Source organism: Oryctolagus cuniculus, chromosome 7, assembly GCF_964237555.1.
Source record: "Oryctolagus cuniculus chromosome 7, mOryCun1.1, whole genome shotgun sequence".
In the NCBI taxonomy this organism is placed as follows: domain Eukaryota; kingdom Metazoa; phylum Chordata; class Mammalia; order Lagomorpha; family Leporidae; genus Oryctolagus; species Oryctolagus cuniculus.
The window spans coordinates 155,893,138-155,949,430 of record NC_091438.1 but is presented as its reverse complement, the minus strand read 5'-3'; the positions used below and the strand labels follow the sequence as shown (position 1 = coordinate 155,949,430).

Genomic DNA, 56,293 nt, shown 5'->3' with positions numbered 1-56,293 from the left:
CTTCATTCCTGCCATGTGTGTGCATTTGGTCCGGGAGGAGCCAGCTCGGCTGAGCTGCAGGGCGGCAGGCGATGCTCCCCTCGGGTTGGGCCGCAGTGAGAGGTAAAGGGGGGTGCGAGTTGGACAATCCCAGGGGAGCTGGCCGTTGTAGGGGCCGGCCTAGGGCAGAGGGTGGCCTTATCTACGTGGCCCACCTTCAGGATGTGGGTTTGTGGGGCTGATCCTGGGATGGGTCCCAGGCTTCTCCCAGCAGCCGGGAGAGGAGCTGTCCCCTCCCTCTCACTTTCCTCCCAAGTCCCTGGGAAGTTGGGGGTGAGGAGGCAGCAGGCCACGTGCACAGCTCAGCCGTGCCCCCTGCAGGGCCTGTCGCCTGGCCTCCCGGTGCCCCAGTCCCTTGTCCTGTGCCTTGGTTCTGCTCCCTCCGTTTCCATGGGGGTAGGAGGTGCAGAATTTAACTTCAGGGCAAAGTTTGAAATTTCACATCCCAGGCCTGGGCAGAGGGCCTCCCCGCAAACCCCCCACCGCTGCCTTTTTTTTTTTTCCCAATCCCCTCCGAAAATCCTGAAAGGAGCCTTTGTGGGGGGGAAGAGGTGAGGTGAGCTGCAGCCCAGGAGCTCACTTTTTCCATGACTCAGCTCTCCCGGCGCCATGCGGCAGGAAGGTGCCAGCACCCGGCAGGGCCGGCGGGAGCCTGGTGGCCCGGATGCTTCCAGCCCTTTATGAATGCATGGGGCTCTTAAGAGCCAGCCTGCTCTAGGGTTAGGGGTAGGCAGCCCAGAGAGCTGGTCACGTGACCCCCAGAGAAACTGGCTGGTGCCTTGTGAGCCACTGGGCTGTAGCTGCTGTCCCCCCCCCCCCCCCGGGGATAACTCCTCTTATCATTTGAAAAGTAGAGAGACAACCCCAGAGAGATCTTCCCTCTGCTGGTTTATGCAAATCTAATGCCTGCAACAGCCAGGAACTGGGCCAGCTGAGGCCTGGAGCCAGGAGCTCCACGGGGGTCTCCCACGTGGGGGACTGGCACCCTTGCAAGCACTTAACCTTCACTGCTTCCCCTCCAGCGTGTGCCTTAGCAGGAAGCTGGTTTGGAAGCGGAGCTGGGACGTGAACCAGGCACTCAGGGGATGCAGATGTCCCAAATGGTGTCTTAACCACTGCTCCAGATGACTCATTGTTCATGCCCCCCACCCCGCGCACACATGTGCACGCGCGCGTTCCGTGTGCACTGTCACTGCCGCTGAGGCCGGGGCCCAGGTGCCAAGAATGAAAGGAAACCAGCCCCGAGCCTTGTCTTCCAGTCGGGGGCGCTTAGAGAACGTGAGAAAGCCCCTCACCCGAGGACTGGCAGCCACCAGGTGGATTGGAACGCACGCCCAGGGCTCAAGCTCTGCCAGCGTCACTGATGTTTTTCCAACAGACCAGCGGGACAGGATAACCCAAAATGCAGAGCCCTGGGCCACCACCCTGGGCTTCCAGGATCAGCACCCTCAGCTGGGGGCCCCAGAATCTGCATGCAGGTCGCGGGCTGCCTGGTGGGGAGGGGGCTCAGGCTCCAGCACAGCCTCTCTGTGGCCCTGCATGAAGACTCCCCACCTCTCCCCCCACATTCAAGCTCTTCCCTCCTTTCATTTTACTCTTTAAAGATTTGTTTATTTGGCCGGCGCCGCGGCTCACTAGGCTAATCCTCCGCCTTGCGGCACCGGCACACCAGGTTCTAGTCCCGGTCGGGGCGCTGGAGTCTGTCCCGGTTGCCCTCTTCCAGGCCAGCTCTCTGCTGTGGCCCGGGAGTACAGTGGAGGATGGCCCAAGTGTTTGGGCCCTGCACCCCATGGGAGACCAGGAGAAGCACCTGGCTCCTGCCTTCGGATCAGCGCGGTGCGCCGGCCGCGGCGGCCGTTGGAGGGTGAACCAACAGCAAAGGAAGACCTTTCTCTCTGTCTCTCTCTCTCACTGTCCACTCTGCCTGTCAAAAAAAAAAAAAAAAAAAAATTAAAGATTTGTTTATTTGAGAGGCCGATGGACAGAGAGATTTTTCCATCAGCTACTTCATTCCCCCAAGTAGCCACAACAGCCAGGGCTGGGCCAGGCCAAAACAGGGAGCCAGAAACTCCATCCGGGTCTCCCACGTGGGTGGCAGGGTCCCACACTCTTGGGCTGCCCTCCACTGCCTTCCCAGGTGCGTCAACAGGAAGCTGTCCCAGAAGCTGAGCACCCAGGCTCCGACCAGCACTCCGGTATGGGATGGTGGCGTCCCAAGCAGCGACTTAGCCCGCTGTGCCCCAAGGCCAACTTCCCCTTCTTCCTCTTGTACTCACGGCCATTGTCATGGCACCCAGCCCTCACTCATTGTTGTTTTCATTCCAACAGGGGAGAGAGACAAGCTGGAGGAGCAGGGTGCGTGTCCAGTCAGTGGGCCAGTCAGCTGCCTTCATCCCCAGCAGGGCCAGGGGCACCCATGAGCGAAGGCAGGTGGCTCGGAAAGGACCTACGCTGTGAGGATCTGGCTTTGGAGTCGGGAGCCCTGGCCCACATTCCAGTCCTGCCGCTTCCTGCTGGGCTCTCTTTCCCTCTCTGGTCTTCACTTCCTGCTTCGTACAGTGGAACTGGGGATGAAGACAGGGTCTAATCCCCTGCAGAGCCCCCCCCCCCCCCGCCAGCTTGGCTGTTCCTGGTGGTTTGGTCCCTGCCTGCCAGGAGCCGGCTCAGTCATGAGGGTTTGTGTTTCGTGGGGTGAAGATGGGTTCCCGGGCATCCCAGGGCAGAGCTGGCTCCCCATAGCGGAGGCTGGGGTCCACCCACTTCCCAGGTGCCTCCTGCTCCAGACCCTTCTCTTGGGCCGAGTGTAGCCTGTTCGTCCTGCAGGGTTCACTGTAGCTCCGCCTCCCGGGAAGCCTCCCAGCTGTGTCGCCTGTCCCCAAACCCCTGTCCTCCGCGTCTGGCCCAGGGGCCCGTATCTGCCCCCTCACAGCACGAGCCCACCGCCCAATATCTGCTGCTTTCTTGCCCACAGCTCACACTGGGCTGGGTGCCTCTGCCATCGCTCCGTGCCCCGCGTCACCACCTGGAATTTGTCACTTTATCTTTAGCGCGTGTTTGGAAAGTGACTAATCTGCTGTTCCCCTAAGAGGAAAGCGAATTAGGGACACTGGCTCAGGGTGGAGGTAGGGAAATACCACTCACAGCCTTGTGTATGCCACGCACGTGGGGGAGTGACCGGTGCAGGTGCCCTGTTCCAGATGCCAGGGAGACAGCAGGGGGCAGGGTGGGCACCTTCTGCTGCTTGGTAGAAATGTGATACAAATGCTCTCTGGGCCAGGAGAGAGAGCAGCGCCCGGAGAACAGGGGCAGGTGGCGACTCCGTGACGAGGCCGGGAGAGGAGACAGGGAGACGTGGGTTGTGTTTAGGGAAGGCTCACAACACGGGCAGAGACTTGATGGGGGGACCCCGAGGCCATCTGGCAAAGAGTGGGTTGTAGAGGCACAGGAAGTGCCGAGGCTTTGTTCCCCAAATGGTCACAACAGCCGGAGCTGGGCCAATCCGAAGCCAGGAGCTTCTTCTGGGTCTCCCATGCGGGTGCAGGGGCCCAAGCACTTGGGTCATCTCCTACTGCTTTCCCAGGCCACAGCAGAGAGCTGGATTGGAAGAGGAGCAGCTGGGACTGGAACCGGTGCCCATAGGGGATGCCAGCACTGCAGGCTGAAGTTTAGTCCACTACGCCACAGCAGGATTTTAATTCCAGTGATGTGACGCCTTCGACACATCTGCACGTGTATGCACACCTCCGTGCATCACACACACACGCATGTGCCCGTGGACGTGCACAAGGCCCGGTTTGACCCTCGGCTGCCTGGCACTGAGCAGAGCAAGCCGACTGTGTGGAACAGAGGGCTGGGTTTGGGGTGAAGTCTCCCATGGGCCGCCTTGGACGCCTGGGGGAACGTGCGCTGAGTCGGGGGCCCAAGGAAACAGAGTAGGGGAGCCTGGCTCTGAAATTTCTGTGGGGGGAGACGCTTGGGCACCAGGGCAGCCAGCCTGCACAGGCCCGAGCCGGTTTGTAAAACGATGTACGTCCCCTGCCCCTCCTCCTACAGAACACCTGCCACATATACAACGCTTAGCGACTGTTCCACGTTAGCCAGGTGTGGACGTGCACCGGTGCCCCCAGGCCCCCATGCCGTTCTGCGCTTTCAGGTTGCACGCGGTAGTCAGCCCTCTACAATAACACAGACTTTGTGTCAGATGATTTGGTCCATCTGTGGGCCAACAAGAGTGACCTGAGCACGTGTGAGACAGAGTTAGGGTCTGGGTAAGAGTTTCTGGGCCCCCCAAAGGCACATGCGTAGAGGACTTCATCCCCAGTCTTACGCCGACGGATCAGGGATGGAACTTGATCTAGGCGGGGGGTCTGAATGCGGGGCCTCTGGGTGCCGACTGGGTTCTCAGGTGGAGCCCTCATGATTGTATCACAGTGGCTTTGTAGGGAGAGACCCCGTGGGCCTGGGTGACGAGGGAGCTTCCTGTCTCACCATGGGATCTCTCTGTGCCTTCCACGGACCCCCGGCTGATGGGGCCACCCATCTCAGACTGGGACCCTCCAAGACCATGAGCTGAAATAAGCCTTCTTCCTTTGAAGTCGCTTGTCTGGGGTGTTTAGTTTGTAAGGAAAGCTGATGGGTTCAGGTGGACGAGGTGAGGCGGTGATGTTTCCTGGGTTAGGGTCGCTGAATGCGCGGTGAACCCTACATGTCTTTGATTTAGGGGTTTGCAAGTCAAGGAGCAGTTGTTTTTGTTTGGTTTGGTTTTGAGAGTTATTTATTTGAATGTCAGAGTTACGGAGTGATGAGGGGGAGACAGAGAGAGAGAGAGATTTCCCATCCTCTGGTTCACTCTCCAGATGGCCGCAGTGGCCTGTGCTGGGCCAGGCCAAAGCCAGGAGCCTGGAGCTTTGTCTGCTTCTCCCACATGGGTGACAGGGACTCAAGTAATTGTGCCATCCTCCGTTGCTTTTCCCAGGCCATTAGCGGGAGCTGGATTGGAAGTGGAGCAGCCAGGACAGGAACCAGCAGCCATAGGGGATTCTGGCGTCACAGGTGGTGGCTTTACCTGCTTTGCCACAACACTGACTCTCAAGGAGCGTTTGTATGTTCATTTAATTTTTAACAAAAACCACACTCTGAGGTAGGATGCACAGCTCTGTCTACGGAAATGGGGCTTAAACCACTTGGCCAAGGCAACGAAGCCAGAGTGGGGTGGACATGGAATTAGAATTCCGCTCCGGGCCGGCACTGCGGCTCACTAGGCTAATCCTCCGCCTTGCGGCGCCAGCACACCAGGTTCTAGTCCCGGTCGGGGCGCCGGATTCTGTCCTGGTTGCCCCTCTTCCAGGCCAGTTCTCTGCTGTGGCCAGGGAGTGCAGTGGAGGATGGCCTAAGTGCTTGGGCCCTGCACCCCATGGGAGACCAGGAGAAGCACCTGGCTCCTGGCTTCGGATCAGCGCGGTGTGCCGGCCACAGCGCGCCAGCCGTGGCGGCCATTGGAGCGTGAACCAATGGCAAAGGAAGACCTTTCTCTCTGTCTCTCTCTCTCACTGTCCACTCTGCCTCTCAAAAAAAAAAAAAAAAAAAAAAAGAATCCAGCTACGTCCGATTGTGAGCCCAGCCTCTCTGCTTCCATCTCTGCTCCCTGCTCTGAAGTCTTGTCTGTCTCTCTCTTCCTGTGCACACACCCATACACTCCTGCACCCAGAAGACCAGAAAGAGTGGCTGTCTCTGGGGGTCCCAGCCGTGGAATCATTATCTCCTTTGGATGACTCTCTATGTACCCCTAATATTTTCATGTCGAGTGTCAAGAGAAACCTGCTCACTGCTGTCCCAGTGCAGCCTGTTGTGTGCCAGGCAGCGCGATGCAGGCATCCTGGTGGGAGGCCACAGAGGCCCCGGCTGGAAGCCTCTAGAAACTGCGGAACAGTAAGACAGAGAGGAGAGTCAGGACTTCTGTTTCCGCGACTGCCTAATCCATCCTGTAATACCCGGCTTTGTAGGGAAGTTCTGTGCATAAATCCCATAAAATCCCATAATGTGGAGCTGACACCGAGCCTACTCAGAGCAAAATCTGCTAATGGTTCCCGCTTGCCAGGAGCCTGCAGACAGTGATCAGATGTGTCCCAGCCCCCGCGCCGGCCGCCTCGCTAAAGGACTCTTTTCAAGAGTTTGTAAAAACACTTTGTTTAGGTCATGTTGGGTCCTGATCCTGTCTTTGCTAAACACTACCCGTCTATGGGGCCAGAAGGAGCAGGGCCTGACCTTACATTTTGGGACTCAGAAAAGCCACCAGGTTTGTGAAAGCAGGCCTCCTCCCCCCTCCCCTGACCCCCTGCCTCCCCCCAGCTGCTCTGCCCCAGGACAGGACCCTGTGTGAGGTGGCTTTGTGTGATGATGGTGCCATAATGGGACAGAGGCTGAGTACTGGCCACCCGACCCAGCCATGGTGCCCTGATGTGGGTGCTGCTTCAACCAACCCAGATGACTTTGGGCAAGAGAGCCAGGCACTCTGTGCCTCAGTTTCCCCATATTTGAAAGGAGGGGTGGCTTTGGTTACCATGCAGGGCTGTTGTAAGCCCATGGGCACCTTGATAGGTGTCCAGGAATTGTCCTTCATCCTTCCCTGCTCCTACCACCGTGCCGCCTGGATGATTGCCTACTGCCTGGTGTTTTATACCTCCATGTTCAGGCCGGCGCCACGGCTCAAAAGGCGAATCCTCCACCTAGCAGCGCCGGCACACCAGGTTCTAGTCCCTGTCGGGGCGCTGGATTCTGTCCCAGTTGCCCCTCTTCCAGGCCAGCTCTCTGCTGTGGCCAGGGAGTGCAGTGGAGCATGGCCCAAGTACTTGGGCCCTGCACCCCATGGGAGACCAGGAGAAGTACCTGGCTCCTGCGTTTGGATTAGCGTGGTGCACCGGCCACAGCGCGCTGGCCGTGGTGGCCATTGGAGGGTGAACCAACGGCAAAAGGAAGACCTTTCTCTCTGTCTCTCTCTCTCACTGTCCACTCTGCCTGTCAAAAAAAAAAAAAAAAAAAAAAGGTTGCAAAAACAGAACCAAGAATTCCTAGATACCCTTTGCTCAAGGGTTAATTAACACTTCACATTGCTTTATCCAGGTGTCCATCCATCCACCCATCTACCCACCCACCCACCCATCTATTCATCCATCCACCCACTCACCCACCATCACTTGTTGAAAGTGCATTGCAGACATGATTTCTTGATGGTCTCAAAACTCATTCTACTTCTTAAAGCAAGAACTTATTATATAACCACAATATCTTTTAAATCAAAACCAGGAAATTGACATTGACGCAATACTATTATATAATCTACCAACCTGATTCAGATTTTACCAGGTATGTCATGAACATCTTTTATAACACAAGAAAGCCACCTTTTTTTCTGGCCCTGGATCCAATCCAAGGGCACATGGGGCACTTAGCTGTCATGCTTCACTTGCCTCCTTCCCTCTGATCAGGTGGGGAGAGGGAGAGAGGGAGAGAGGGAGAGAGGGAGAGAGGGAGAGAGGGAGAGAGGGAGAGAGGGAGAGAGGGAGAGGGGGGGGGAGAGTGATTTCTAGCCTTTGGTTCATTCCCCAAATGCCAGGCTGAAGCCAGCAGCCGAGAACTCAATCTGGGTGTCTCACATGGGTGGCAGGGACCCGAGTGCTTACGTCGGCACCACTGCCTCCCACGGTGTACATTAACAGGAATCTGGAATCAAAAGTCAAACCAGGACTTGACCTTGGTCACTCTTGGCTTCCTGCCACCATGTGGGAGACCTGGGTTGAGTTCTGGGTGTTTGGCAAGTGGATCAGCAGATGGGAGATCTTTTCTATTTTTCTCTCTCTCTGTGTCTTTCTGCCTTTCAAATAGAAATGAAATGAATAATTTAAAAATATCATTAAGTTGAAACAAAGCTGTTCGTGTCTAATCCAATCTGACGAGAAATTCTGGACACACGACGAGACACCAGGGCTGTGTGCGCACAGGGGAAAGACCGGGTGGGGACACAGCGAGGAGCGAGCCCTCAGAGGGAGCCTGCCGTGGTGGGGATGACAGTTTGGGGGCCCCTAGAGACCCGTGTCCCCAAAGAAGGGTGATGCTTGATCTAACTATGGTGTCTGGGAGGTGGGCGGCTTTAGGTCCCTGGGCTGCCCCGAAGGCGGTTCTTGCGAGAGCTGAGTTTGGCTCTGTTCCCCCTCTGCTTCCTGGCTTTGCCGTGTGGTCATCTCCCCGCCCTGCTCTGGCTTTGCCAGGTGCCTGAGCTAATGAGGCCGTAAGCGGTAATACACCTTCCTCCTTCCTCAGTAGCTCCCGTCGAATGTTCCAAGGCTGTAATGAAACTCTGGGCATTTAGGGGTTAAGGTGCCAGCGTCCCTGGTGCCAGTGCTGACTCCAACGCAGCAGCGATGGCTCAAGGTGCCTCCTATGTGGGAGACCTGGATTGCATTCCTAACTCCTGGCTCCAGCCCAGCTCCAGCCATTGTGGGCGCTTGGGGAGTGAACCAGCCGATGGAGATCTGTCTCTCAAAAAAGAAAAAGGTAATGAAAACTTAAAACAAAACCAAGCTGCTGGCGCTTTGATCTTGAACTTCCAGAACTTTAAACAGCGAAGTCTCTGCTGTTGAAGCCGCCCTGTCGGCGGCGCTCCGTTAGGGCACTGTTAGACGCACACACGGGGGAGCTCTGATCTTGAGATAAAGGGGCTCACTGAGCTGTGAAGGCGCTGCTGGAGAACCGCTGTGGTCCCCTGGGAAAGCAGGTGTGCGCTGTAGGCAGTGAACGCACCCTGGCTGTGGGTGAGGGGCGGGGCCCTGTGCAGCCTGGAGCTGTGGGGTGGGAGGGCCGTCCAGAAGTCAGGAAGTTTATGTGTAAACAGCGGGCAAGGAGGGGCGTCAGGCTGGCTGGGCTGAGGCTTAAGGATTCGACATACGTTCAGGAGAACAACACAGTCTTTTGCTGGTTTTGCTAACGGCTGTTAACTGATTAACTCCTTTATTCCCCTCCGCTCACCGCCTCTCCCCTCCGTCCTTCAGCCCCTGTAATCACATTTAGGACATTGAGGCTGACGCTGTGGTGTAGTGGGTTAAGCCGCCAACTGTGACGCCGGCGTCCCGGCTGCTTCACTTCCGATCCAGCTCCCTGCTCGTGGCCTGGGAAAAGCAGCAGCAGATGGCCCAGGTGTTTGGGCCCTGCACCCATGTGGGAGATCTTCCATCTGCTGCTTCACTCCCCAAATGGTTACAGCAGCAAGGGCTGAGCTAGGCCCAAGCCAGGAGCCAGGAACTCCATCCGGGTCTCCCACATGGGTGACAGACGCCCGAGCACGTGGCACATGGCCATCCCCTGCTGCCTTCCCAAGTACGTTAGCAGGGAGCTGGATCAGAAGCCGAGCAGCCAGGACTGGAACTATCACGCCGACCTGGGATGCTGGTATTGCAAGTGGTGGCTTGGCCCGCTGCCCCACAACGTCAGCCCCTCTCCATGTCCCCTTGCCCAGTGTGGACTCTGAGATGTTTCCTTCAGCTGAAGTGCTTAGTGCTTCCCAGGTGCCCCCTGTGGGAAGAGCTACATGCCTGATCCTCCCCACCACCCCTCTCTCCAGGTAAGAAAGAATGGGGAGAGCGAGCGAGGGAGAGGGCGCTCCTTCTGCCTGGTCACTGCCCAAGTGCCCACAACAGCGTGGGGGCCAAAACTGGGAGCCAGGAACGGGATCCAGGTCTCTCGCGTGCGTGATAGGAACCCAGTCTCTTGAGCCAGGGTCTGCACTGGTGGGAATCTGGAGTTAGGAGCTGGAGTTGGGAATCAGACTTGGGTCCCCTGATGTGGAAATGAGTGTCTTAGTGGTTAGGCTAAATGCCACGCCATGGTGGAGATTATTATTGTTCCCAACTTGCAGGTGGGGAAAACTGAGCATGGAGGGGTCAAGGCCACACAGCCAGGTGGTCAAGGAGTCTAGGGGCCAGAGGGTGTGCATCCAGGAAGGGCTACCTCAATAAAAACTACACAGGGAAAGCATGGGGAAGGTGAACCTGCCACTAGCCAGTCCCAAACGTCAAGTGCAAACACTGTATGGCTGGTCTCGGGGGGAATACACACCAGTCTGCAAGGTAAAGTTCTTTCAGTGTCGCTTCTTCTTCTTTTTAATTTTTCTTAAGATTTATTCTGATTTGGAAGGCAGAGTTACAAAGAGAGAGGGACACACACACACACACACACAGAGATCTTCCATCTACTGGTTTACTCCCCAGATGGTGGCATCAGCCAGGGCTGGGCCAGGCTGAAACCAGGAGCTCCATCTGGGTCTCCTGTGTGGATGCAGGGGCCCAAACACTTGGGCCGTCTGCTGCTGCTCTTCTCAGGCCATTAGCAGGGAGCTGGATCGGAAGTGGAGCCACTGGGACCTGAACCTGTGCCCACATGGGATGCTGGGGTCCCACTACGCCACCACGCCAGCCCCACTCAGCACCACCTCGAAGGAAGCTATTCTGGAACCTGCTTCCCTCTCACCCTCACCCCAGAACTGGCCCTCCTCCCCTTCTTGAAACTACTGGAAAAATAAGAGCTGTTGCTTATATGATCGTCTCTGTCCTAGTGGATTTATTTATTTATTAAAGATTCATTTATTTATTTGAAAGTCAAAGTTGCAGAGAGGGAGAGGCAGAGGGAGAGGGAGAGGGAGAGGGAGAGAGAGAGAGAGAGAGAGAGATCTTCCATCCACTGGTTCACTCCCCAAATGGCTGCAGTGGCCAGGGCTGGGTTGATCCGAAGCCAGGAGCCAGGAGTCAGGAGCTTCTTCCGGGTCTCCCACTTGGACCATCTTCCACTGCTTTCCCAGATGCATTAGCAGAGAGTTGAATAGGAAGTGGAGCAGCCGGGACTTGAACTGGTGCCCATAGGAGACGCTGGCGCTGCAGGCGGCGGCTTTACCTGCTCCGCCACAGCGCCCCTAGTGGGTTTATAAATGTAACTCACTTAATGCTCTCAACAATGTAAGGGCCACGTCCAAGGCCCATTTCACAGATTGAGAAACAAGACACAGAGGTGAGATCACCTGCCCAATCTTACATCGTATCGGGAACTTTTTGAGAGGAAAGGACAGGTGGGCTTCCTGGGCGTGTGGCCCGGGCAGTCACACGGGAGCCCACCCCCAGCTTGGCTGTCGCCGTCCTGGACTCCTTAAACACTTTTGAATGTGGGACCTGCATTGTCTTTTGCACGGGGCCCTACAAATGCTGTAGCCGGTGCTGCACCTGGCCCTGGAGCGCTTGAGCCCTCACAGCTGAGCACCTGCAGGGGGCGCTGTCTGAGCACCAGGTACATCTTGTTGCCCGTGTTTGTTTACACACTGGTCTCGCATCCCAGCCCTGCGGACTGCTGGAGGGCAGAAACAGGGTGGAATGACCCGAGCCGGGCACAGCGGACAGGTGCAGAAGTCACCTTGGCTGGGCGGACTCGGAATGAACGCTGGAGACAGTCAGAACTGGGGAGGGCCGGGCGCAGACGAGGAGCAAGGCAGACCCTGGCCCTGTCTCGCCTCTCTCTGGCTCCGAAAGTCACGGCTTTACATTAGCTTCTGGGGTGGCCTTGGCAGGTTGGGGACGAGGGGGCGGGAAGACCCTGCAGACCAAGCCTCTGCCCATAAGGAAACCAAACTTCAGTAATGGGAGGGGCGGGGGTGGAGCTGGGCAGTGCCCGCTGCTTTGTTCACCGGCTCCTCCCTGCTCCTCAAAGACGGCCTGGCTTTGAATCCTGGGTCAAACTCCCAGCTGGCCTCCCAACGACTCTCTGCCCCACGGACAAGGAGGGGTCTGAGCTGCCCCGTGGCTCCTCTCAGAAGGTGCAGAGGCCACTGAGACAGTTCCCAGAATGCTCTGTGGCAGGTGCCACCTCATTTCTGCTACCCCTTCAAGCCCTGGTCAAATGCCACCTCTTCCAGGGGCCTCTGGGATTTCTCTGGGAGCAGAGTCGTTCATCCTCCTGTGAGTTCATTCACCAGCCGAGCCTCTAATGAATTAAAAATGATGTTGGGGCCGGCGCTGTGGTGTAGCAGGTATAGCTGTTGCCTGCAGTGTTAGTATCCCATATGGGCACCGGTTCAAGTCCTAGCTGCTCCACTTCTGATCCAGCTCTTTGCTATGGCCTGGGAAAGCAGTGGAAGATGGCCCAGGTCCCTGGGCCCCTGCATTCACATGGGAAACCTGGAAGAAGCTCCTGGCTCCTGGCTTCAGATCAGCACAGCTCTGGCCATTACGGCCATTTGGGGAGTAAACCAGCAGATGGAAGACCTCTCTCTCTCTCTCTCTCTCTGCCTCTGCCTCTCTGTAACTCTACCTTTCAAATAATAATAAATAAATCTTTTAAAAACGATGTTTTCCTGCTACCTTCCCGGGGACTGGTTCCCCAGACGGTGAGGACACAGAGGATTGCCATGGCTACGTTCAGTTCTGGTGACAGAGCCCTGCGCAGGTCCGATGTCATCCACTGAAGCCAGTCGTTTGGTGTCTGTGCAGCTCCTCCGGCCTCTGCTCAACACCAGCTCCTTGGGGGGGGGGGGGGGCGCGGCTGGCTCTGCGGTGCGCCTGCCCGGCACCTCCTGTCCCTGTACCGCATTGAAATCACCTGCCTGTTGCGTTGCTGCCAACCAGGAAGTCAGCTCCCCAGGGCAGGAGTTTGTCCCAGCACCTAGAGCACGGGCCAGCCCATAGCAGGTGTTCACTAAACACACACACCTGCTGGTTGGGCAACTCCTTCCCTGCAACAGGTGAGACAACAAAGACTCTGGCACGGCAGGTCACCAGGCCCGGGTCCCTCCTCGGGGCCTCGGGAGGCCAGATGAACCAGCCAGTCCTCTCTGAGGTGTCCGCCCAGGAGAGGGAAGACCTCTGTCCACACACAGAGACCCTCATGGCGCTCAGAGCAGCACTCATCCTGGTAGCCCCGAAGGAGAAGCAATGAGACAGCGGTGGAGTGGATCGGAGCAGCGGGGTCCATCCGGGCCCTGCACGTGTGGGCAGCCATAAGGACGGGGCCCACCCTGAGAGCACTGGGAGCAGAAGGCCACGTGTCCCGGGATGTCGTGCTTATGAAATACTGAGACAGGTACATTCAGAGACGAAAGCCGAGTGGTCGCCAGGGGACGGGGGCAGGGGCAACGGGAGCAGGGTTTGAAATAAATATATTAAAATTATTTGAAAGGCAGAGAGAGAGAGAGAGAGAGAGAGAGAGAATCTCCCATCCACTGGTTCACTGTCCAAATGCCCACAACAGTCAGGCCCGGGCCAAGTCAAAGCCAGGATCCAGGAGCTCCATCTGGGTCTCCCACGTGGGTACCAGGGGCCCGGTTACCTGAGCCGTCAGCTGCCACCTCCCGGGGTACGCATTAGCAGGAAGCTGGAATCAGAAGAGGAGCTGCGACTTGGGGTGCCAGCCCACATGGGTGCAGGGGTCCCAAGCAGCATCTTCACTGCTGTGCCCAGCACCCGCCCCTGAGCCGGAGGAGTCCTGAGAAGGGCAGTGAAATGTTTCACACTGATTGTCATGGAGGCTGGACAGCCCCCAACTGCACTGAACCCCTGATGTGTGCCCTTTAAAAAATTATTTATTTGAAAGGCAGAGTGACAGAGAGAAGGGGAGAGAGAGAGGTTGGGAGAGAGATCTTCCATCTGCTGGTTCACTCCCCAAATGGCTGCAAGGGTCCAAGGGCTGATCCAGCAGGGAGCCAGGAGCCAGGAGCTTCTTCTGGGTCTCCCAGGTGGGTGCAGGGACCCAAGCACTTGGGCCATCTTCCACTGCCTTTCCAGGTGCATTAGCAGGGAGCTGGATCGAAGTGGAGCAGCCGGGACTTGAACCAGCACTATGATATGGGATGCCGTAGTCGCAGGCTGAAGCTTAACCTGCTGCTCTCTGAATGAGCGACTCGCGTGGTGTGTGGGTTACAGAGAGGCCCGGCTTGATGTGGGGGAAGATGTCCAGCAGGTGTGGGTGCAGACGTTGCCCAGCGTCCTCTCTGTGAGGCAGACAAGGTCACGGTCACAAAAGTGAGTTTACACTTGTGGGACGTCCCACAGGGGAGGGGCAGGTGGAAGAAGCTGCCCGACACCTGACCCCCGAGGGCTGCTGCCCGCTCCCCAGGTGGGCTTCTGGCAGAAGGGGCTCGTTGGGCTGCAGGCTCCACAGGGGAGCGGAGGCCCTCGCCCGGCGCTGGCCTGCTGTGCCCTTGTTGGGTGGCAGCAGAGCTGGTTCCTGTCCTGCTGCAGGGAGTGGAAAGGGTTTCCCCCAAAGACACGTCTGCGTCCTATGAATGTGCGGACGGGAGATTCGGGAAAGATGAGGAATCCCCAGACGAGGGCCTCGTGGAACACGTGGTGAGCTCCAGAGCCAATGCCAAGTGCACTGGGTGGGAAGAGGCACATGGTGGGAAGCGCAGAGGCCGTGTGAGGACAGAGTGGTCCGGGAGCCACCCGAGGGTGGGCCAGGCAAGGAAGGGGCCCCCGGAGCCTGTGGGGGGCGAGTGGCACCGCTGCACCCGGAGCTGGGATTTCTGGGCACCGGAAGTGCCAGGGCCTCTGCGCTCTTGTCCCGCACTGGCTGTGGCGTCTGTTTCGCAGCCGTAGCAGTCTGATCGCCCCCTGCCTTACTCGCCGGCTGCCTTACCCAGCTCGTGTTTCTTAATGTTTCTGGCCTTGGCCTTCGCGTCTGTGAAATGGGACACTCAGAGCGCCGACGGCAGGGCGCGTGTGTGAGGGCTTTAAGGCAGTGGGGTCAGGCGCTGTTGTTTGGACCTAAGCTCTGCAGCAGGCCCCAGAGACCAGGCTGAACATGGAACCAGAGCCACTCAGAGCGAGCCCCTCGTCCCCGGCTGACGAAGCCGTGTCTCCGACCTTCGGAGCACTCAGGATCAGACGATGGCCCAGTTTCCGGAGTGAGCTGGCTGCAATGGGCAGGGGGTGGAGGACCCTCTGCCTGAATCCCCACCTGCAGAATGCTGCTCTTCTAGCTTTCTGTCTCTGTCCCTACCTTGCAAGACAAGCTACTTGGAAATGACTCATTTTTTTTTGAATATTTATTTATGGGGACGGTGCTGTGGTGCAGCAAGTTAAAGCCCTGGCCTGCAGTGCCAGCATCTCATATGGGTGCCAGTTCAAGTCCCGGCTGCTCCACTTCCCATCCAGCTCCCAGCTGATGCGCCTGGGGAAGCAGCGGAGGACGGCCCAGGTCCTTGGGCCCCTGCACCCACGTGGGAGACCCAGAAGAAGCCTCTGGTTCCTGGCTTCAGATTGGCTCAGCTCCAGCTATTATGGCCATTTGAGTAGTGAACCAACAGATGGAAAACCATTCTCTTGTGTCTAACTCTTTCAAATACATAAAATTAAAAAATTTATGTATTTGAAAGGCAGAGTTAGAGAAAGGGAGACACACATAGAAAGAGAGAGAGAGATCACAGCTGGTTCACTCCCCAAGTGGCTGAAGCGGCCAGTGATGGTCTAGGCTGAGGCCAGGAGCCTGGAACTGCATTTGGGTCTCCCATGTGGGTGCAGGGGCCCAAGCACGTGGGTCATCTGCTGCTGTTTTCCCAGGCTCATTAGCAGGGAGCTGGATGGATAGTGGAGCAGCTGGGACTGGAACCAGTGTCATAAGGAATGTGGGCCTCATGGGTGGCGGCTTAACCCACTGCACCACAGCCCCGGCCCTTTTGGGACCTCCTCCGCCCTTTCCATCTGAGAAACCCACCTCCTGTCCTCAGCCCGCGGGAGCCCTTCCTCCACTTTATGGAACAAAGAACACGAAGAGCCCTCGCCCGATGCGAGTCTGGAGCAAAGCCCATGACGAGGGGACGTTTGACCTTTGCCCTCGCACAGGAAGGCCTGGCACTTGGTCATGTCCATTAGAGGATGTGTCACCAACGGTTCTGGCCCTGACGAGCTCTGTCCCCTGCAGGACCCCAGCAGGGCTCAAGAGCCCCAGCCTCTGGCCATGGTTTTCCCACGGGGTCCTGGCTCATCGGGGCACTGAGAGCCCCAATGTCGTGACGCCGTTCGCCAAAACCTGTTGTTTTTCTCAAATGTAATTTTATTTCAGATTCAGGGGGAGAAAGAGATTTGGAAGGAAGGAAAGGGAGGGAGGGAGGGAGGGAGAGAGAGAGAGAGAGAGAGAGGTCTTCCATCCGCTGGTTCACTCCCCAAATGCCTGCAACAGCCAGAGCTGGGCCAGACTGAAGCCAGGAGCCAGGAACTCTACCCGGGGCTCCCACCAAGCACTTGGGCCATCTGCTGTCTCCAAGGCATTGCCAGGAAGTTGACTGGGAAGCTCAGATTTGAACCAGGCACTGTGACAGCGGTGTGGGCAGTCCCAAGTGACAAGTTAGCTCACCGTGTCAGTCCTGCTCTGCTCCCTGGGTTTAGTGTCCCACTCTGCTGTGTGACTCTGTGCCTTGGTTTTCTGGCCTGTACAATGGGCACAGTGTCTATTACACCGTCACCCCTTAGCGCTGCCAATGCTTGGGCCGGTGCTGGCAATTGCTGTGTGGCTGGGACGTAAGCCAGGACCCCCCCAGAGCGTGCTCCTTAGAACTGAAACCCAGCTCGTTTCCACTGGAGGCAAAGCTGCTGCCTCCCGGGTCCCCGCCCGGCTCCACGGGAGGCTCAGGTTCCCCACCAGCACTCTGCAGCCTGGGTGGAGTGGGCGAGGACCTCAGCCCTTGCCCTGCCTGCCTGGCTTCCTCCCCAGGGAGCGATCCCCGTCTCAGGCCCAGGAATGGAGCGCGCCCTGGGCCTGCTTTCTCCAGCTCTGCCCTGAATTCTTGTCATTCTTGGCTGGTGTAGTGTCCCCATGGGACCTGCTCCCAGGGCTGAGCCAGCTGGGCTGAGCAGTGGACGGGGCAGCGGCTGCGGCCCAGGAGAGGCTGCGGTGAGGAGGGGCCACGGAGCACGAGGATTCCCACGGCCTGGGAATTCCCACGCGTCCTCACCCCTTCCTCTCCAGATGCCACGGGGGGCCTGGGGATGGCAAACATTGAGTCACTGGGAGAAGCTGGCGCTCTCGCCTCCTTCCTGCCCCGTCTGGGGCTGTGGCCACGGCCAGGCGCTCTTGGCTGTGAGTGAGTGGAGTGTGGCCGTGCGGTGGTCGAGGCCCGGGCTGGCCGTGTCCAGGGAGGGACGGTCTTGCGCCATGAACACCTGGTATTTCTCCCCCGTGGATTGTGTGTTTTGGAAATTGCTTCAAAACCCTGCAGTGCTCGCCGCTGCTGCTGTGTCCACGGCTTCCTCTGTCTGTCGTTTGTCCTTCCATCTGTGCCACCAAAGAGGAGACAGGGCAGGTGTCAGGGGACTGACCCTTCAATTTCCTGTCTCTGCTAAGGCAGGTGCTGGAGTTCAGCGATCTGGGGCTGCGAAGTGGAGTTAATACTGGCACCTGCCTCTAGGGGGCGATGCAGTCATTGCGTTGGTACAGGTCCGGGGTGTGAGGGACCTAACTTAGTTATTATGGTGCCGTGGGTGTGTGAAAGTTACCCCCCCACACACCCTTGGGAGACACTTCCTGTTTTGGGGGTGAGCTTGGGAGAGATGTAGTCATGTGGAGTTTCAGTTCATTTTCTTTTTTTTTTTTATTTAAATCAATCATGTGTTATCAGAACATTTTTAAAATTAAATATTTTATTTATTTGAAAGGCAGAGTTAAAGACAGTGAGAGGGGTCTTCCATCAATTGGTTCACTCCCCAAATGGCCGCAAAAGCTGGAGCTGGGCGCAGGGGCCCCAAGGACTGGGGCCATCCTCCACTGCTTCCCCAAGCCAAAGCAGAGAGCTGGATGGGAAGTGGAGCAGCTGGGACTTGAACCGGCACCCACATGGGATGCTGGCACTGCAGGCCATGGCTTTAACCCGCTACGCCACAGTGCCAGCCCCTCAGTCCAGTTTCAATCCTGCTTGCTCCTCCAAGGCTGTGGGTGGGGGGGTGTTGGCATGCAGGCACCCGCTTGCACCTGAGGTTCTAGCCACACTCAATCCCACCTGTGCGTACCCTTCGCTCATCTGATGCTTGGAAAGATCGGGGCAGTAGCCCACCCTCCCGCTGCTGGCCTCGCCCATGTCCTGCCCACCCTTCCCCTCCAGGTCTGTTGTCCCTGACCCAGACTAAAGCCATAGTCTCAATGAAGGTGAGCAGGTGGAGGCCCCAGGGAGAGGAGGGTCTGGGAGTTAGAACCCTAAAGCTCTGGCTTCCCCTTGTTCCGTTTGTCCCCTGGAGACTCCGTACTGGGAGGAAGATGCTGGCTAAGACCACGGCTCAGGAGGCAAACTGTCGCTTCTCATCACTGTCGGACCCCAGGCCCGGGGCTTCCTCTTGTTGAGCCTCAGTTTCCTTATCTGTCAAATGGACTTCATGACGATAGATACCCAGGGGGCTGGCATGGTGGTCAGGCTGCCACTGGTGATGCCGGCATCCCATATCAGAGTGCCAGTTCGAGTCCTGGCTGCTCCACTTCTGATTCAGCTCCTTGCTAATAGTCTGGGAAAGCAGCAGAAGATGGCCCAAGTGCTGGGGCCCCTGGGAGACCCGCATGATGCTCTGGCTCCTGGTTCAGCCTGGCTCAGCCTTGGCTTTTTGGGGAGTAAACCGGCGGATAAAGATCTCTGTCTCTCCCTCTCTCTCTGTTACTCTGCCTTGCAAAGAAATAAATCTTTACAAATAAAAAGGGAAGAAACACATAGTTTAAGGCTTCTACTGAAGAGAAAATGAAGCTACTAAAGCACTTAGTGCATTACCCAGCACATAGTAGGTGCTCAGTAAACACTATTTGCCAAGAGGCTCCAAGCTGGCCTCCCTGAATTTAGCTCTTTCCCCCTCCATCGCTCGGCTTTGGTCCCCTGGGAGGGAGCCTGGTGGGTCCCAGACACCCGGAGGGAGCTTGTCAGAAAGCACACCCTAGCGTTCCTAAGACCACTCCTGCAGGCTCCCCTTGGCTTCCTCCAACCTCCCCGCTCACTGGTGGACACTGGGTGCTCGTGTCAGGGGTGCCCAGGAAGGCAGAACATGTGGCCATGATGTCTACCACTGTGAGATTTTTTTTTAAGATTTATTTTATTTATTTGAAAGAGTTACAGAGAGAGGTAGAGACAGAGAGAGAGGTCTTCCATCCGCTGGTTCACTCTCCAAATGGCCTCCAAGGCCAGAGCTGAGCCGATCTGAAGCCTGGAGCCAGGAGCTTCTTCCAGGTCTCCCACATGGGTGCAGGGGCCCAAGCACTTGGGCATCTTCTACTGCTTTCCCAGGCCACAGCAGAGAGCTGGATCAGAAGTGGAGCAGCCAGGACTCGAACCAGTGCCCATGTGGGAACTTTACGGGGCTTTAACACGCTGTACCACAGCGCCGGCCCCTCCCCTGTGTGATGGCTTATTCAATATAACAAGGTGTTGTTAACCCCTTGTTACAGGCAAGGAAACTGAGGCACAGAGGCATTGAGGAGCTTGCTCATGGCCTCAGATTTGTTGGTACAGGAGCCTCATGGAGACCCCAGTGCTCTGGGCCCGGAGACCTGGTGGCCCTGAGTGGGTCACCCTCCTCCTGCCTTCTTCCCCCTCCTCCAGACGAATCCACAGCAAAACCCCAGGGAGCAGTGGACGGACGTTCAGGGAGTGGCTAAGACGCCAGTTGGGTGGCTGTGTCCCATGTCAGAGTGGTCGGGTCTGATTGCCGCCTCCGGCTCCTGGCTCTAGGTTCCGACTCCTGCAGACCCTGGCAGCCAGTGGTGACGGCTTAGGGACGAGGGTCCTTGTCACCCACATGGGAGACCTGGATTGAGCTCCTGGCTCCCAGATTTGGCCTGAGCCCAACTGTGGCTGTTGCAGGAATTTGGGGAGTGAAGCAGCAGATGTGAGTGTTTGCTCTCTCTCTAGAAGCCCCGGGGAGATGGAAGGTGCTAGAAGCCGTAGCACTCAGGCCTGATTGTCATACGGAGGTGCTACTCCTACCAAGTGTAGGAAATATATAGAGTTCTGTCTGATTATAAGACTGAGCGCCATGGGCGATGGCGGAACAGCTGGAACCCCCCGACTCCGCCACTGCAATGAGATGGAGACGTTTATGGCCCAGGAGCTCCGGGGCAGGGCTGGAAGGCCACAGCCTCCTGACTGTCCAGGCCTGCACAGGAGACCCCTGAGTGGGTTCTGAGGTTGGACATGGAGTCAGGGTGTGTGTGTGTGTGTGTGTGTGTGTGTGTGTTTGCGCAGCAGCGGGGACGTTAGGGTGTGGGAGGGGCATAGCCAACGCGAGCCCTCCCTGTCACTCTTCCCAAGCACTGGGGAAGTCTCTGGACACAAGATGAGCATGGCTGGGTTCTACGTGGCACAGATGGACAAGGTCGGCACAAAGCTAGACGTGGACCACAGAGTGAACGCGGGGAGGTCTGAAGAGAAGCAGAACGAAGCGGCAGGGTCCCCAGCTGGAGAGCACCAGGAGCAAGTGGAGCTTATCTCTCCTTGCAGCCGAGGGAGAACGCGCCACGGGGAGCAGGCGTGCCTGGGTGGGTGTCGGGAGGGCTTCTTAGAGGATGTGGGCCTAGACACATGACTGGCGGGGGGCGGGGGGGGAGGCAGCTCTCTGCTGGTGCACCTGGGAAAGCAGTGGAAGATGGCCCTAGTCCTTGGGCCCCTGCACCTGTGTGGAAGGCCCAGGAGATGCTCCTGGCTCCTGGCTTCAGTCTGGCCCAGCCCCGACTATTGGAGCCATTTGGGGAGTGAACCAGCAGATGAAAAAGTCCCTGGAGGGGTCGGTGCTGTGGCGTAGCAGGTAAAGCCGCCACCTGCACTGCTGGCATCCCATGTGGGCGCCGGCTCAAGTCCTGGCTGCTCCACTTCTGATCCAGCTCTCTGCTATGGCCTGGGAAAGCAGTAGAAGATGACCCGGGTCCTTGGGCACCTGCACCCACGTGGAAGACCTGGAAGAAGCTCCCGGCTCCTGGCCTCAGATCAGTGCAACTTCAGCTATTGCGGCCAACTGGGGAGTGAACCAGCAGATGGAAGACCTCTCTCTCTCTCTTTCTCTTTAATACATATTTTCATGATTTTTTAAAAAAAGATTTATTTATTTATTTGAAAGACAACTATGGTGAGAGAGAGAGAGAGAGAGAGAGATTCTGTATTTGTTGGTCCACTCCCCAAATGTCTGTAACAGCCAGGGCTGAGCCAGGCTGAAGCCAGGAGCCTGGAGCTCCATCCAGGTCTCCCACATGAGTGGCAGAGCCCGAGGACTTGGGCCATCTTCCGCTGCTTTTTCAGCTGCATGAGCAGGGAGTTGTATTGAAAGTAGGGCAGCTGGGCCTCCATCTGGCACTCCTAAGGGACGCTGGCGTCAGAGGTGCCCCAGCTTGCTGTGCCACAGCGCCAGTCCTTTACAACCTGGAAGACTCACCATATGCCTGGACTTCAAAATATTTTTCACAAAAATAAGCTACCTTTAAAGTTTTTTATTGTATTGGAAAAGCAGAGTGACAGAGAGAGAGAGAGAGAGAGAGAGAGAATCTTCCATCTCCTGGTTCACTCCCCAAATGCCCAATAGCCAGACTGGGCGAGGCTGAAGCCAGGAGCCAGGAACTCCGTCTGGGTCTCCCATGTGGGTGGCAGGGATACAAGGACTTGGATCATCGTCTGTTACCTCCTAGAGTCCATTAGCAGGAACCTGGATTGAAAGCAGACGATCCACACTTGAACGGGCGCTCTCATGTGGCGTGTACATGTCCCAAGTGACCACACCGCTGGCTGAGTGGCTTAATGCCCAGCCCAGAGTCATCTTTTGATTTCATTGTCTGCAAACTCTGAAGTGCCCATGGACGGTCCAGCTGCCCCAGTCTCCACCACTCCCTACTGCCCCTGATGCTCAAGTCATAGCCAATTCTGATTTCTTAGCCTACCCGTGCTGTGGGTTTTCTTCAAGTAGAGAAATACTGCTCTCTATCTGGGTCTCCATCGAAAGGGAAAAATCCAGCCAGAACGGGGAGAGAGATCATGCGTCCCATGTGCCAGGAGGCCTGGTCTCGGAGCCTCCTGCCTCACACCGTGCCCCACCTGCAGTCAGTGTGGGCTCCTGCTTGCCCGTCACAGCAGGGCAGCCTGGCGCTCCTCCATCTGACACAAGGAAGTAGGATGAGCAGGCCAGGCAGGAAGCGGGGACTGGTCACTGGCCCAGGGGTGAATGCCCTGGCTCCCTCTGGGCATTCGAACGCCCCTGCTCTCAGCCTCTTTCTTCACCCTGTCCTGCAGTCGGGCTTTGTCCCTTCCCACTCATCTCCAGAAGCTCCCGTGCCCCTCCGGGATCCTGTCTGCCTCTGGGACTCACTCTCCGCTCACCCCACGGCCGAGTCCTCTTCCGGGGACCCCCTACACTGCTGTCCGATGTCAGGCACATGGAAATCCCCCCGCACTCACTGTCTCGGTGCCCCCGCGCTTGCCTGGGAAAGAGCGCACATCTTATCTTACTTCTTTTTCTTTTCTTTCTTTCTTCTTCTTCTTTTTTTTTTTTTTTTGAATGTGGGGACTTTCCGGTGAAAACCGGAAAACCTGCTAGACAAATTCGAAAAGATCTATAACACTGTATCTTATCTTATTTCCATCACAGTGTCTGCCGTGGGCCCTGGTCCACCAGGCTGGATGTGTCCGGGGAAACCACGCGCACACGGTGTCGTCGTTGGAGAGTGACACCTGTCAATGTGTTTGTGCTGCTGCTGACCTGATGCGAGGGGCTCTCCATTTTATGGGAAACTCATATTATGAAAAAACTATGCATCTATACCAACATTTTTGTACCAAAATAAGACTGATTCTTTCCCCATGGACTTTCTGGAGCAGTCTTGGGCGTATTCCTAGCTCCTGATACCGCAGAGCTAATGTTTATAGTGCTCTTGCTTTGCGCCAGTTCTGATGCAAGTGTTCACAGGGTTGACGAGCGGATATTTCGAAAAGCAGACACCTTGCTGAAATGTCACAAAGGCGGCGCACCTGTGTAACCAAGTCCAGGGGAAGAGGCAGGACCTCGCCAGCACCCGGAAGCTGTGCACCTGCCGCATCCTGATGCCCATCCCAACAAGGCTGTCACCTCTGCCCTCAGCCCTGACACTGCAGACCGGTTCTGCCTGTCGGAACTTCGCGTAAGCAGGAGCACACAGCACGTGCCCTCCAGGTCTGACGCCCTTCAGCCAACCTTGTTTTCTGAGGTTCACCCAGGCAGACGCTGTTTGTTTATTTTTGTGGCTGTGTAATATTCCACTGCAAGCCCTCTTCTGTACTCCGCACAAACTTTGGGGACTTCGTTTCCAGTTTGGGCTGGTTACAAGTTGTGCTGTGTGTGTCTTTGGGAGTCATTGGATGTTTACTGTTAGGTGTATGGCTAGGGATGGAATTGAGAGTCCTATGCTTTCAAAGGGTCTGCCACACAGTTTTCAAAAATGTTAAAATGGGGCCGGTGCTGTGGCGTAGCGGGTAAGGCCACTGCCTGCAGAGCCGGCTTCCCATATGGGCACTGGTTTGAGTCCTGGCCCACACTTCCAACCCAGCTCTCTGCTATGGCCTGGGAAAGCAGTAGAAGATGGCCCAAGTCCTTGGATCCCTGCACCTGCGTGGGAGACCTCAAAGAAACTCCTGGCTTCGGATCGGTGCAGCTCCGGTCGTTGCGGTCATCTGGGGAATGAACCAGTGGATGGAAGACCTCTCTCTCTCTCTCTCTGCCTCTGTAACTCTGCCTTTCAAATAAATAAATAAATACATCTTAAAAATGTGTTAAAACATTCACTTAGTTCTAGGTACTACTAGTGTCCTTGTTTTACAGAGCGCAAACCTGAGGCTCAGAAAAGTGGGCTGATTTATCTGTAGCCCCACAGCTGGTGAAGATCGGGGCTTTTGTGATTTCTGTATTTTTACATAGGGTTAGGAAGGGGCCGGCACTGTGGCACAGTGGGTTAAAGCCCTGGCCTGCAGTGCCGGCATCCCATATGGGTGCTGGTTCGAGACCCGGCTGCTCCACTTCCGATCCAGCTCTCTGCTATGGCCTGGGAAAGCAGTGGAAGATGGCCCAAGTCCTTGGGCCCCTGCACCCACCTGGGAGACCTGGAAGAAGCTCCTGGCTTCGGATTGGCACAGCTCCAGCCATTGCGGCCATTTGGGGGAATGAACCATTGGATGAAAGACCTCTCTCTCTGTCTCTACATCTCTCTGTAACTCTGTCTTTCAAATAAATAAAATAAATCTTTAAAAAAAAAAAGAAAATGCCCTTCCCTCCTCAAAGTTATGAAAATAATTCTTGCATGCCTTCCAGTGCTTTCATGGTTCCATTAAAATTTGCTTTATTCAGTCCACTTGGAAGTTATCATAGTGTACATGCTATAGTATGGGCACAATTGTACTTTTTTTTTTTAAAAAAAAGTATTTGAAAGGCAGAGTATCAGGGAGAGAGGGAGAGAGAGAGAGGGAGGGGGAGAGGGAGAGGGAGAGGGAGAGGGGGAGAGGGAGAGGGAGAGGGAGGGAGGAAGGGAGAGGGAGAGAATCTTCCAGCCACTGATTCATGCCAATAGCCTGAGGAGCCAGGGCTGGGCCAGACTGAATCTAGGAGCCTGGAACTCCATCTGGGTCTCCCATACGGGTGGCAGGGGCCCAAGTACTTGAGCCATCACCTGCTCCCTCCAAAGATAAACAGTAACAGGATATTGGCTCGGAAGTAGAGTAACCAGGCTGGACCCAGGCACACTGGGATGGGATCTGGGCACCCCAAGTGGTGACTTCAGGCACTGGGCCCGATGCCTACCCCTTCACGTGTTTTTCTGGTTCATCTTATTCATAGGTAGATCTGTTTTGGTTGCTGTTGTTGCCAGTATAAATGGAGACTACTCTTCGGCTGTTGCTCTGACTTCTTGTTTAACACGAGAGCCGCTCCCCACTATGCTGCATTTCTGCACCCTGCTGCCCTCCTGAGCCACATGATCGCTGGTGGTGACTTTCCAGTGACTGTCCTGGATTTTCCAAATGTCCATTGGTGGCATCTGCAGAGTGTGGGTTTTAACTCCTTCATTCCGTATTTTCATAGCTCCAATTTTTGAATTCTTTTAAAATTGCATAGGACAGTATTTTCAATTCAACCTTGAGTGGTGGAGGTGATAATAGCCATCTTTATCTTGCTCCCAATCTTATTGAAACACCTCCAGCATTTTCCTCTTGCTTGAAAAAAAAAATCACAGTAAGGACTCATTTACTGATTCCTCTTTTATTTATTTACTTATTGTGTAAAGATTCATTTATTTGAAAGGCAGAATAACAGAGACAGAGGGAGAGACACAGACAGAGATCTTCCATCTACTTTCCAAGTGGCTGCAACAGCCAGGTCTGGGCCAGACCAAAGCCAGGAGTCTCATCTTGGCGCCCCGTGTGGGTGGCAGGGCCAAGCGCTTGTCTTGGCTGCGTCAGCCGGGAGCTGGAACAGAAGCAGAGAAGCCGGAACTTGACTGCCGTGCCGTGTGAGCATCCCAAGGGTCAGTGTCACATCGGAGTCACAAGCAGCGGCTTAGCCCTCTGTGCCCCAGCGCCAGCTTCCGCTTTCCCGTTTATTGAATGTATTTATGAAGAATTGGGACTGAGCTCTGAGAAATGCGTTTTCCTGGGCCTTCTCTCTCTTTGGGTGTATTAATGTGATGCGTCCCACTGATAAATTTACCAGTGCCGAACAATCCTTGTCTTCATGAAATAACCTCCATGGAGAGAGAATGATTACTTTGATGAGCATGTTGGATTCTATTTGCTAATAATTAGTTGGGGTTTTGAAAAATATATATTTATAAATGAATCAACGCTATAGCTTGATTTTTGTGTAGCTTCTGTTTGTATAGCTTTTGTTGTTAATGTTATTCCTGCTTTGAAAAGTAATTTAGAATATTAAGGGGCCAGCATTGTGGCATTGGGGGTAAAGCTGCTGCCTGTGGCACCGGCATCCCAATCGGGTGCTTGTTCGAGTCCCAGCTGCTCCACTTCTGATCCAGCTCCCTGCTAATGCGCTTGGGAAAAGCAGTGGAAGATGGCCCAAGTGTGTGGGCCCCTGTGCCCACCTGGGAGACCCGGAAGAAGCTCCAGGTTCCTGGCTTCAGATTGGCCCAGCCCCGGGCTTCTGTGGCCATTTGGGGAATGAACCAGTGCATGGAAGACCTCTCTCTCTCTCTCTCTCTCTCTCTCTCTCTCTCTTTCTGTAACTCTGCCTTTCACATAAATAAAGTGAATCTTAAAAAAAGAATACAAGCAGGGATGTGGAGCAAATGGAACCAAAACATGTTGATGAGAAAGCAAAATGGGAAAACCACTTTGGAGAAAGGTTTGTTAGTTATAAAAGCTACACACACGCCTGCCTCTGGCCCAGAGTCTCCACTCCTGCGTTTTCATCCATGTGAAGATGCCTATAAAGTGACTTGGGGCAGGAATGGTCACGGGAGCTTGGTCCCTGTGGGTCGCAAACTAGGAACAGCCGAAGTATCCACGAACAGGCGAGTGGGTAAGCAAACGTCTAGATTCCTTCCGTGCAGTATTACCCAGCACGAGAAAGGAGCACCCGCAGCCCTTGTGTAGACGTTGTGCAGGATGGCAGAAGCCAGACACGCCAGAGTCCCTCCAAGGAGCGTGCGTTTCTGCCCACGGGAAGCTGTTACGGGCTTCGAAGCCCCGCTCTCTCTCCAGGCGAGCAGAACCCCCACTCTCTCTGCTCCCGCCCCCCTCCCACAAGAAAAGGCATTTCTGTTTAACTGGCCACCTCCTTGCCTCCTTAGGACCCATAAAAAATCCAGAACCTGACGGTCTTTCTGAAGGCGGCCAAGCTCTGGGTGTGGCGTGCTGTCTCCCTGTGGCGTTGAGGTCCTGCTCCTCACAGCCAGTGGTGTTGAGCATCTGTTCGTGTGCTCTTGGGCGTTTGTAGACCTGAGAATATTTTCTCCTCTTCTCCAGTCTTCTTTCAGCTTTATGGATGTTGTTTTTTTTTTTTTAAATAATTTATTTATTTATTTGAAAGGCAGAGTTACAGAGAGGCAGAGGCAGAGAGAGAGAGAGAGAGAGGTCTTCCATCCACTGGTTCACTCCCCAAATGGCTGCAGTGGCTGGAGCTGGGCTGATCCGAGGCCAGGAGCCAGGAGCTTCTTCCAGGTCTCCCATGTGGGTGCAGGGGCCCAAACACTTGGCCCATCTTCCACTGCTTTCCCAGGCCACAGCAGAGAGCTGGATCAGAACTGGAGCAGCTGGGACTTGAACCCGCGCCCTGTGGGATGCCAGCACTGCAGGTGGCGACTTTACCTGCTATGCCACAGCACCAGACCCTTGATGGTCCTTCAGTGCACAGAAGTTTAAACTTTAATGAAGCTGAATTTGTTTCTTTTTTTGCTGTGGCTTCTTGGACTTTCGAGTTTGGCCCTAAGAAAGCTTTGTCTAGCCCGGATCATGGAGCTTTACTCCGACGTTCTTATCTTAGAGGTTTGTACTTTTAGCTCTTACGTGAGGCCTCTGGCGCACTTGGAGCTGAGACTGACTGCTCTCTTCTGCACTGAACAGAAGTGACCGGTGTGACTGTGGAGGCCGAGCAGCCCTAGGAGCTGCCAGCAGTGAGCTGGAGACCCAGGGGACCAGCGCTGTGGGGCAGAGCGGAGCCCGCAGGCTGGGGCCGGCGTTGTGGTGCAGCGAACACAGACTCTGGCTTGGAACGCCCGCTTTCCATATCGGAGTGGCAGCTTGAACCCGGGCTGCCGTGCTTCAGGTCCGGCTTCCTGCCGGGGTGGAGGAGCCCGTGGAGGACGGCCCAAGTACTTGTGCCCCTGCCACTCACGTGGGAGACTTGGATGGCGCCTGGGGCTCCTGGCTTCTGCAAGCATTTGGGGAGTGAACCAGTGGATGGAAACTCTGTCTCCTTCGCTCTCTCTGTCTCTGTCTCTCCCTCTCTGTCACTCTTTCAAATAAACAAATCTTAAATGACAAAAATAAGACCGATACCCCGGAGCCCGAAGCAGAGCTGATGTCTCAGAGTCTGCAGGCGGGAGGCGTTCTCTCTCTCTCACTCCAGGTCTTCCACGGGTGGGGTGAGGTTCACGCACATTGAGGAAGGCATCTTTACTTGGCTTGCCCGCCCAGAGGCCGATCTCACTCAGAAACACCCTCGCCGACACACCCCGAGATCTGCACCTCTCGCGGCCCAGGCAGGTCGACACATAAAGTTCACCATCTCCAGGGTGAGGAGTGGGGGTGCCGGCTGCCTCTGGAAGCTGGCAACAGCAAGGGGGCAGACTCCGCGCCGGAGCACCCGGAAGGCACGCGGCCCTGCTGACCCCTCGATGTCTCCCGGGGCGATCCAGTCTGGGCTTCTGCTCTCCTGAGCTGCAGATAGGAAGCGCGTGCTGGTTAAGCCGCTAGTTCGTGGCAGTTTGGTCCAGCAGCAACGGGAGACTCACGCACAGTAGGAGACCAGCCTGATGCTAGCTGTGGGTTTGTTCTATAAGCTCTTTATTAGGAAGTTCCTTTTGATTGTGAGTTTGTTGAGTGATTTTTAAAAAAGATTTATTTTATTTATTTGAAAGTCAGAGTTACACAGAGAGAGGAGAAGGAGAGAGAGAGAGAGAGAGAGAGAGAGAGAGGTCTTCCAACTGCTGGTTCACTCCCCAGATGGCTGCAAAGGCGAGAGCTGCACCGATCCGAAGCCAGGAGCCAGGAGCTTCTTCCAGGTCTCCCACATGGGTGCAGGGGCCCAAGCGCTTGGACCATCTTCCGATGCTTTCCCAGGCCATAGCAGAGAGCTGGGTCGGAAGTGGAGCAGCCGGGACTCGAACCGGCGCCCATATGAGATGCCGACACTGATGGCGGCAGCTTTACCAGCCATGCCACAGCGCCAGCCCCTACTTCAGTGTTTTATTCTGTGACAGTCCCTCCAGTTTGACACTTGTAAGTATGCATGTACACATACATTTATTTTGAAATTGTTTATTTGTATGTATTTAGAAAGCAGAAAAGGAGAGAGAGAGAGAGAGAGAGAGAGAGAGAGAGAGCGCTTCCATCCACTGGTTCACTCCCCTAGTGCCTACAACAAACAGCCAGCGACAGACCAGGAACCTCAACTCCATCTGGGTTTCCCATGTGGGTGGCAGGGACCCGAGCACTTGAGCCATCGTGTGCTGTCTCCCGGGGTGTCCACTAACAGAGCTGGAATTGGAAGCGCAGGCGGGACTTGGCCTCAGGCCCTCTGTTACAGGATGTGCGCGTCCCAAGCAGTGTCTCAACCGCTGTGCCAGACGCCGGCCCCAGGGCCTGTGCTGGACCCGCAGGCGTAGCCCGAATCCAGCTGCATCTGCTGGAGCCCAGCCTACCTCTCACCTCCTCTGTGTCCTGCCCTGCAGCCAGGCCAGGCCCAGGCCGCGCAGCCCAGAACCCGCTTGGAGACGCATGCTTGTCCTCTACTAGCAAAGAGCCCCGGGGGTCCCCGGGCCGGGGGAGGGGCGCCTTGCCCGGCAGATCTTTGCTTATCCAGCCTCATAATCCCTTTCTAAAGATGGCGCCGAGGACTGGTTTGGGGCCAATTTTTGCCTCTGTTGCTTTCTTCCAAGAGAGGAAGAAACGACAGGGCCATTTGGGGACATGGACTGCAGGCCTGAGCATTTATGCATGCTTATTTAAGAAACGCGTGTGTTGTGCTTCCTGAGCACCAGGCCCACTCCTCCGTTGGGTGCTGTGGTCGTCACCACCACCCGGACAAAAAACTGAGGTGCAGGGAACAGAGAACTTATCTAAGGCCCGGAGCCAGTAAACAGAAACGGCAGGACTTGATCCTGGCCTGGATCAGAGCATTAAATGAGGGTTAGAGCAGCTGACTACCGGGCTGAGGGCGAGAGGGCCTTGCCTGTCCTACCCAGACCTGCAAGAGAGGCCGATGGCGTCCCTATGAGGATACTTTACAAAGTTGGTGGAGGAGCCGGCGCTGTGGGGTAGCAGGTTAAGCCTCTGTCCGCAGTGCCAGCATCCCGTATAGGCGCTGGTTTGAGTCCCAGCTGTTCCACTTCCAATCCAGCTCCCTGCTAATGGCCTGGGAAAGCAGCAGAAGGTGGTCCAAGTGCTTAGGCCTCTGCACCGGCGTGGGAGACCAGGAGAAGCTCCTGGCTCCTGGCTTTGGCCTGGTGGCAACTGGGGAGTGAATCAGCCACTGGAAAATTCTCCCCCCCCCCCTCTATTTCTCTCTCTCTCCTTCTCTCTCTGTATCTCTGCCTTTCAAGTAAGTAAATAAATCTTTTTTAAAAAGTTCGTAGAAAATGGAACTAAAGGGTAAGTTTATTTTGGTGCAAACATTTTTTTTTTTAATGTGGTAGAGAGAGGGAGGGGGGAGGGAGAGAATGAAGCAAGTGCTCCCGTGTGCTGGGTCATTCCCTGAATGCCTGAACAGCTGGAGCTGGGCTGAGGCCAAAGCTGGGAGCCGGGACTCGGTGCAGGTCTCCCAGGTGTGTGGCAGGAGTCCAGTCACTTGAGCCATCACTCCCCGGGCAGCACTTCGGTTGAAAGCTGAACTTGGGAGCAGAGCCAAGGTTGAACCCGGGCACTTTGCTGTGGGCTGTGTGGGTCCTAATTAGCATCTTCAATTATGTATCTAGAAAAAAAATGAAATCCGTGTGTATGAGGACTCTAAAAAGCCATGGAAAATGCATGTTACGAAAATACTGTGCATGCATTGCAAACTTTTTTTTTGCACCAAAGCGAACTATCATTTTTTTTTAAGTTATTTTCTTTCTTTGAAAGGCAGAGTGACAGAGAGACAGGAAGAGACAAAAAGAGAAAGAGATCATCCATCTGCTGGTTCATTCTCCAAATGACAGCCAAGGACGCCATCCGGGTCTCCCACGTGGGTGCAGGGGCCCAGGCACTTGGGCCGTCCTCTGCTGCTTTCCCAGGTGCATTAGCAGGGAGCTGGATCAGAAGCAGAGCAGCCGGGACGTGAATCAGGGCTCTGATGTGGGATGGGTGGTTTACCCCGCTGTGCCACACCAGCCCCCAAACTCACCTTCTCATTCCATGAACTCTCAGAAGTGTTTTACAATAGAGGGGCCAGGCCATGGAGGCCCTGGAGACTCATGTGAGACTCTTCCTGGGGTCCCTGGAGCTGGGGGGTGGGCACCAGGCTGCAGTCTTGGGGGAGCCCACCTCCCAGGAGTCCTCCTGACCGGAGTGGGGGGATCTCCTGGTTCCCGCATTCCTCAGCGGCAGGTTCCTCCAGCCGCATCACCCTGCCTGTGCTAACGGCCAAGGAGCCAGGTCAGGCCACTGGGTCAGGGACAGCCCGGAAGGAGTGGGGTGGAGGCGGCCGCCCATATAACCGGCCAGGTCCTCTTCCCACCAGTTCCCGGCCTGGGTCCTCGCAGCCTCGGGACCATGGTGCTGCTGTGGCTGCTGCTGTGGGGGCTGCCCACTTTCCTCCTGGGGGTCTTCCTCTGGGTGGTCCTGGTCCACTTCTTCACCACGCACATCCCCGCCTCCATGCAGCACCCCGCCAAGGTGCGCTTCCTGCACTGCTTGTTCCTGTACGTGATCACGCTGGTGAGTGACCCCGGCCTTGTCGCTCCTCTGCCCCTTCCCCTCCCCCGCAAGGCAGGCTCTTTTCTATCTGCCGTACCCCTTCCCTCCCTTTCTCCCCCCCCACTTCCCAACACCCTCCCCTTCTTCCTTTAACAGCAAACAATTAGCAAGTGCCACTTACCAGCCTCCCTTTCTTAAGGTTCTACACCAATTTGAGGCCCAGTCTCTCTGCCCTCCAAGGGCTGCTGGCCCGACAGGGTTGACCCCTCTTACCCTCACCCTCCGCGCACCTCCTGGCCCCCAGGTGGTTCCCCTGCTCGATCGTGCACACCTTGAAGGCAGGGCGTGTCCCAGTCACTTCTGTAAACCCCGCGCACGCAGGAACCACTCAGTGTTTCGGGGTGGCCGGCCCGGCCAGGCTCTGAGCAGGGGTTCCGGGCTGGGCTCAGGCCGATCAGTGCCTGCCCGGAGTTGCAGCTGATTTGGAAACAGAGGTTTGACATCGTGTAGGTGGCCGGTGATTGGGGTTAATCCCGATGTCCCCCCCACCGGGGAGACCTGGTAGTGGCCTGGGGGATCATGGTGGTTCCGTGAGGCAGGGGTGGGCAGCGTGGGGAGGGGGCAGATGGATAAAGAGCACAGATTGCCCGCATCTCCATCCCGGCTCTGCCCGCAGCTCTTGGGCCATTGCGTCATCTCTGTGTTTCAGTTTCCTCTTCTGTGAAATGGGTACAGTAGCACTGATCTCATTAGGTGGGGAACAGGATTAGATGCCGCATGCTCAGGGTTAATGTATTTAGAAATGTTGGTAAGTAACACGTTTCCATGGGGCTGGAATTTTCTCAGTGGCTACGGGTCACTTGGAGAAACGAGCAGTCTAGTTTAAAACAGCAGCTGACCAAGTCAGCAGGAGATCCTGTTCTACTCACCCTGGTCGTGTGCCTCTCTGGAGATCAAACCGCCTCAAGCCAGGGGCTGCAATCTGTATGGAACACCAGATGCACCTGCCTGGGGACCCAGGACTGAAAATGAGGTTCCCTAGGGGACCCCGGGATGTTTCCAGCCTTTCGTGGTTCTCTGGGGGAGCCACCCACAAGCTCAGCGTCTCCCGGGACACCTGTTGCGGGTCGCTCACGGGACGCTGAGGTAGACCACGCTTGGTTCTGATGAGGAATTCGGTCTGAGATGTCCCTCCTGGTCCCTTAGCTTTGGTTCCCCCGCCCACTACCCCACCCAGGGCACACTGCCTGTCACAGGGTGACCAGGAGGAGAAGGAGGACATCCAAGTAGTTCATGTCCATTCGCTTCCAGGAGACGGAGAGAGGGAGGACAAGAAGTCGAAGGAGGAAAAATCTAAAACGATCGATGGCCTTGCTGTGGTGTCAGACAGGCTGGGCCTGCACCCCAAGTCCCCATGTACAGCTTTGGGGCCTCATGTTTTTGAGCCTCAGTTCTCTCTTTCTTTTTAAAGATTTTATTTATTTGAAAGTCAGAGTTAGAGAGAGAGGAGAGAGTGCTGTATCTGCTGGTTCGCTTCCCAGAGGGCGGGGCCAGGCTGAAGCCGGGAGCCAGGGGCTTCTTCCAGGTCTCCGGCGTGGATGGCAGGGACCCAAACACTCGGGCCATCTTCCGCTGCTTTTCCTGGGCCATGGCAGTGGAGACAGGACTTGAACTGGTGTCCCTGTGGGCTGCTGCTGTCCTGCGCAGTGGCTTTACCTGCTACGCGACAACACCAGGCTCAGGTTTCAATTCTGTCCCCCGAGAAGTTAAGGGACAAGGAAGGCGTTTGATGGGCAGATGTGAGGATACAGTGAGAGCATCGACAGTGCACAGCACAGCACAGCGCAGGCGCGGAGAAGGGAGAAGTACGCACATCGGTTGTGGTGCGCTTATCAAGTCCCTGAGGCGCATACGGCATTTCCTTAACTACTCGGGGTTTAAAATGTGCCAGGAATGACTCCACCCTGACTCGATGAGAGGAAGGGTAATACAACAATCACTGTATTGTATTTTAAAGGACAAATGGCCCTAGAGCTTTTTGAAATAAATATTTATTTATCTATTTATTTATTTGTAAGGCAGAGTTACAGAGAGACAGAGGCAGAGAGAGAGAGAGAGAGAGAGAGAGGTCTTCCATCCGCTGGTTCACTCCCCAGATGGCTGCAACAGCAGGAGCTGTGCTGATCCAAAGCCAGGAGCCAGGAGCTTCTTCCAGGTCTCCCATGTGGGTGCAGGGGCCCAAGGACTTAGGCCATCTTCCACTGCCTTCCCAGGCCACAGCAGAGAGCTGGATCAGAAGTGGAGCAGCTGGGACTTGAATAGACGCCCATATGGGATTCTGGCGCTGCAGGCGGCCACTTTAACCACTACACCACGGTGCCGGCCCCTTGAAATTCTTTAACTGGACACTGACTCATCTGCTCATTAGAGACGAGAGGCGCGACACTCCATCTCTGCGGGCAGACGCGTGTGCAGTTGCATTCAGCCTCAGAGGCGCTCGAAAGCGTTCTGGGCAGGTCCCGAGGCCAACGCTGTGAGGGGGACCTGGGGGCTTCGGGAGGCCGTGACTCTTGAGCGTGGAAATGGAAGCAACCTGGAGTTGGTCCACCTGGTGGACAGCTGCAAAGGCTTCCCCAGGGAGTAGAGGGAGGCCCGGAGGAGCCCAGAGTGTGTGGCAAGCCACAGCGGGGATTAGAACTGAAACCAGCCGGCAGCCAAAGAAACAGTGCCGTGCCGGCGGCTCAGGGCTGGGCTGGGGAAGGCTCACGGTGGCTCAGCACGGGGGCCTGGGCGTTCTCACCCAGGGGTCGAGGACTGGGAAGAGCAGGTCACCCCCACCGTGCAGGCCAGCTCGCTGTCCCTTTGGGAGGTCTCTCCATGGGCAGGACACCCGAGGGCATCTCGCAGGGCTTGGGACCAGACCCAGCGGGAGCAAGCAGGTGGGACTCGTGCTCGCCCAGACCTGCCGGGGAGCTGCTCCACGGGCACGGCCGCGTCCCATCCCTGCGCCTGCCCTCTCTTTCTGAAAGGGAAGTGGCAGCCCGGGGAGGGGCTGCCCTGCCGGCTGAGGGTGTGGCTCACTTTGAGCCCCCGTCTGCTTGACTCCGAAACCCAGGATCTTTCTGGTTTGCTGGCTGAGGTCTCACGCTCTGCACCGCACGTGGACCGCATGCCTTGTTTTCACCATCTGTTAAGAGGAGGCTGATGACCGTGTTTGACAGGAGCCGCTGAGGAGTCTAAGACCAACTGGACCAGACTGGCACCAAGGCCTCGAGGAAGGCTCAGCTGCGCTATCACTGGCATCCCCTGCATATTGCCATTATCTTCCCATTACTATCGTCACCCCATGACCAAGGCACCCCAAATGCAGGGTCCTGGGAGACACGACCCCAAATGGTTGAAATGTCCTTAGTACACGAAATACCATAACCGTATGGTATGGAAGACACAGGTGTTGGTTGTTAATCCTTAGAGTGAGCATATGTATTTATTTAAAGATTTTATTTATTTATTTGAGTGGTGGAGTTACAGTGAGAGTGAGAGACAGAGAGAGAGCTATCTTTCATCCACTGGTTCACTCCCCAAATGGCTGAAGCAGAACTGATCTGAAGCCAGGAGCCAGGAGCTTCTTCTGGGTCTCCCACATGGGTGCAGGGGCTCAAGCACCTGGGCCATCTTCGACTGCTTTCCCAGGCCATAGCAGAGAGCTGGATTGGAAGTAGAACAGCTGGGACTCGAACTGGAGCCCATATGGGATGCAGGTGCTGCAGGCAGAGAATTAACCTTCTGCACCACAATGCTGGCCCCGCATATTCGGTTAAAAACACATTTGGCAAATGGGTCATTCCTGTGCCATTCCTCCCCCTTCCTGAGCCCACAGCAGGCATCTCCAATTGATCGCACGCCTCTTTCTGTTGGACCCAAACACAGCCTGTGAATTCTCCATCACCCTGATCGTGGACACAGGTGATGGAACACCTTTGTCCTTGTGGGCTGGAGCCAGCCAGATCCCTTGGACATCTAAGAACGCAGCCCCAGCACCTGGTTAGGAATTGCTGCTGTGTCACCCCGTAGCACAAAGGCCACCAGTGGACACATGTGCAATGCAGAGAAAGTCAGACTGAGCTCATTCTTTTTTGCTTTTTTTTTTTTTTTTTTTTAAGAGGCAGTTACAGACAGAGAGAGGGAGAGACAGAGAGAGAGATCCTCCAACCTCTAGTTCATTCCCTAAATAGCTGCAATGGTTGGAACTGGGCCCATCTGAAGCCAGGAGCCAGGAGCTTCTTCTGGGTCTCCCAGGTGGGTGCAGGGGCCCAAGCACTTGGGCCATCTTCTACTGCTTTCCCAGGCCACAGCAGAGAGCTGGATCTGAAGTGGAGCAGCTGGGACTAGAACTGGCGCCCATATGGGATGCTGGTGCTGCAGGCAGAGGCTTAACCCACTACGCCACAGCATTGGCCCCTTGTTTTTGTTTTTTTAAGATGTATTTGTTTGGGGCCAGTATTGTGGCACAGCGGGTTAAACCGCTGCTTGCGACATCAGCTTCCCATATGGGCTCCAGTTTGAGTGCTGGCTGCTCCATTTCTGATCCAGCTCTCTGCTAATGCGCCTGGGAAAACAGCAGAAGATGGCCCAAGTGCTTGGGTCACTGTGCCCCTGTGGGAGACCTTGATGGAGCTCCTGGCTCCTGGCTTTGGCCTGGCCCAGCCCTGGCTGTTTTAGCCATTTGGGAAAGTAAAGCAGCAGATGGAAGCTCTCTCTCTCTCTCTTTACGTTTCTCCCTCTCTCTCTGTAACTCTGCCTTTCAAATAAATAAATAAATCTTAACAAAAAAATTTAGAAGGAAGAGAGAGAGAGAGAGAGAGAGAGAGAGAGAGAGAGAGATCTCTGCTAGTTCACTCCCCAAGTGGCCTCAACAGCTAGGGCTGAACCATGCTGAAGGCAGGAGCCAGGAGCTCCCTCCAGCTTTCCCGTGTGGGTGGCAGGGGCTGAGCACTTGGGCCGTCACCTGCCACCTCCCCAGGTGCATTAGCAGGGAGCTGCATCAGAAGCAGAGCGGCCAGGACTCAGGACTCAAACAGGCGCTCCCGATACCACAAGTGGCAGCCACACTGCCGGTACCTGAACTGAATCTTGTACCTGGGGTCCACTTGCTCGATACTAGCCCACTCCTGAGAAATAGCGGATCCACGCCCGAGGGTGCTGTCCCTATGACTAATCGCCTCTTAGTCCTGCTCCTTGATAACATTACCAAGGGTTTTGGAGGGGACGTTAAACCATGGCAATAGCATTTTCAATCAAGACCATTTGGAAGGAAAGGTCTAAAAATCCAGCCCCCAAACTGGACAGCACCGGAAGCCCACCGCCTCTGGGTGCGTGCAGAAGGCTGGTGAGAAACTGAAAACCTCCTAGCAGGGTGTTAGGGAGTACCTGCCTGGCCTGCCCTCCCCCCCGGCCCCTCCCCTTACATCTAACTCTCCTCTTCACCTCCACAGGGGAACATATTGGAGAAGCTGGGCATTTGCCCCATGCCTAAATTTGCCCGTTTTGTGCACGACCTCGTGATCATAAAGAAGGACCCCAAGGTGGCGGTGACCAACCTGCGTTTCGGCTCGGTGCCCGTGAGGCTGTTCCAGCCCACGGCCCCGTCCTCCGGCCCCCGGCGAGGCATCATCTTCTACCACGGTGGGGGAGCCGTGTTCGGGAGTCTGGGTAAGGAGCCTCCCACGGGTTCGGACGTCAGGGGTTCCAATCCGAGCCCAGCGCTGCCCCGTCTCCCTGGAGCGCCCCATAGGAGTAACAGAGCCACCACCGCCTGGAGGAGCCGTCCCGGGAGCCCAGACCGCGCGGGGATGCAGCCTCCGGGGAAATCAGCCTACAAGGCAATGGGAGGGTCACGGTGGGGCCAGGCTTGTCCCAGCGGGGCTGTGGGCCCTGTGAGGACGCTTCCCCTCCCTCCCCACGCACAGCTGTCCTGCTGTCCTGTCTGCCCCACAGTGGGCTCAGACCTGCGCATTTCCTTCCATCTCTGAGCAGCGCTGGGGGCTGAGACCCCACTTCTCCTTCCCACGGGCTTCACCCTGGGCTCCGCCTCTCCTCTTGCCCTGCACACTCTGGTCCTCAGGCAGCAGACGGAGGGGTCTCTGAGATCGACCCATCAGAGCTGGTCATCTGGTGCTTAAGCCGCGCCCGGGCCCCTCTGTGAAGCCCACTCCCACAGCTGTGAGGCTCTGACCCAGCTGGCGCTGCCCACCGAGGGCACCCGGTCCCACGTGGCTGCCCCCTGCCTTCCCTGTGCTCAGCTAAGGCTCTCATGCCGCGGACACGCGGGCTCCTCCCCCTGGGGCCTCTGCACTTGCTGTTTGCTGGGATTCCCGAGTCCCACCTCCCCCGCGCAGTGTTGACCACCCTCACTGCTCCCAGGTCCCTCCCCAGAGCCCCACCCCCCAGCATCTCATCTAAAGAACGCTCCCTGCCCACCTGCCGCCCCGCCCTCTCTCTGTCCCCCCGCCGCCCCCCGACACTGTCCTTGTCATGTTCTTTCCTGCACTCGTCCCAGCCTGAACTTACCCGCTCCTGCTGGTGTCTCCCTGCTCACTGTCTCCGCCACTGGGAAAGGGAGCACCCAGCGCCCAGAGAACACCCCGCTTCCTCCGCGGCAGGGTCCTGCTCCCTGTCTATTGTCCTAGTGTTCTGAATGCGTGCAGGCTGACGGCGGGGTTTGTGGACGATGTACGCACAGGTGGAAGCATGGGCACGCGGGAGCCGGCCTGGCCATGTACACAGGCGGACCTCTCCCCTCCATGGGAGTAGCTTCCCCGAGACGCAGGTGCACCGGCTGCCACCTGATGGCGGGTGGCAGTGTTGGCTCTGGCTCTGAGCACACAGGGCGCCAGAGGCCTCCCTGTCCGACAAGACCTGGACTACCCCCACCAAGGGCCGCCCTGGTCCCAGACCACTCTTCTGTTTCAGTCGCTGCCCCGCCCCACCACGTGCGTGGGGGGGGCGTTCTCCGCCCCCGTTGAGGGTGACGTCACTTCCATAGGCGGACCCGAGGTTGCCCAGCAACAACAGGGGCTTTCCAAAAATTCATGGACAGTGGAGTTCCAGTGAGTGTATTCGGTGCTAAAAAGCTTGGCAGTCCATGCCTAGTTATCACGACACGGGTTCCCGGGAACTGTGAAGCCCTCGTGGTTACTGAGCGCTAACGTGACCTCCTCATACCACTCACACATAGCATGCCTCTTCATACCAGACACACATAACATGGCATCTCCATACCACACACATAACATGGACTGTTCATACCACACACACATTACCTGGCCTCCTCACACCACACACACAATGTGAACTCCTTGTACCACACACACATAACGTGGCATCTCCATACCACACATGCTAACGTGGCATCTTCATACCACACACATATAACATGGCATCTCCATAACACACACATAACGTGGCATCTCCATCCCCCACACACATATCCTGACTCGGCCGCTGCCCTCCGAGCTCCACTCCCGGCTGCACCGTCCTCACCTCGCAGCCCTGCACGGGCAAGGTGTGCACCACCTCTGCCACCCCCGAGCCCTGATGCCCGCACCCCACTCCCGGGATTCTGCTCTCTGGGCGTGGGGTTCAGCCTGGCCGTGAGCCCTCGTGGACCTGCCCCAGGGCCTCCATGGGCAGCTGAAGCTGAGAACAGCAGAGATTCTGTGCCCCCACTGGGCCTGGACGCCCTGCACACCATGTTACCCGACCTCGCTCAAGCACATCAGGTGTCCCAAGCCGCTGCTGGAACTGTAACGACACCTGCATGACGTTGCGCGAATGTCGTAGGGAGGCAGGTCCAGCACGCTGGCCGTGGCTCTGTCCATCCCAAATCACCAAGGCTCCATGGCCCTCAAATGCCCCCCAGTGCGAGCAAACACTGCAGGAGGTCAGCTCCCCGTGCCCTTGACGTCCAGGGACAGGGCTGACGTCAGCTGGGCATGGCTTGTGGGCTTTGTCCCTGCTGAGGTGGCCAGAGTCACTTCAGAGACCCAGGCACAGGGACAAAGACGGGATGTCACACCATGCCTCCTTTGTCACCTGGCTCTCCCTGGGTGTGGTGGCAACGCGGGGCCCCTCTCACGGCACTGTCTCGTCTTGCAGATTGCTACCACAGCCTGTGCAGCTTCCTGGCCCGGGAGACCGACTCTGTGGTACTCTCAGTTGGGTGAGTTGCTGGAGACAGCGGTGGGTGTTCTACGGCGGGTGGGGAGCGAAATGGGAGGATTCTGGGTAAGGATAGGATAGAGAGAGGCCCTGTGCCCCATCAGGCACTCCCACACATCCCCCTGAGACAGGTGCAGCTCTGCTCAGAATAGCAAGACCTGGCCATGGGAGCCAATGATGGAAGCAGCAGGTAAAGCCGCCACTAGTGACTCCCGCATCCCACATGAGCACCAGATCTGAGTCCCGGCCGCTCTGCTTCAAATCCAGCTTCCTGCTGATGTGCCCGGGAAGGCAGCAGAGGATGGCCTAAGAGCTTGGGTCCCTGTCACCCAGCTGGGAGACTAGGATGGATTCCTGGCTCCTGGATTCAGCCTGGCCCAGATTTGCCTATTGAGATTATTTGGGGAGTGAACCAATAGATGGAAGATTTCTCTCTCTCTCTCTCTCTCTCTCTCTCTCTCTCTCTCTCTCCTTTGCTTTGGGTCACTCTGCCTTTCGAATAAATAAATGAATAAATATATATTAAATAAACAAATACAAATGTTAACATCAGCCCAAATGCCCATGAGCAGAGAAGGCGTGAAAAACGGTGCCATCATGCATATTAGGTTCCATGGCCACGAAGGTATTAGCGGATGCCACAGAGGCATGGAGGTAGGTAAACCGAAGGCCACGCCACAATGTGCACAAGTCTTAGTCATATGAAATTACATAAACAGCTCCAGAAAGTTGTATCATCTGATATGTTCTAGGAATAGAACCCCAATGATGGGATCACAGCCGGGAAGGGCGGGTCCAGCACCCAGGCTCCCCCTTTCTCAGCTGGGGGAGGGTTGGGGACGAGGGAGGGCACCCTAGGAGGGCTGTGGTGTTGGTCCTGCGGTGCTTGTTGCATGGTCCAAACTGCCTTTAACTGCTGGCCGTGCACGAGACCCGCACGGAGTCCCCAGCTGCTGGCTTTGCCTTGGTCCAGCCTTGGCCATGGCTGCATCTGGCGAGTGAACCAATGGGTGGGAGCGCTGTCTGTCTGTCTCTGTCTCTCAAATAAGTGAATACAAGCAAACAAACCAAACAGCCACCTAACCAGCTGCCTGCTGCTCATGGAGAGATTAACGTGCAGTTTCTTCAGACACAACCCAGGTCCTTTGGAAAGAAAAAGGAGGAGGGGGGCCTGGGAGTGGGGGGTGGGGTGGGGTCTATGCAGTAGGATGTGCCTCTGGAGCCAGAGATCATGGTCGGGGGTAGCAGGTTGCAGATGGCAAGTGAGACGCATGGAAGATATCCTCTCTGTCAACAACTCCTGAAAATGTGGCTGCCCCAGGCAGTGTGACCTAGAGAAAGTCACCTGGCCTCTCTGCTCGTCTCTGATGAGATGGGGAAGCAATATCTTTCCAGCATTCACCAATATCCCTCCCAGCAGGTTTACCATGGGGTCCCAAATTTGGCCATTAGCACTTCCTCTCCAAAGGCTGTGTGGTCTTAGGAAGACCCCCGCAGAGGAAGAGGGAGGGGTGTGACGAGCGCCGGCTCCAACACCTGCGGGAGATTGTGCAGTGCAGCACCACTGTGGACGTCCAGAAAGACCCGGCACGGCAATGCAGTTCTAAGAGAGGCAGTGGAGCCACACAGGCAGAGAGGGGCCACCATCGACAGTGCCGGGCGGGGACTCCCTGAGGGACCCTGAAACTCGGGGAGGTGGCACTGGTGCCGGTGTCCCCTGACTTCTCTATTTTTTAAAATATTTATTTATTTACCTGAAAGGTAGAATTACAGAGAAGAGAGGGGAAGAGATGGAGAGAGAGAGAGAGAGAGAGAGATCTTCCATCTGCTGATTCACTCCCCAAACGGCCGCGACAGATGGGACTGGGCCAGTCTGAAGCCAGGAGCCAGGAGCCAGGAGCCAGGAGCCAGGAGCTTCTTCCAGGTCTCCCAGATGGGTTCAGGGCCGCAAGCAGTTGAGGCGTCCTCCACTGCTTTGCAAGGCCATTAGCAGAGAGCTGGATTGGAAGTGGAGCAGCTGGGAATTGAACTGGTGCCCGCATGGGATGCTGGTGCCACACATGGCAGCTTTACTGACAGGGCCACAGCGCCGGCCCTGGCTGACTTCTCTGCAGGATAAGTGGGACACCCTCCCAGCTCCTGGAGGAAACCGGATTTTGTCCTCTTGGTTCTGCAAAGCACACCCTCCCCGCCAGGTGGCATCTCAGCCCCTTTGCACTGCTGTAACAACGCGCAGAGGCTGGGGGCTGCCCCAACACACAGCTGTGTCCCCCTCCTGGAGGCTGGGAGCCCAGACCAGGGCGCCACGTGGCTGGGTGTGGTGAGGACCCTGTTTTGGCTGCAGATGCTGACTGTTCCTTGCATCCCACGGGGAGGAAGGGAAGTCAGAGGGTGCTCAGGGCGAGTGTTAGGGCCCCATCTTCGTGACTTAATCACCCCCAAGGCCCACCTACTGGAGCCCCAGCCTCGTGGGGTGGGAGTTGAGCCAAGGGATTCAGGGGAACAAGCGTTCAGTCCACGGCTGAGGCCGAGAGATGGGTGCAGGGGAGCGTGGGGACTTTTCTGCCGCTTCTTGGTGGTCAGAGATTGCCCCAGTGGGAAGCTCAGAGTGGGTTATAGCAGTCACAGCGTCCGGGCAGACGGGCAGCATGAGTGGGCGTGTTCCCTGCGTGGGAAGACAGAGGGAACCGAGCGCTCGCGGCTCCCGGCTGCTGGGCCGGCTCCCAGCAGGGGCCCAGTCGTGGCAGGTGTTCTGCCCTGTTTAAGTGGGAACTTGCGTGGACACCACTGGTGTCTTGATCAGCACATTGCTCAGGGCAGAGATAGAGCCAAGCGCCCTGTCTTGGTCCCTGACCTTGGAGCCACTGTGGAAGGACGCAGGATTCACGTCCGACAGAGGGCAGCAGAGTTCTAAGTGGCCCTGCACACCGGGGGCTCCTCATGGCGGCACAGCTAGGGAGGAAGAAGAGAGTGGGAGGGTGCTGAGCCCTTAAGCTGGGACACAAGCGGAACCACTGTTCTTATTCACTTCATCCTTTAAATAGAAAAAAAAATGTGGCTGTGACTCTAACGGTTTGAAATCCAGGACCCTTTATCAGTTCTTCCAAATGTAAGCTGAGGATTCATATATACCTGTGGACGCTTTGACATAATACATTACAAACACAGTCCGCTACCTGGGATCAACCTCAGCCAGCAATCTCAGGAAAGCGTGTTGAGAAAAGCTCCCTAATCCAGCAGTGTGGCCGACCTTTCGCAGTGTCCTGTCCCATCCTCCTTGCTGTCGCCCGAGTCCCAGTTCGTGCACCAGTTAGCTGGTGCTTCCCCCTGTAGGGGCTCCTTGGGAAGCCCCTCTTCCTTGCTCTTGGTTTTAGGGGACACCTGCCTCAGGATGCTCTGGACCAAACTTGGGGGGCTGCTTGCCGTCGGCCTCTGGTCCCTGGGCCGTCCCCAGCTGCAGCTGCGCCTCTTCCTGCCTCATTCGCCTTCGCACATCTGCGCCCTCAGGGCACCTCTCACTCTTCCCTTCCCCATCTCCTGAGCCCAGGGCAGAGGGCAACTGTGCCCGTCCCTGGGAGAGAACGCGCCTTACTCACTAAATTTCAGGTTTCAACAGCAGTCCTGGCTGGAGGCAACTTCCCCCTGACCTTGGCCTTGTGGTCCCTCCCCCCTCTCTGCTGATGGCCAGGGACCCGGCAGTGGCTGTGCTGGCCTTTCGCTGTCACTGCTGGCTGCCTCACTTTCAGAGCAAGTGGTTTTCCAGGTGCCTGATCCGGGTGTATGGGAACAGACAGAGGACAGGTTGGAAGGCAGGAACCCCGGGCTGGCTGGCTCCGGCCAAGTTCTGCCCGCCCCTTAGGGGCAGAGGGAACACAATCCTGTCTTAGCAGAGTCATTCTGAGGACCTGGTCAGGTTGTGGTCTCACAAGGGGGGTTGGAGGCATGGTTCCCACGGCCCCTTGTGACACTGGTCCACACGGGGTGGGCCTTGCTCCTATGTCCTCCCCAGGTACCGCAAGCTTCCCGACTACCACAGCCCCATCATCACCAAGGACTGCCTGAACGCCTCCATCCACTTCCTGAAGGCCCTGGACACCTACGGGGTAGACCCCGCCCGAGTAGTGCTCTGCGGAGAGAGCATTGGAGGCGGGGCTGTGGCCGTCACCACGCAGAGCTTGGTGGGGCGCCCGGATCTCCCCCGGATCCGGGCTCAGGTCCTGATTAACCCAATTGTCCAGGCTGTCAATCTGCAGCTGCCATCCTTCCGACAGAACCAGAGGGTTCCGTTCCTGACTCGCAAGTTCGTGGTGACCGTGGTGTGTCAATACATGAACATCCACCGCTCCTGGCATCGCGCCCTCTTGACGGGTGCTTTCATACCCCCGGAAGCCTGGAGCAAGTACAAGAAGTGGCTCAGCTCGGACAATATCCCCAAGAGGTTCAAAACCAAGAGCCACCAGCCCAGCTTCCCCGCCCCTTTCAACGAGGCCGCCTACCTGGAGATGAAGCACCTTCTGGACGTCGAAAACTCGCCCATCCTAGCAGAAGACGAGGTCATTGCTCAGCTCCCGGAGGCCTTCGTGGTGAGCTGCGGGAATGACATCCTCCGAGATGACGCCCTGCTCTACAGGAAGCGCCTGGAGGACCAGGGCGTGCCCGTGACCTGGCACCACGCGGAGGACGGCTTCCACGGGTCTGTGATCTTGTTCGATAAGAAACATCTCTCGTTCCCGTGCTCCCAGGAAATCATGAATGCCGTGGTCTGTTACATAAAGGGCATCTGACGGTGGCCCCAGGTCCCGAGAGGGAGGGGCGGCGTGGCCTCCTGCACCTGCTGGGTCCCTGGGTGCGTACTCGCTGAGGGACAGAGATGCTGAGTCAGCGCTAGACCCACGTGGGGAGGCTGAGAAGTAAGCCCGGAACAGTGCCGCTTAGAGTTCAAGTCCATCCCCCTCGCAGGTGGGCGGCCGGCGCTATCTGTCCCACCACTGCCATCACGTGGCAGCCGCAGCAGAGGGGGTGGGGATGCCCTGGTGACTTCTCATTGCCGTGACACGCATGTATATGCAGAATAAATGCCAACATCTGGTCTCTGTGTCCCCGGTGACTCTGTACCACGATGACGATGCCTGGCGTGGGCCACGGCTTCTGCCAGGACTGGAGTCACCTGACAGGGGTCACCTGACAGCTCTGGCTCAAGTGTCACTCAGAGTGATCCCAGTGAGCCTGGGAGATGCTGTGGCCACCGCGTGGGAGACCCGGGAGAAGCTCCTGGTCCTGGCTCCTGGCTTTGTATCAGCTTAGCTCTGGCCATTGCAGGCATTTGGGGAGTGAACCAGCAGATGGAAGACCTTTTTCTCCGACTCTCCCTCCCTCTCTCTCTCTGTAACTCTGGCTTATCCCCCCAGTGGCTGCAACAGCTGGAGCTGAGCCCCTCCAAAGCCAGGAGCCAGGAGCTTCTTCTGGGTCTCCCATGTGGGTGCAGGGACCCAAGGACTTGTGCCATCCTTTGCTGATTTCCCAGGCATTTTAGCAAGGAGCTGGATGGGAAGTGGAGCAGCCAGGACTTGAACCGGTGCCAATATGGAGTGTCGGTGCTGCTGCAGGCAGGGGTTTTAACCTGCTTTGCCATGACGCCGGTCCCATAAATAAATCTTAAAAAAACAAACAAACAAAAAAACTGCACAGGCCTGGCTTGCTAAGCTGAGCTCCAAGACGTTGGCAGATTTCTCTGGGGGTCGGCGTGGTGGTGGGTTAGCCCGATCCCGCCGGCCTGAGTGTGTGCGCCCCTTTGCCGCGGGAGGCGAATTGAAAGCTGTTCTCTCCCTTCCCCGCCAGCCTCGGAGTCAGGTGCAACTGGAGGACAGGCGATCTCAGAGCGAGATGGGCCCGCAGCAGGGCCGCCAGCGGGGGGCGCGGGCGCGGCCGGGAGGGGTCCTCCTTGGGAACACCATCAGAGCCAGTGGCGGCCCAGGACCTAGCGCATCATTCAATGACTGAGTCACCGTGGAAGACACCGAGAGAGAGTGCTGCTTCCTGCCGCAGGGGGCACGCTCCCAGACTGCCCAGGGGGAGGGGTCAGCAGGTCTGCTTGCTCCTAAAGAGGCTGGTTCCCCCGGGTCAGGGGCCCTGGGGCTGGGATGCACCTGCCGGGCGCATGGTCCCCCTGGGCTGCTCCGTGTGGCTCCCACGGGCCTCGGCGGGCAGGCAGAACCAGCGCCAACAGGAAGGTCAGTCCGCGCGCCGCGCTCCAAGTGGGAGCAGTTTCTGCGCCTCCAGTGTTTGCTGGCAGCAGCCGTGCGGGTGCGGGCGGGGTGGATTCCGGAGAGGACCGGTCTCCTGGCTGTGACTGGGGGCTCCTCTTGCCCGAGAGCCACAGCGCAGGGTTTTGCCATCTCTGGGCCCAGCAGGTGGTCCTGCGCCAGTGGCTTCCGTGCGCAGCCACCTTCGCTGCCCGTGGCCGCAGCCTCCTTTGGTCCCACTCGGGCAGTTTGCCGCAGAGCGACACCAGCGAGGCCCCTTCCCTGCGCACCCCCTCTCCCTCGCTGTGGCCATGACCTCTAAGGTGACCTCTGGATCTTGTGCTGCAGGCCGGGACGGGTCCTGCTCTCTGGGACGCCCCGTCTCTGCGTGGACCCCGGCTCACACAACATGTACAACACTGGCTTGTTTCTGCGCCTTTGATCCAATGGGCGCGCGGGCCTGGCTGTAGTGGGCCAGGGCGGTGCCTGCAGGAAGCTCGCGGTCTGGAGCTCTTGTACACTGCGCGAGTGTAGAAAGCAGAGCTGGCCCAGTCCTGGGCTAAGACGGCGAAGCTGCACTGCGGCCGCGCGCAGGTAGAGGCCGTGACTGCTGCGGTCCTTCCGCACGGTGGGGAGGAAGAGGCACCACCTGCTGCCCAAAGGCCAGGGCCGGCCTGCGTTTCTTCCTCCGGTCGAACCAGGAGAGCAGCTGCAACAGGAGCCGGCGCGGGAGAGAGTCTAGGATCGCCCCCAGAGGTCCTCCACGCTGCGAGCCCAGCCAGTGAATTCACCCGAGTCCCCGGCGGTCTTCATCTCTGCAGACCCCTCCCCCCCCGGGGGGGGGGTTGTAGCTCTGTTTCTGACTCTCTCAGCAGGGAGGGGAGGTGCAAGGCCTCCTACGTGGCCCCTCCTCCCACAAGGACCCTCCTCAATCTTTGGTCAGAGCCAGCATCGGCTTTTGTCAAGCTCCACGGCGCTTCAGGCACCAGGCGTATCACAGACACCTGCTTCGAGAATCAGTGGTGCCTGCTCCAGGCGTGCTTTGTCTGTCGCCCGACCGCGGAATCCCCATGCGATGGGGGGAGCCACAGCAGCATCGCTGGTCCTCGGGATTCGTGCTCATGCTCCTGGGAAATTCGAGTCTTTGCTTTATTCCTGTGCACGCGCACTGTGGTTAACAGCTACAGAGCCCTTCAGGGAGAACTTGGAGGGAAATTTAAACTGCCTGCTCATGTGCCTGGGAAGACAGCAGGGGGAGGCCCAGGTGCCTGGGCCCCTGCCACCCATGTGGGAGAAGAGGACGGAGTTCTTGGCTCCTGGCTTCAATCTGGGCCAACCCTGGTTGTTGCAGCCATTTGGAGAGTGAAGCAGGGAATGGAAGACCTCTCGCTCTGTCTTCTCTCTCTCCCTCTGTTGTTCTGCCTTTCAAATAAAGATTTATTTCATTTATTTGAAAGACAGAATTACTGAGAGGGAGAGCCAGAGAGAGAGAGGAGAGAGGTCTTCCATCTTCTGGTTCACTTCCCGAATGACCACAAAAGTCAGAGCTGAGCTGATCTGAAGCCAGGAATCAGGAGCTTCTTCCAGGTCTCCCACACGAGTATAGGGGACCAAGGACTTGGGGCTTCTTCTACTATTTTCCGAGGCCATAGCAGAGAGCTGGATCAGCGGTAGAGCAGCTGAGACTCAAACTGGTGCCCATAAGGGATGCCGGTGCCGCAGGCCGGGGCTTTAACCCGCTGAGCCACAGCGCCAGCCCCAGTAGATTTTTTTTTAAAGATCTAAACGTGAAGCAAGGACACAGGGTCCTTCCTGGCTGTGCCTGGACCTTCATGCAGGTGTTGAACGCTCCCCAAAGGCCTAAGCATTAAGCGCGGGGGGGGGGGGGCATCCTGCCCGCAGGCTGTGTAAGGCCTGGTAATCGCTGGGTCTGGCCCTGCCCAGGCACCTGCAGGCGGAACTTGCAATCCCATGAATCTGTAGCAGGCTCATTTTCAAGTCGATAATTCGTATGGCCAGCAAATGATGTCACAAGTATCCAATGGCCCTTGGCAGGAAAGGGTTCCCCACCCCTAGGACAGATGAATTCTTCCTCGGTTTTTGTTTTAGTTTGTCCTCCTTGGTGCATTGTGCTTAAAATCCACCTTTTAAAAAGACTTATTTATTTGTTTGAAAGGTAGAGATACAGAGAGGGAGAGGCAGAGGTAGAGAGAGAGAGAGAGAGAGAGAGAGAATCCATTTACCAGTTCACTCCCCAAATGGCCACAATGGCTGGAGCAGGGCCAGTCGAAGCCAGGATCCAGGAGCTTTATCCAGGTTTCCCATGTGGGAGCAGGGACCCAAAGACTTGGGCCATCTTCTACTGCTTTCCCAGGCCATAACAGAGAGCTGGATATGAAGTGGAGCAGCCAGGACTTGAACCGGTGCCCATAAGGGATGCAAGTTCTGCAGGTGGTGGCTTAACCCAGTACACCACAGCGCTGGCCCTTTAAAATCTACTCTTGAATATACTTAATACCACTGCAGTGTAGACTTAAAAAATGGTTATTATTAAAAAATCCACTCCTTATTTTCTCAGGCTTTTATTGCTACATATTATCAAAGTCTTGCAATTCTTTTTAAAAAAGATTAATTTATTGATTTGATAGAGTAACACACAGCGAGAGGAAGAAACACACACACAGAGAGAGAGAGAGAGAGAGAGAGAGAGAGAGAGAGAATGAAAATCACTGATCTGCTGATTCACTTTCCAAACGGCCACAGCTGCTGGGGCAGGGCCAGGCCAAAGCCAGGAGCCTGGAACTCCATCCAAAACTTGCGCATAGGTGGCAGGGGCCCAAGCGCTTGGGGCATCTTCTGCTGCTTTCCCAGACAGATTAGCAGGGAGCTGGGTTGGATGTGGAGCAGCGGAGACTTGAACCTGGACTCCAAAGAGGAATGCAGTGTCACAGGAGGCGGGTTAACCTGCTGAGCCACAAGCCAGCCCCAGATTAGATAGCGATCCTGGGTCAGATTGCTACAACGGGTAATTCTGATTGGTTCTTGAGGAGTGGGAGGGTGAGGTTATGGCGGGGGGGGGGGGGGTTGGTTTAACAAGCGGAAGGAGAAGATTGGCGTCCTTGGACATGGGCCGGCACACTCCTCTGCTCCTAACAGCGGGTCAGGCTGACATGGGAATTCCAGATTTCCACTTCTCTCTAAATTCAAACATACGACCCCAACTCGGAGTTCCAGGAACCCCTTCGTTCCCTGTCAGTGCCCAGCCTTTCGCACAGGGAACCTGGGAGGCTCTGGATTAAACTGCCGTGACTCACAACCCGAGTTTCAGCAACAGCCGGTGCTGGGACAATGCGGTGGGGCTGTTGTTGGGACGTCCGGGCTCTCAGTGACCCGAGCAGGGAGGCACATGTCCACATTGGCCCTTTTCCCCTGTGTTTCTGCACACTCAGGACCTCAACCCCACGCCAAAGTCTTTCTGGTCCTCATTGCTGCCCAGGGGCCCACGGCAGTGGCCACTCGGATGCCCGGAGCGCACAGTTCCGTGGGCACGTCCTTCACACCCACCACAGGTGGTAGTTTGATTCATCGTGCTGCCACTGCGTGCCACATGTGGCTGGCAGCCCATTCCCAAGGGGCAAAGAACACCCTGCTGGAAGCCCAAGGGTGTGGCCAGCTCCGTCCCCAAGTTCTGTGTCCCGGTTTCTCTCCCAAGTACCACTTCTGGCATCCACTCTACCAGGCGACATCCACCAGGAGGCAGAGCCACACGGTAATCGGAACAGGGAAAGCTTAATACAAAGAGCATATTGACTGTAGCAGAGGCTGGGGCAGCAGGCGCTGGGCCAGGAGCAGAGAAAGAGAACTTAAGGGGCTCCGCGGAACAGCTGTTTGCCCTGGGGCCGAAATCCTGACCTCATTAGAGACGGTGGGGGGCAGCCGGGGCTCACGGAGCAGCGAAGTTCTGTGCTCCCAAGTTTTCCTGAGATGTTGCTTTCTGGGGTGCAAGGGGAGACCCCCATGAGGCAGCTGCCCCTGGGAACCGGCTGCAGGTTGTGCGAGGGCATCGGGACGTGGTTCGCATGGGGCTGCAGTGCGCAGCGGTGGTGGGGAAGGCACAGAAGACGGGCATCGGACACACCGCGGCTGCAGGAGCTGGGCACTGGGAAGCCACCTGCTGCCCTGAGCCGAGGACCAAGGTGGAACCAGGAAGACCAACGCCTCCCTCCTCTGGTGTCCTTCTAGCGCCCTCTGCTGACACAGCTTAGCAAGTGCAGGAAAGGCCCTCTTTTCACAGGGTGAGTAGTGGAGAGTGGACGTGCCACCGCGTGGCAGTGGATGGATAACGATGCAGACCCCTCAGAGGCATATATGCAAATCAGGAAGCGAGGGGTAAATCCCACAGCGAACTCAGGAGCCAAGGTTCTAGGGTGCGGTGGTCTAGGACATGGTTAAATGCCCCCTGCAAAGTGAAGACAAGTTGTTGGTGTTCCTACTGTAGCTATGAAAAAGTTGCCCGGGGCTGGCGCTGTGGCGTAGCAGGTAAAGCCGCTGCCTGCAGTGCTGGCATCCCATACAGGTGCTGGTTTGAGTCCCAGCTGCTCCACTTCCAATACAGCTCCCTGCTAATGCACCTTGGAAAAGCAGTGGAAGATGGCCCAAGTCCTTGGGCCTCTGTACCCAGGTGGGAGACTGAGAAGAAGCTCCTGGCTCCTGGCTTCGACTTGCCCAGCCCTGGCTGTTGTGACAACTTGGGGAATGAACCAATGGGCAGAAGATCTCTGTCTCTTTCTCTCCCTGTGTGTGTGTGTGTAACTCTGCCTTTCAAGTAAATAAATAAATAAATAATTTAAAAATAATATATGCATTATGCATTCCTTAACTCCATACTTACACCTGGCAGTGAGGTCACTTCACTTCTGTGTCCTCGGGGAAAAAAGCGCCGGTGCTGTGGCATAGTGGGTAAAGCCACCACCTGCAATGCCGGCATCCCATATGGGCGTGGGTTCAATTCTCGGCTGCTCCACTTCAGACCCAGCTCTCTGCTATGGCCTGGGAAAGCAGTAGAAGATGGCCCAAGTCTTTGGGCCCCTGCACCGCATGGGAGACCTGGAAGAAGCTCTTGGCTTTGGATCGGCCCAGCTCCGGCCGTTGTGGCCATCTGGAGAGTGAACCAGCAGGTGGAAGACCTCTCTCTGCCTCTGCCTCTTTGTAAGTCTACCTTTTTTGACAGGCAGAGTGGATAGTGAGAGAGAGAGACAGAGAGAAAGGTCTTCCTTTGCCGTTGGTTCGCCCTCCAATGGCCGCCACGGCTGGCGCGCTGCGGCCGGCGCACCGCGCTGATCCGGAGGCAGGAGCCAGGTGCTTCTCCTGGTCTCCCATGGGGTGCAGGGCCCAAGGACTTGGGCCATCCTCCACTGCACTCCCTGGCCACAGCAGAGAGCTGGCCTGGAAGAGGAGCAACCGGGGCAGAATCTGGCGCCCCGACCGGGACTAGAACCCGGTGTGCCGGCGCCGCAAGGCAGAGGATTAGCCTAGTGAGCCACGGCGCTGGCCCAAAACAAATCTTTTAAAAAAATGTGATGTTGTTTCTTTCTTCGTGCCTCAAACTGGATCCTGTTCAGCCATGTGTACACGTCGGTAGGGGGGTATTTTTGTGCAGAGACATTTGAAAAACAGATCTGCCATCTCATGACACTGGCTTTCCATGAACACCTTGAAAATCCCGCATTTACTGCTGATTTATTAACACCAGCCTCACAGCCAGCAGTCAATAGCCCTGTGACTTGTGCCTGGAAATTTGTCTAACACATGCATTTTTCTCCATAAGACACATCTCAAGCTTCTTGCATTTTATGGTAGCCCCATACATCACTTCAGTACTACACTTGGAGCTCACTTTAAAGATTTATTTATTTATTTGAAAAGCTTAGTCACAGTGAGAGGGAGAGACACAAAGAGACCTCTTCCATCAACTGGTTCACTCTCCAAATAGCCGCAACGGCTGGGGCTGTGCCAGGCTGAAGCCAAAAGACAAGAGCTTCTTCCAGGTCTCCCGTGTGGATGTAGGGGCCCAAGGACTTGGGCCATCTTCTGCTGCTTTCGCAGGCGCATTACTAGGGGGCTGGAATGGAAGAGTAGCAGCTGGGATTTGAACCTGCGCTCATGTGGGATGCCAGAGTTGCAAGCAGTGGCTTAACCTGCTGCACCACAACATCATCCTCATTGGAGCTCATTTTAAACCATGAAAAATGCAAAAACCAAGGCACTGGATAGTTCTCCACGAGGAGCTTGGTTTGTGGTACGAAGGCTGAAACAAGAAGGCAGAGTGGCGTCACGTTTTCACCCTTAGCTGGGAGCTTGCACGTTGAACAACTCAGGTATTTGCTGAGCTGCACAGGCACACACCTGCTCATGACTGAAAAAGCACCATGATGGGGCTGGAGCTATGGCGTAGTAGGTTAAGCCTCTGTCTGCAGTGCCGGCATCCCATATGGGCTCCAGTTCGAGTCCTGGCTGCTCCACTTCCAATCCAGCTTTCTGCTAATGTGCCTGGGAAGGCAGCAGAAGATGGCCCAAGTCCTTGCACTCATGCGGGAGACCACGTTGGAGTTCCCGGCTTCTGGCTTCAGCCTGGCCCTGTCCTGCGTGTTAGGGAGATGGAAGATCTTCCAACAGATTGAAGACTCTCTCTCTCGCTCGCTCTCTCTCTCTCTCTCTCTCTCCCTCTGTTTCAAATAAATAAATAGTTTGTAAAGTGCTGAAGCCAGGACCCCAAAGTCCATCCAGGACTCCCATGTGGGTGGCAGAGGCCCAAGCACGTGGGTCACCAGTCACTGCCTTTCCAGGCACATTAGCAAGGGGCCGCATCAGAGGCAGAGCAACCGGGCTGGAACCAGCACTCCTATAAGAGATGCCAACATCGCAGGCAGCAGCCTAATCGTTTGTGCTGTAATGCCAGCCCCCAGATAGTTTTTGAACTAGAAACCTGATCATGTTGCGTCCTTGATTAAAATCCTGAACAGCTACTGCAGGCTGAGGTTAAAACCTAGGATCCTTACATGAAGCTCCAAGCCCAGAGTGAGCGGCTCCTGGTCTCCTGCCCTCTTGCCCCACCCCCTCGCTGCCTGTGACCACAGCGCACGGTCTAATGCATGGCCTTGGATGAGCCATCCTGGTGGCGGAGCAGCTGGTTCCCGGCTGCGGTGAATGGGCTCAGGCCATAGTCAGCCGGATCCTCCTCCGTCCCCCAAACGCCAAATCCCGATGTTCTCATCCCTCTGCCACTGGGACGCACGCGGCTGCCTGCGAGCTTGGAATGTGTGCGCATTTCTTACGGGTGTTCCCAGAAACTGGCTCCAGCAGGTCCTGGGAGGCTGACATGCATAGGATGGTTAAAGCCTTGGGAGAAGGGGGCCAGCGCTGTGGTGTAGAGGGTAAAGCTGCCATCTGCCGGGCTGACATCCCACATGGGCGCCGGTTCTATTCCCAGCTGCTCCACTTCCAATCCAGTTCCCTGCTGATGTGCTTGGGAAGCAGTAGAAGACGGCTCAGGTCCTTGGGCTCCTGTACCCACGTGAGTGACCCTGAAGAGCCTCCTGTCTCCTGGCGTTGGATCAGCACAGCTCTGGCCCTTTGGCCATCAGGGGAGTGAACCAATGGATGGAAGACTTCTCTCTCTCTCTCTCTCTCCTTCTCTGCCTCTGCCGCTCTGTAACTCTGCCTTTCAAATAAATAAATACATCTTTTTAAAAAAAAAAAATAGAAGACTTGGGAGAGGGGGGAAAAAAAGGCAACTACAGCAGTGACTTCTTTCTCCTGACTGGACCCTAACTGATGGGAGGGGCTTAGAGTTCCCAGCATCCAAATAGGCTGGGGAGAGACCAGAGAAAATGCTGGCGATTTTCCTGGGGAGACCGCACGGAACAACATGGTGGGAGAAGGGAGAATTAGACCTGGGGGAGGAGAGAGACCAGCTCCTAGGGGAGGAGAGAGGACAGACAGCTCCTGGGGGAGGAGAGAGGACAGACAGGTCCTGGGGAGGAGAGAGGACAGGTCCTGGGGAGGAGAGAGGACAGGTCCTGTGGGAGGAGAGAGGACAGGTCCTGGGGAGGAAAGAGGACAGGTCCTGTGGGAGGAGAGAGGACAGGTCCCGGGGGAGGAGAGAGGACAGAAAGGTCCTGGGGAGGAGAGGGGACAGGTCCTGTGGGAGGAGAGAGGACAGGTCCCGGGGGAGGAGAGAGGACAGAAAGGTCCTGGGGAGGAGAGAGGACAGAACCTGGGGAGGAGAGAGGACAGGTCCTGGGGAGGAAAGAGGACAGGTCCTGTGGGAGGAGAGAGGACAGGTCCCGGGGGAGGAGAGAGGACAGAAAGGTCCTGGGGAGGAGAGGGGACAGGTCCTGTGGGAGGAGAGAGGACAGGTCCTGGGGAGGAGAGAGGACAGCTCCTGGGGGAGGAGAGAGGACAGAACCTGGGGAGGAGAGAGGACAGGTCCCAGGGAGGAGAGAGGACAGGTCCTGGGGAGGAGAGAGGACAGCTCCTGGGGGAGGAGAGAGGACAGAACCTGGGGAGGAGAGAGGACAGGTCCCAGGGAGGAGAGAGGACAGGTCCTGGGGGAGGAGAGAGGACAGCTCCTGGGGGAGGAGAGAGGACAGAACCTGGGGAGGAGAGAGGACAGGTCCCAGGGAGGAGAGAGGACAGGTCCTGGGGGAGGAGAGAGGACAGGTCCTGGGGAAGGAGAGAGGGGACAGGTCCTGGGGAAGGAGAGAGGGGACAGGTCCCGGGGGAGGAGAGACAGTTCCCGGGGGAGGAGAGAGGACAGGTCGTGGGAGAGGAGAAAGGGCAGGTCCTGAGGGAGGAGAGAGGACAGGTCATGGGGGAGGAGTGGGGACAGGTCCTGGGCGAGGCTCCTGCAGGGGCCCTGGGGTCATGCCGATGACTGCAGAGCAGCTGCGCTCCTAGTCAGAGAAGTCGGCTGGGTGTTGCCCCGGCACCTACTGGCCTGGGGTAAGGGCAGACCTTAGCTGCCCCGGGATCGCCATGCCTCCCTGGTGTCCTCACTCTGGTGTGGCCCCTTTGCGTGGGTGAGACCTGTGGCTTGTTCTAACCAGGAGAATGCAGCAAAGGTGGCAGTGCGAATGGGAACACATGTCGGGACCACATCAGCCAGACCCTGGGGACACCTCGCTGCTTCCGGCTCCCCCTCGCTGCTGTCGGCTCCCCTCGCTGCTGTCGGCTCCCCTCGCTGCTGTCGGCTCCTCCTTTGCTGCTCTCCGGCCCCCCTCGCTGCTGTCTGGCTCCCCCTTGCTGGCTTTAAGGCAGCGCAGAGCCATGAGGGGCTGAAGCCAGACACAGCAGGTGGCCTCGAGAAGCCCAGTGTGGACCAGAAAACGCTGATGTCATCAAGGACTGACTTCCACCAACGAGCTCACCCACAGGTGGCTCCTCCCCCGGCTTAGCCTCCCGGGAGACCATGGCCCCTGCACATTGACGGAGGCCCGTGAGACCACAGACCAAGGAGCAGCCTAAGCCGTGCCCCAACTCATGGACAGAGGATCGCGGAGATGGCAGAGGCCTGACGTTCTAGGCTGCACACCTGGGATGCTGCTGTTGGGAGGCAGCCGGGCACTGGTGCAGCTTTCTGTTGAAGCCGGCTCAGCCCCTGACATCAGTCTGCTCATAACCCCGGAATTCCACCCGAATTCCCCTGCGCACACCTGCCCCACTAGCGAGGACAAGGCCCAGTGGAATCCCCGTCCCTCCCCTGTATCTTCACAGGCAGGCTGTGGTGGTGGGAACGGAGGCCCTGGGGACCGATGCCATGGTGCACCGGGTGAAGCCTCCAATGCCAACCAGCCCATCCCAGAATGCAGTGCCGATTTCAGTCCCAGCTTCTCTGCTCTGACCCAGCTTCCTGCTAATGCATTGTTGGAGGCAGCTGGTGAGGGCTTGGGCTTCTGCCACCCACGCAGGAGCCCTGGTGGAGCTATGTTAATCCGGCCGATCGATGACTTTTCTGTGTCTGTCTTTCTTTCACTCTGTCATTCGAGTAGATGAAAATGAATTTAAATAATAAACATAAAAAAGCACATTTTTTAAAAAAAGGAAGGGTAGCTGGAGTTTCAGCCGGGGGGTGGGACTGCCCAGCAGAGGCAGCCCCGGGCCAGGCACACAGCACCGTGGGTCTCCCGCTGCTGGAGTCCGGCGATTCTCCGCCCCTCCACTCCCGCGAGAGCAA

At 56.7% G+C, this 56,293-nt stretch overlaps 1 protein-coding gene and 1 non-coding gene across 2 annotated transcripts; one reads left to right on the top strand and one right to left on the bottom strand.

Moving 5' to 3' along the window:
• Positions 1-22,572: 22,572 nt before the first annotated feature.
• On the bottom strand, positions 22,573-22,634 carry LOC127487756 (U7 small nuclear RNA). The gene has a single exon (XR_007914889.1). It is a non-coding gene; the product is annotated as a U7 small nuclear RNA (small nuclear RNA).
• An 8,775-nt stretch (positions 22,635-31,409) lies between these two features.
• Positions 31,410-44,906, top strand: AADACL4 (arylacetamide deacetylase like 4). Its single transcript, XM_002721513.5, has 4 exons — positions 31,410-31,618; positions 37,093-37,309; positions 39,755-39,818; positions 43,827-44,906. The coding sequence occupies exons 1-4, from the start codon at positions 31,454-31,456 to the stop codon at positions 44,599-44,601; spliced, it is 1,221 nt and encodes a 406-aa protein (XP_002721559.1). The 5' UTR covers positions 31,410-31,453; the 3' UTR covers positions 44,602-44,906.
• The last annotated feature ends 11,387 nt before the right edge of the window (positions 44,907-56,293 follow it).

Bases quoted from the DNA above. Each gene is read 5' to 3' on its own strand.
- AADACL4 (XM_002721513.5), top strand. From the start codon at position 31,454: ATGGTGCTGCTGTGGCTGCTGCTGTGGGGGCTGCCCACTTTCCTCCTG. The intron at 31,619-37,092 runs GTGAGTGACCCC...TCACCTCCACAG, and splicing joins TCCTGTACGTGATCACGCTG to GGGAACATATTGGAGAAGCT. The intron at 37,310-39,754 runs GTAAGGAGCCTC...CTCGTCTTGCAG, and splicing joins AGCCGTGTTCGGGAGTCTGG to ATTGCTACCACAGCCTGTGC.